We start from the raw sequence: 72,089 nt of genomic DNA on the forward strand, positions 1-72,089 counted from the left end.
ACGCGTCCAAGTACTCCACAACGTGGCTGGCAAGAAAGGGTATAAAAGAAGAAAATCTAATGACATGGCCTCCTTGTTCACCTGATCTGAACCCCATTGAGAACCTGTGGTCCATCATCAAATGTGAGATTTACAAGGAGGGAAAACAGTACACCTCTCTGAACAGTGTCTGAGAGGCTGTGGTTGCTGCTGCACGCAATGTTGATGGTGAACAGATCAAAACACTGACAGAATCCATGGATGGCAGGCTTTTGAGTGTCCTTGCAAAGAAAGGTGGCTATATTGGTCACTGATTTGTTTTTGTTTTGTTTTTGAATGTCAGAAATGTATATTTGTGAATGTTGAGATGTTATATTGGTTTCACTGGTAAAAAATAAATAATTGAAATGGGTATATATTTGTTTTTTGTTAAGTTGCCTAATAATTATGCACAGTAATAGTCACCTGCACACACAGATATCCCCCTAAAATAGCTAAAACTAAAAACAAACTAAAAACTACTTCCAAAAATATTCAGCTTTGATATTAATGAGTTTTTTGGGTTCATTGAGAACATGGTTGTTGTTCAATAATAAAATTAATCCTCAAAAATACAACTTGCCTAATAATTCTGCACTCCCTGTATATACAATTATATTGACACTTTAAGCATAGATTTATTGGGAAAACGAACATTCTAATTTTTTTTTAATATAAAAGATGCACAATAAAATTAACCAGTTAAAGGGGGAATTGCCTTCTCCGGTATTGGGGGCATAATGCCAACAATTCAGATAAGTGTGGGTCCCACCTCTGGGGCCCACTCCTATCTCCAGAACAGACCACCAAAGAGAAAGAGAGCGCACCATGCAAGAGTGGCACCAGAGATGGGACCTACAACAACATATTGGATGGATCATTACAGATGTAGCAATTTGAACCATGTACAGTTGTTTGATTGTTTGGTTGATTTATACCTAAATGTTTGCATGTGAAAACAAGCAAATATGTTTCTTTAATAGATTTTTTTAATGCTCACATAATGCACAGCAATATTACTGTATTGCTGTGCATTATGTGAGTTACAATAGGCATCCGTACCTAGCAGGAATAGGGGTCATTGTTTGGTCCCCACAATGACATTCACACAGTTAACTGTTTTTGGTAAACTCAACTGAATGTATGTATTCCCCAGTGCAAAATCGAATGACATATGCCCCCTCTCCCACAATCTTTCATAATACTGGGCCTTCTTATGAGGGGGCAAAGATGTTCTTGGACTCCTTCAGGAATTAGGGCCTGGGTCATACCTTTACATACTTTAAATCTACACCCCTGTGCAAACTACACAACGGCTTCCAACACGAGTAGGTGAGTTACTTCCCAACCAATGTCTACAGATGTCCTTTGGTTCCTTGGAACCTAGGCTGATATTCAGTAGAAGACAGCAATAGTGAGAGCTGTCACCCTCATATAGATGCAGATACAGAGTAGAGATGGGATAACTTTAGTAGTCTCCAGGAGGAGAATGTTTTTCAGACGTTCTCTTGTGGTTGAAATGCTTGAGAATTACAAGAACAAGTTAGATTATCAACTCTGTCTCTTCTTTTTTTATAACACAAAAGAACACATATTACAGTATTTATTTGCCTTAGAAGACACACTTTTTCCCCCCAAAGTGGGGAAAAAAATGTTAGTTTGTCTTATAAAATAGGATAATCCTTTAATATACCCACCATGTAGTACAGGGGCTACAAAAACTCGAAAATAAAGGCATAACAATGACAGTAGATTACAGCTAAAAAAATTTAAACAAAATAAGGTATATAGATATCACAGCTAATAGAATTCAGTCTCTAGATGGAATGAGATCCACAGGTATATGTAGGCGATGAGTGCAGTCTATCTTCGCTTGGTTCAGTGTTGGTTGTACAGCCTAACAGTAGCAAGAAGGAATGACTTCTGATAGTGTTCCTTCTCACACTTGGGCTGAAGCAGTCGGTTACTGACGCTACTGCCCAATGCAGCGAATACTGCCCGTGTAGGCACTGTACTCACTGCTGGTCTAGCTTTGTTGCATGCTATGCTGTGACCTGCACACAGCGTTAGGATGTTGCGTGCTCTGTGACCTCATGTTGTGTGATGTTGGGTCACAGTACAGCGCAGCAGGAAGAGCAGAAGCTGGATCTCATGAGCGGCGGCGGACCCAGAAGAGGGGAGATAAGTTGATTTGAGGTCTGTTTAACATGAGGGTCTGATCTGATGTCTAATTAACATTGGGGGTCTGATTAGGTCTCTGAGCTGAACTGTTGAAAAATTATTCTTTTTTTCTCATTTTCCTCCTCTAAAATTTAGGTGCGTCTTATAGGGCAAAAAATGTGGTACTTTTACAGTATAAAAATTTTGATAACTATTAATGAAGTGATTTTATTGTGTAATTGTCATGTTCTGGTGGATGGTTTAAGTGTATGATCATAGTTTTAGACTAAGCGCTTGTGTCCGACAGCACTTATGGGATCCTCTGCTTTGTGAACCGTTATACAATAGATGTCCTTTTTATAGAATAGATATTGACTGAATCGTAGCATGCTGAATAAGTAAAATGGTTACTGACAAAGATAACATATCAAACACGGTCTGGTAACTCAGTGATGCTGTGTAAGCCATGTTTTTTTTTTTTTTATGCAGGCTGAAGATGCCACCTACTGGCTTTCATGGGATGTTTGTGTTACCTATTGATTGCCCTAGGTTTGTATTCAATTACTTCCATGGCCTGAGGTCTTCTGAGCTGCTCTCGATTACAAGGGATTCCTGAAATTCACTGGATGTTTATAGCTATGAAAACGATTTAGGTTTTAGTGAGGATCTTAAAAAAAAAACTGTAAAAAGACATACGTATAGTGTTATCAAATCATCTCCCAAGGGAATGCTGGAAAAAGATCTGAAGCTTTTTATATACTCAACCAGACATCTGACTTTTTTTTAAATTTTTTATAAAGGGACTTAAGCAGAGTTGATAGCATATTTGTAACATTTACTGCATTGTGCATTGGAGCTGCTTTTAATGTATAGAGTGCCTGGATGTGCACGCCATCTCTAATGTATCTTATTTTTGGACATCATTGGTAAGTCTTTTGTGAAAATAAATCAAGGGATTAAATGTATTATCCCACTGCCGTATTGATTGCTTATGATATTGAAACGTCTTGTTAAATCATAGCTATTACAGAGAAAAAGAGAACAATAGACACCATTGCATTCCCCGATGCTCAGCACCATTCACTCAAATTTTGCTGAGCTTCAATGCTAGACCCAAACAATGGTAACTATCACCACTTTGTTATAATCAGTAATAACCATTTTAGTATAAAAATATTTTCCAGGCTCCTGATATTGATGACCAATACTCAGGATAGGCCTGATAGGCCCCAGACAAGCCATACTGATCAGATGTTTACTGCTGTCTCCAGCACTGGAGTTACCACTTCGAATGAAACAGAAAGCACAGCTCTGTTCAAACCGTAGTGGTCATGCTGGGTTACTGAAGCTCATTTCAAATTGAAGTGATTGGGAGCTGGGCTGCGGTAACCTGGCATATCCACTACACTTCCTGTTTCATTCAGAGTATCGTGAAATCCTATTTTGCTTTTGATTTTTTAAGACTTGTCCTCTTGCACCCTGGATATGTCAACCTACGAAAAAAGATAACTTAGGACACATCTGTATATAATATGCGTTTTCAAAAACTTTTGTGTAATAGCTGTGCTTCTTTGTACAATCATTACTCTGAAGGAACTGGCATTTTTTGGGATTCCCTTAAATCTCTTTCAGCCATATTATTCCCTTTTTTTAGCTGCACAGCTAGATGCATTTCTCTCAGAAGCAGTGGGTGTCTCCCTTCTGTTGAATCTGCCAGTACTGTATGCAGTGACCGCACTTCCCTTACTTTCCACTATGTTTGTTTTCTTCCAAGTAGCTCAGAAAGCTGCTAACGAGGGAGAGATCAGACTTAAAGACACACATGAACTTCTCTGCTGTTCAGAAGCAGTATAGAAGCCGTACTTCTATCAGGCTCGGGAGCTCAGCTACATCTGGCACTACTTGACTACTCAATAAAAGGATTGTCTAATTAAGGGAAAGGTTTCAGCCTCCACATTAATGCACACACTTTGTAGGAGAACAGCGTCCACATTCCATCAACACATTAGAGAGATAGATGAATGGTAGATACAGATGCAACCACTGTTATTTCCATAGGCTTAACACATCAAAGGAGTAAAAACACAGCAAAATACTACAAATTGTGTTAACATTACCATCCTGGCAGAGCTGGGGTCAAAACAGAAAGACAACATACATTATAGGTATGTAGCTAGACAGCTAGACAGATAGATAGATAGATAGATAGATAGATAGATAGATAGATAGATAGATATAAGGTAGATAGATTATATATAGATAGAAATGAGATAGATAGATAGATAGATAGATAGATAGATAGATAGATAGATGATAAATAGATATGAGATAGATAGATAGATAGATAGATAGATAGATAGATAGATAGATAGATAATAGATGATAAATAGATAGATAGATAGATACCGTAAATTAGTAGGATAATACTAGTATAGTAATTGTTGTTGTGGTAGCAGTAATATTTGTCACTTGGTATGACGGGAGAAGTTGCACACAGCAGATACCAGTGACTACATGGGCTGTACTCTATTAACTATACATTATGCATCTTTTGCAGGCTAATAGAGGTTAATGGACCAAGCAAACTATTAGAAAAATATTGCTTAATATAGCATTTCAGAGGGGAAGCTTTTTTTTTTTTTTTTTTTTGTGCTGCAGTTCTGTAAATGTCAAAAATTAAAGCAGAAGTGTGCGGAGAATACAGTGCATCAAAAACCGCCTGTCATGATGAATACTACATAGGAACATTCTGCTAGAGGCTAATAGCAATTCTGGACGATATTTTCATACAACTTTTGTTGTGTCATTCCTCTATTATTCCTGTTTATGAATAAAGGTCCAGCTGGGTGTTACCAGTTGGGGGAGTTTCCCTGCATAGTCTGTCACTGACAACACTAATTAGACCAGGGCTCAGCAACTTTTGGCAGTCCAGCAGCTGTAAAACTACAACTCCCAGCATGCACACTCACTCTGCTGTTCTTCTAGCTCTTATAGAAGTGAAAGGAAGATTCTGGGAGTTGCAGCTTCAGAATAGCTGGAGTGTGGGGGGTTGCTGATCCCTGACCTAGAATAGCAATCTAGAACAATGTCCAAATTAAAAGTACATCAATCCCTTCCATGTTTTCCTCCAATATAACAAACACATGTCTGCCCTTGACCTCTATTAATTTGATTACTCTGTTAATTGTATTATTATTATTATTATTATTATTATTATTATTATATATCTGGTTGGAATAACTTTAACTGGAATTCAATTAGATTTTTGACTTGTGTTATTTTTGGTCACATTTTTTTTACATGCATTTTTTCTGGCTTTTATTAATTATAGAGGAATTTATGCTAAAATACCCCAAACAATACATCCAGCGCATGCTGCATTCTGAAAAAAAAATACAATAGTCCTAAACAAGGCAAGTAAAGAAAAAATGCCAGAGAAATCAGTTTTTGTATATTTCATATTATCCTATTAACTTACAGCTAGGTTCTTCGCCAGCATTCTGGTATCGGAAAGTTCAAAAATGTGTGACCTTTTGCCCTTTTAATTCATGTTCATTACTTTTGCAAAAAGTGGGTGAGGATAGGACCTGGAGTACCAGAGGGTGCTGATCCCTGGATTAGACAATGTCAGACTGTGCCGAGACACTCCAGCTGATAACAGCCAGTTGCTTTTTGCAGTGAAAGCATTTAGTGGCCTATTTCAGTGCAAAAAGAAAAATATATACACACTTCACTGTTGCTGTTATTTGCAGTGAATGCGTTTAGTGGCCTATTTCAGTACAGAAAGAAAAATATACGCACTTCACTGTTGCAGTTATTTGTGATGAAAGCATTTAGTGGCCTATTTCAGTACAGAAAGAAAAATATATATTCTTGGTTCACTTCTGCAGTTATACAGCAAATGTTGAAAGTGCTTAGTGTCCTATTTCAGTACAGAAAGAAAAATATATGCACACTTCACTGTTGCAGTTATTTGTGGTGAAAGCGTTTAGTGGCCTATTTCATACAAATAGAAAAAAAAATCTGTCGCTTTAAGGGGTGTTTAAATTTGCTTTCAATTTATTTAGTTCAGCTAAAAGTATGTCAGGCAGAGAATTGCCAGGCCATGCACAGAGGAGTGGCAGAGGCCTAAATGTTTCTGGTGCAGGCAGAGGTCACAGCAGAGTAAGTGGGCATGGCAGCAGGAGACAGCAGCAAGAGGCCTGAGCTCTCGGTGTAATCTAGCGGTCATGTCTTGACCAGCAACCCATTCTGAGCTATATCACAACACATTTCTGTACTATTCCGTGCTGCATAATAGTCTACTATTACACTAATCTGTTTTACATGACAATATATTACTGCACTAATCTGTGCTACATGACAATATACTACTGCGCTAATCTGTGCTACGTGACAAGATACCTCTGCGCTAATCTGTGCTATATGACAAGATACCTCTGCGCTAATCTGTGCTATATGACAAAATACTACTGCGCTAACCTGTGCTACAGGTTAGCACACAGTACACTCCAGCAAATCCTGCTTCCCCAGCTTTGGTTACACCTTGTAGCCCTCCTTTTTACAGCCACTCATTGACGCATTTATAGAGGCCTAGACCTATATCGTCTAATATCTACATCTTTAACACATTGGCCTCATCTAGTGTTGAACGAGCACCAAAGTGCTTGTGTGCTCAGGTGCTCTGGCCGAACACATTGGTAAGCTCGTGGGCTCTACCGAGCACCCAAGCACAATGGATGTGAATGGGAGAATCCCAGGCACCCCCTGCTCGGAAGAGAAGAGGATGTCTGGTTGTCTGGTTCATAAAAAAATGTTGGAAACCCCATCAAAGTGGTTTGGAAACAACATTAAGAAGATAGCTAAATGCATTTTAGACTCCTATTATGCACGACATACAATAGATAACCACACAAAAGCTGTATGCCAAAAGGAAGGTATGTACAAGCCAACAATCTATCCATGAGACAGATAACATACCTTACAATGGAAGCCTTGTGCACTATGAGATATTCCATATTTTTCCCCCCAGATAGGAATATTTACAGTCTATTACTCACATAAACCTTCCACCCCATCATCATTGGACTTTATTGCATACTTTCTTATTAAGTTCTATCACTACTAAACGTTCCATCCCATCTGAGGCATTCCAAAACAGCTTTTTTATTTTAATTTATTTCTCAGATAGGAATATTTACGATCTATCACTCATAACCGTTCCATCCCATCATTATCAGACTTTATTGCATATTTTATTATCAAGTTGCAAACTTTACATAATCAATTAACAATCTTATCCTATGACCAATCCACCGGGTCTATCCATTTTTTCACCTTCCATATTCCTTCTGCATCTACTGCCCCCTTCCTTTTAGCATCCCACAAGTAGCACATATACAATCTCCCTAATACCACCCTTACACTGTCTTTCACACTTAACTCTTTCCATCTAAACACATACACATTCCTTTCTTCCCATAATACTTCTTTCAAACACCCATAAACAGCCACAACACTCTTTCTCTCTCTCCTCTAAATCCTAACCCAAACATTATTACCTCAAAGGTCAAACACGTCGCTCCAGTCAATTATTTACATAACTTTCCTAACTTCTTAAATACTTATCTAGCATACAAACAATTCCAAAAATGATGTACTATGTTCTCCTTCCCTCTACATTCATGTCTTGGACAGTCCTCGCTCCTTAGTATTCTCTTCTTCTGGAATTCTCTCACTGGTAGCACTCCATGTAACGTCAGCCACACTATTTCACTCTGCCTGCTTGTCATACCATTCATTCTCACCTTTTCCCATACCTTCTTCACATCACATCCTCTCACCAGATTTATATCACATTCAATCTGTTTTCCTTCAATCATTCTTGTCACAAATTTTTTATCCTTTAACACTCTAACCTCTTTGTCACACAACTCAAACTTTGTCAGAAACTTCACAACCCATACATACCATAAAGGACTTTCAAAAACAATTGGCTTACGCAAATCTCTTTCACCCCACTTTAATCCAAACAAATAATTCCCAAATAAATATCTGCACATACAAACATACTTACTATCCTTCTCAATAGCTCTCAGAATAATATTTACTATATTCACAAAAAAAATCTAATTTTTTTTCTCTTGTTGCTCTCTCTGACCTAGAATTTAAAAAAAAAGACAAACAATATCCGATTTTGCTGTATCACGCACATGTATCCTGGAAGGAAAACATATGCTGTGTACCAAAAAAATTGGCAATACTACACTCTTAATTACTAAAATATTTCCATAAAAGGAAAAACTACGCATTTTCCCAAAGTTTATTTTTTTCTCTACTCTTTCCTTCACATCATTCCAACTTTCTTTCCCATCAAGACTTCCTGTAAATGTCACCCCAAGCACCTTAATTGGTGCAGTCACCACATTCAGACCTATATCCACACTCAAGTCCCTACCGCCAAAACTTTTACACTCACTTTTATCCCAATTCACTCTGAAAGCTGACACTCCGCAAAAATTTTAACTAATAACTTAACTCTTCTAATAGCACATTCAGAATCACATACAACACATATATCATCCATATGACCACTCATTTTCCATTCTTTTCCTCCACCTCCTGGTACCTGTACTCATCTACATACTTTATCTTTACATATCAGACCCAACAAAGGTTCAATAGCACAAATGAAAGCTACTGGTGAAAGTGGACATCCCTGCCGCACTCATGAATGAACCTTCACATTTCTACTTACCTTCACATTCAACAACACACTACTATATATTCCTTCATACAAACTTCTCACTCTCCATACTCTCCATAAATCTGAAGGAAAACCTAATCTTAATAACACCCTAAACAAAAACTTATGTGATAACCTATCTAGCGCTTTCTCGAAGTCTAAACGCAGCACATGTATTCTGACTTTTGCAATCCCACAATCTCTCAACATACATACACTATCATGAATTCTTCTACCAGGCACTGCACATGTCTGTTCCTCTCCAATCTCGCTTTCCACAACCCCTCTCACCCTATTTGCTATCATCTTTGCATATATCTTAAAATTGCTGTTTAACAGCGTATTAGGCCACCAATTCTTTAAATTCTTAAATTCTACATTCTTAGGAATCAATAGAACCAATCCTGCTTTCATACATTAGGCCATCGCCATTTTCTTCCACATATATTCTACCATATAATTTGCTGTCACGTTCCACATTCTACTATAAAACTCCCTCGGCAATCCATCCTCACCAGGTGTTTTGTTTTCCGCCGCTCTGCTAATCACTTGCCATATCTCCTCTTTCCTCACATTCTTCATCACACAATCTCTCTCTATTTCACTCAGCTTTTTGTCTATTACACTCAGCACATCTTCCTCCAAAACCTCATCCCTCCATTTTTCTGCATACAATTCTTCATAAAATCTCACTACCTTTTCTATTCCATCTCCACTCACTTCATTTCCATTTCCTCCATACAATACATCTATATCCTGTTTCCTCCCGAACACTTAAAAAAAAAAAAAAAAAAAGTGAACACTTTTTATTGAACTCCATCTTATCTAACTTGACCCTGTACATGATACTCCGTTTTTCTAACAGCATCGACTCTTTAATTTCTCTCTTAACTAAAATGATATCTTTTTCCACATCTATACCCTCACCTCTCAATTTATATGAAAAGGCTAATCGAGCATTAAGCTTAACAAAAAAAAATTCCTTCTTCCTGCTGCTACCTCATAACCTAAGTTCATTAAAAAAAAAAAAAAGTCCACCATTTATACTGTCTTGCATACTCTGTTCGTATTTCCTCATTTTCCATCAGGCTTACATTTAACTTCCATACCCCTCTTCCGTATTTAATTTTACTATTCATATCAAACTCACACCTCACACATTCATGGTCTGAGAAAATAACTTCCTTTGAGAGTACCTTTTAGGAACTATGTTTTGTGAAACAAAACAGTAATCTATCTTCAATTCTACCCCCCTACTTTCTGCGTGAAATGTATTTTTACTCACGTTACATGATTTCTGCATGTCTCCTAAACGAAAATTACTTACCAACCTCAATAAAGCTCTACCTGACATATCCACAGTTTCTTTACTTATATCACAATTCATATCCCCCACTATTATTACAGGCATTCTACCAAACAAAATGTTACGCTCTTCCCTCCCGATCGGCACATATACATTAATAACACAAAATTTAGCCCCCGGGAAACAAAATTTGCTGAAATACATCTACCTTCTTCTATAATCAAATAACTGTCCATAGATATATGGCTTACTTTGATCAAAATGGCTACTTCATCATTCTTATTTACTGAGCTTCCTGACCATATGGACCTCCCATGTGCCCATTCTTCCTCCTTAATCGGCTCATCAAGCCAGCATTCTAGTAAATAAATTATGGAAGCATTTTCCTGAGCTAAAAAATAAAAAATGTCCGTCCTTGCTTTATTCTTGGACCTTCTTACATTCTGTGATATGACGGCTAAACTCATAATAAGATCTGAAAATTAAACCAACCAAAAGGTGATTTGTTTCTGTATTGTTTTACCACTTTAACAATTGTCCATAGCCTCTCTATCCTTTTCTTCAAATACTTGGTAGCGATTTTGGCTTTTACTACCACTTTCTTCACTCTGCCCACTTCTTGGTCTTTTAAATTGGCTTCTCCTGACAAGGACCTCTTCAATTTCTTCCTCCTCATCGGATTCTGACTCACTTCCTCTTCTCCTCTTCTGCTCTTTCCACACCCAAGATCGCCGAAATCCTCCAACAGAAAAATACCAATATTGGCAGGGTCTGAAGGTTGCACAGGACTGACTGCCTCCTCTATCACCTCCACCAGCTGTCTCATAGCTGGTGTCTTAAGCACTTCTTTGTTCCTGTCTGGTCTTCTGCCAAGCAGCTTTACTTTCCTCCTCGTCCTCGTCGTCCTCGTCGTCCTCCTCCTCCATCTCTCCTGCCTCCTGGAGATAACCAGAAGGCAGTCCTTGAACTTGTGCTCATTATCATCACACATATCACAGGTTTTAGGTTGAGGACAATCACCTGCTGTGTACCCTGCCGGTTTACAATTCCTGCAAACAAGCGCTAACCAGAGAGCCAATAAGCCTCAAAGTTACTTCAGATCTGTTAGATGGCTTGGGTGGACCTGCGCATCTAGATCAATATAATTATCGAGACAAAAAGTTTTCTGATTGTCCTAACATAATATTTAATAACCTTTCTATACAGTTTTGTCATGTAAAAACTCATTTGAATAAACATAGGGATATGGGAAAGACATGCAAATGAGCAGAATCTGTCTTGTTTTTCAGCTGTCATAAGACTATAAAACCAATAGATGGCGCTGAGTTATGAACAGCGCCATCTATTGGTTTCATAATCTTCTGACAAAACTATTAGTCTGTTGTCATAAGACTGTGAAACCAATAGATGGCACTGTTCATAACTCAATAGTGCCATCTATTGGTTTTCATTTCATTTTTATTGAATATAACCCTTTACCTCCAACTGATGTATACATGTCTTTTTTATTAGTGACTTATGTGACCAAGGTCCGGAGAAACCGAAGCATCATAAAGACTAGGAGTCACAATATTGGCATCTCTCCGTTATTACTTATGTACCCATTGGAGGATATGTCAGAATAAAATAATTTTCATTCACATGATAACCTTGAGTGTGCAGTGTTTTTTTTATTATTTGACCAGCAACCCAGCGGTTCTTGATTGGTTAACTCGGGCATCCACTTCATCCCAAGTGACATTAGACACTCCCAGCCAAACTGTTGGTGGGTTTGTCAGACACAACCCTTAGTTGGTATGGCCAGGGAGCAGGCCCTGTGTCCTCACCTGTCCTCAACCTGCCTCTGTCCTTTGCTGATCCCTAAGACACAGAAGTATTGTATGCTATGGGCTCAGCTCCACTATACAGTGAGGAAGATCTACTAGAGGACAGTCAGCAGCTACTGCCCAGCCAAGATCTGGAGTTCATGTTCCCCTGCCATGGATGCTACAGAGGGGTGGGGTGGCAGGAGCAGTACCAGCTCCATAAGCAGCAGCCTGAGTCTACAGTCACTGATGAGTAGATTTCTTCACCTGCATAGTGAAAAAAACTACTCGCCAGCAGCAGCTACAGCTAGACGTAGAGAAGAACCTGGATAAGCAGGTGGTGGCATACTTGGACAGTACCCTGTTAACCCACATTGAAGATCTGATGGACTACTGGGCATCAAAACTGGATTTGTGGCCGCAACTAGCAGAGTTTACCCTGGAAAAGCTGTCCTGCCCGGCCAGTAGTGTGGCATCAGAGCAGGTGTTTTGTGCGGCGTGGGCCATAGTTACCCCAAGGAAAACTCGCCTGTCCACCCAAAATGTGGAGGGACTGACCTTTGTCAAGATGAATCAGGCGTGGATCAGCCAGGATTTCCACCCATCAATGCCTGATGCATCTGATTAGATCATCCATGCTGCCTCATCCAAACCTTGAAAAAAGAGACCAGTTTCTTCTGGCTACCTGCCTCAGCTATTACTCTGATGTTGACACCTGCCTTATGCCACACATCTGATGCCAAGTGCTCCTTCTTTCACCCACCTTCGTCAGCGGGTACTGGTATTGCCACCCACAATCCCACTCTGTCACCGGGTCACTTTGTAGTCTTCTGATGCTGCCATCTCCACACTATGTCACCTTCACACTCTGTGGTATCCAGATTCTGCTACTGCTGCCATATCCGCACTATGTCACCTTGCCTCTCTGTGGTATCCTGTTGCTGCTGCCATCTCCACACTATGTCACCTTTCCACTCTGTGGTATCTTGCTGCTTCTGCCATATCCACACTATGTCACCTTGCCACTCTGTGGTATCCTGATGCTGCTGCCACCACCTCCAGACTCATTGTGCAACTCGGTGGCCTCCTCATACTGCTTCCACCTCAAGACTCGGTCATTGTGCCACTCGGTTGCCTTCTCCTGATGCTACCAACTCCAGACTCTGTCATTGTGCCACTTGGTGGCCTTCTGCTGATGCTACTGATGCTGCTGCTGACTCCTTCAGACTCTGTCATTGTGCCTCTCTGTGGTCTTCTCATGCTGCTTCCACCTCACCACTATGTCATAGGGCCACTTTGTGGAGTTCTCATGCTGCCCCTCCCACACTTAATGACTGGTCCACTATTTTGGCTTTCAGCCTGGCTGGCATAATCAATTATTTGACCTTTCTTCTGATCTGTCAGAAGGAAGGAAAAATGAGACGCACAACGGATCCTGTCTGTGTAGCAGCTGTAAGGCCTGTATGGTCCCATCAGAATTGGCTTATGATTTGGTATCCAAATGCAGGAGTGGGTACAAAACAGAAAAGACATGCAAATATTTCATTCACGTGTCATCTCTGTTTTAGATCCACTCCTGTTTTTGTTTGGCATTAGCAATACTGATGGATAATTGAGCAAATGCTGACCGAGTGAAGGTGTATGCTCCACAGACAGGATCCGTTTTTTGTGGGTTCTTGTTCTAATGGATCAGATGAAGGGAAAAATAATCAGTGACGTCAACACAAACTTACTGCTAACACCCTCTCCACTCTGTCAAGCGGGCTCTACTTGTATAAGCGTTTAATAGAACAGGGTCTGTAGACAGCTATGTGGAATCAGCTGACGAAGGTGTAAAAGGAGTGCAATTCTTCTTGGCGCTAACATCGACCTGTGAGGCTGAGTTCATTCTTGAGTTATTTGGTCAGTTTTGGCCCGTGACTGCCCAAATAAGTGAAACGTGCAGTGATTCTAAGAGTGATGCCTGTCATCTGCATGTCATACGGACTCACAGTATTATTTCACTACCAAAGCAGACTACCTATGTGTGTTCCTGCAAGGGACAGTGTTCTACACCACTATAAATGCTCTCTGCTGCCAGGAAATAGCAGTTTTTAAACATAATTCGCCCCAAAAAATTCAGATCAAATCAAATTTTTCCCCAAAAAATTGGCAAACCGGCGAATCAAATTTTTGAAAAATTTGATGATCTCTAGAAACATTCATTTAAAAAAAAAAAAATTCAATTTTATGTATGCAGGTGACATGCAGGCCAGTGTGTGTCCATGGTTATGTCCATGGTAGTCTAATCCTGGACACATACTTGACTCCTTACTTGACTCCTTGGAAAGGGGCAGATGGGTAACATGGCTACATGTTCAGACTATACAGTTCACATCTGTTTGCAGTCTGTAACCATAGAGCCACATGGGCTTGCCTGGAAGCTGCAATATATCAGTATGATTGGTGCATTGGAGTAATAAATGCCAGCCCTGCAAATGTGAATTAACACACCTACTGGAAATGCAAAATACATATATACTGTGTGCAGCTATTAACATCTGTGATGTGTACTGCCCATTTTATGTCATTATGGCACGCTATTGAAATGTATGCCCCAGGGATCCCCAGTATATTCATGTTGAGGTCTGTGTGTGGTATAATATGGCCTAGTTTAGTGTCCTTGTGTTGCGGTGGTTCCACTGTACCCCAGACTGTTGCTCCCTGGGGGTGGTTTGCTGCAATAATTGAGTTGAATTAGACAAAGAAGTCCAGATTGTGAAACTTGAACATAGTTTACTGAATGAACTTGTTAATACAGAAATATTCTTTTACCTTGTTGGAATTCACTCCACTTGGTACCAGCAGGGCACAAGGCGGCAGTAGGTCCTAATGCTTCTCTTGGTTCCTATCTGTCTTAAGTATTTTATCTATTCAATGAGTAGAGTGTATCTTGCCCATTTTCCCTCTCATGTAAATAAAGTCTATAGTTCAGTCAAAAGCAAGGACCAAGGTGCTCTAGGAGCTGCTTTCCCGGTTCATGCAGAATAAGAGGGTGCAATGAATTCCCTCAATGCACCATGTCTTGTCCCTTAGGACTCCAACTTCAACTAACTACAGCTTCCTGAAAGACCCTTCCCTTGATAGGAAGCAGATCAGGCCACGTCTGCCCAAAGGTGGAAAAAGAATGGAATGGTTAGTTCCATTCTTGTCTCTAGGATTCTGCCACACCTAAGCCACTTGCTGGAAATCAGACACATACGTAGCTTCAAATGCAATATAAGTTAACATTTACCTAAATATAATATTTAGTAAGGAGGACATTTATTAAAAAAGGAACATGGAAAGCTAGCCATAAGAAACAATGACAAGCTTCTACTATAAAACCATTGCTTCTACTAACAAACATTATCCATATCTAATAAATATGATCCTCTGGTTAAGAGATGTATTAGAGATCCCCAATGGTGACTGCACTTTGTGCACGTCTATACAGCTGCAGTATATCTGAGCACCTTAGCATAGCAGGTACCTATAGTTGTGCAAATTTTTCTTTCTTTTTAATTTTTTTTTTTTTTAAAAGCGCCACTCATTTCTATAAGTTGCGTCTATTATTGCAGCAAAAAAAAAAACTGTGGCTTAGTGGGTAGCACTGGTGCCATGCAGAACTGGGCCCTAGGTTCAAATCTGAGCTAGGATAACATCTGCATCTGTTTGCATGTTGTCCCTGTGTTTGTGTGGGTTTCCTCTGGGTACTCCAATTTCTTACCACATTCCAAAGACATCATGATAAGGAACTTAGGGAGAGCAAATAGAAATGAGAAGATTTCCCCAAAAATTTTTCAGATCCAATTTGGTTGCATTGGCTGTCAGATTCAATAAATTCAGTGTGAATAGATAGTGCCCCGATTGCCCTGAATAGTCATGTTTGGCATTCTGGGGTCTCCTAGGACTGTATCCAACTCCTTTCAAGCTCTTTAATGCCAATACCGCATTAGGGATGGTGACATATATGGCTGTGGGAAAATGAATGGTAGTAATAATCAGTTTAATAATGCACTGCACTGAAAAATTGCTAATTTGCCGATTTGTAACATATTTGACTCATTTAGAATTGTTCAGTACACAGCACTTAATGGGAACCTCTCACCATGAAAATGCAAAATAATCTGCCGGCAGCATGTTATAGAGCAGGAGGAGCTGAGCAGACTGAACAACCCAGCCAGCAGTGTCAGCTGGGTGTGATTACCCCTCTTTCTGACAGAGGAGCTCTGGCAATCGCTGGATTGGGATCTGAGCCGTCTGCTAGGCTGGAGGCCTGAGGGCCTGAGTTTGGAAGAGAGAATCCCCACTATATATATATATATATATATATATATATATATACACAGTACAGACTAAAAGTTTGGACACACCTTCTCATTCAAAGAGTTTTCTTTATTTTCATGACTATGAAAATTGTAGATTCACACTGAAGGCAGCAAAACTATGAATTAACACATGTGGAATTATATACATAACAAAAAAGTGTGAAACAACTGACAATATGTCATATTCTAGGTTCTTTAAAGTAGCCACCTTTTGCTTTGATTACTGCTTTGTACACTCTTGGCATTCTCTTGATGAGCTTCAAGAGGTAGTAACCTGAAATGGTTTTCACTTCACAGATGTGCCCTGTCAGGTTTAATAAGTGGGATTTCTTGCCTTATTAATGGGGTTGGGACCATCAGTTGCGTTGTGGAGAAGTTAGGTGGATACACAGCTGATAGTCCTACTGAATAGACTGTTAGAATTTGTATTATGGCAAGAAAAAAGCAGCTAAGTAAAGAAAAACGAGTGGCCATCATTGCTTTAAGAAATGAAGGTCAGTCAGTCCGAAAAATTGGGAAAACTTTGAAAGTGTCCCCAAGTGCAGTCACAAAAACCATCAAGCGCTACGAAACTGGCTCACATGCGGACAGCCCAAGGAAAGGAAGAGCAAGAGTCACCTCAGCTGCGAAGGATAAGTTCATCCGAGTCACCAGCCTCAGAAATCGCAGGTTAACAGCGGCTCAGATTAGAGACCAGGTCAATGCCACACAGAGTTCTAGCAGCAGAAACATCTCTAGAACAACTGTTAAGAGGAGACTGTGTGAATCAGGCCTTCATGGTAGAATACAGTATCTGCTAGGAAACCACTGCTAAGGACAGGCAACAAGCAGAAGAGACTTGTTAGGGCTAAAGAACACAAGGAATGGACATTAGACCAGTGGAAATCTGTGCTTTGGTCTGATGAGTCCAAATTTGAAATCTTTGGTTTCAACCACCGTGTCTTTGTGCGACGCAGAAAAGGTGAACCAATGGACTCTACATGCCTGGTTCCCACCGTGAAGCATGGAGGAGGAGGTGTGATGGTGTGGGGGTGCTGTGCTGGTGACACTGTTGGGGATTTATTCAAAATTGAAGACATACTGAACCAGCATGGCTACCACAGCATCTTGCAGCGGCATGCTATTCCATCCGGTTTGCGTTTAGTTGGACCATCATTTATTTTTCAAAACGGCAATTGTCACGGACGGTGTACAGGAAACAAGACAATGCAACATGCATATATGACTCACTGGATCCAAAGCTAAGGAACCAAGGGGAGACCCCTGCACAAGACCTAGCACTTACCCTGGCTGCTCAGCCTATGCAAAGATCCCAGAGGTGGATGGTTGCATATCCACGTACCTCGACTATATAACCCCTGAACACCCTACAATAGTGAGGGGACATGACCACCGGCTCCCTACACCAGACACGGAGGGAGTCAGGGTCACCTGGGATCCAGCAAATAGAAAATAACAGATAAATGTACAGCACTTAACTTTGTAGCAGACAGGAAAACAGGTTCAGCATGCACACACACTCCAGGAAGAAGTATAAGCCGCCCAGTAATGCATTATGGGGCGGAATTTAAAGGGATGCAATCAGTCCAACTACATGACAGCTGAGAGAGGCTAACGAGATGAGGAACTGAATACCACAACAAATAAAACTCAAGGAGGAGGTTCTGAAAGGCTTCTGTCAGAGCTTCTCAGCTGTCTGGTTGTGACAGTACCCCTCCCTCTACGAGTGGACTCCGGACACTCAGAGCCCACCTTCTCAGGATGGGACATATGGAAAGCCCTGATGAGACGAGAGGCCTTAATGTCCGTCACTGGGACCCACATCCTCTCCTCAGGACCATAACCCTCCCAATGAACAAGGTACTGGAGAGAACCGCAGACAAGACGAGAATCCACAATCTTAGAGACCTGAAATTCAAGATTCCCATCAACCATAATCGGAGGAGGAGGCAAAGGCGAGGGTACAATGGGTTGAACATAAGGTTTCAATAAGAACTTATGAAAAACATTATGGATCTTCCAAGTCTGAGGAAGATCAAGACGGTAGGCAACAGGATTGATGACAGACAGGATTTTGTAAGGCCCAATAAACCTAGGGCCCAACTTCCAGGAGGGAACCTTCAATTTGATATTCTTGGTAGACAACCACACCAGATCACCAACATTAAGGTCCGGACCAAGCACACGTCTCTTATTTGCCACACGCTTATATCTCTCACTCATGCTCTTTAGATTATCCTGAATCTTTTGCCAAATAGATGACAAAGACGAGGAGAGTCTGTCCTCATCAGGTAAACCAGAAGACCCCTCTCCCGAGAAAGTCCCAAACTGCGGATGAAACCCATATGCACCAAAAAATGGTGACTTATCAGAGGACTCCTGACGATGGTTATTTAAAGCAAACTCAGCAAGGGACAAAAAAGAACACCAATCCTCCTGATTCTCCGCCACAAAACAGCGCAGATATGTCTCCAGATTCTGATTGACGCGCTCCGTCTGGCCATTCGACTGTGGGTGGAAAGCAGAAGAGAATGACAACCGAACCCCCAAGCGAGAACAGAAAGCCTTCCAGAATCTGGAAACAAACTGCGTGCCCCTATCAGAGACTATGTCTGAAGGAATACCATTTAATTTGACAATGTGATCAATAAATGCCTGCGCCAGCGTCTTAGCATTGGGCAAACCAGGAAAAGGGATGAAATGCACCATTTTGCTAAAATGGTCCACCACTACCAGAATCACAGTCTTCCCCGAGGAACGAGGCAGGTCCGTTATGAAGTCCATGGACAGATGTGTCCAAGGACGGGAAGGAATGGGTAAGGGAAGGAGAGGACCTGATGGCCGTGAATGAGGGACTTTGGCACGAGCGCAAGTCTCGCAGGCTGCCACAAAACCCTCAACCGACTTACGAAGCGCAGGCCACCAGAATCTCCCAGCGATGAGATCCAGTGTGGCTCTTGCCCCCGGATGCCCAGCAAGGACCGTATCGTGGTGTTCCTTAAAAATCTTGTGTCTTAAAGCGAGAGGCACAAACAAGCTCCCAGGAGGACAAAGATCAGGAGCCTCTGACTGGGCTGCCTGCACCTCTGCCTCCAATTCAGAAAAAAGAGCAGAGACCACCACACCTTCGGCCAAAATGGGACCCGGGTCTTCAAAATTCCCGCCTCCCGGAAAACAACGTGACAGGGCATCTGCCTTCACATTCTTAACCCCAGGGCGGAACGTGACAACAAAATTAAATCTTGAAAAGAACAAAGACCATCTGGCCTGTCTCGGGTTCAGACGCTTGGCTGACTCCAAGTAGGCCAGATTTTTATGGTCAGTAAATACGGTAATAGGGTGTCTGACTCCCTCTAGCCAATGGCGCCATTCCTCAAAAGCCAGCTTGATGGCCAACAATTCCCTATCTCCCACATCGTAATTTCTCTCTGCGGAGGAGAGTTTTTTCGAGAAAAAGGCACACGGTCGCCATTTGGCAGGAGAGGAACCCTGAGACAAGACCGCACCCACACCCACCTAAGAAGCATCAACCTCAACTATGAAGGGTAAAGAAATATCAGGTTGCACCAAGATGGGAGCGGAAGCAAAACTCTCCTTGATATCAGAAAAAGCCTTACGCGCCTCTACCGACCAAGAAGAAAAATCTACCCCCTTTCTGGTCATATCAGTGAGTGGTTTAACAATAGAGGAATAATTCAAAATAAACTTCCTGTAATAATTGGCAAAGCCCAAAAAACGCATCAGCGCCTTCTGATTCTCAGGAAGCTCCCACTCAAGCACAGCGCGGACCTTCTCGGGGTCCAAGTGAAAACCAGAAGCGGAGAGAAGAAACCCCAGAAATTGAATTTCTGTAACCGCAAACACACATTTTTCCAGTTTCGCATATAATTTATTCTCCCGCGGGATGAGCAAGACCTGACGTAAATGTTCCTTATGAGTTTTGAAATCAGGAGAAAAAATCAAAATGTCATCCAAATACACTAATACAAATTTTCCCATCAAATGATAAAAAATGCTGTTCACGAAATGCTGAAAAACGGCTGGGGCATTCATCAAACCAAAAGGCATAACCAAATTTTCAAAATGGCCCTCAGGGGTATTGAAGGCCGTCTTCCATTCGTCTCCTTCTCTGACCCTGACCAGGTTGTATGCCCCTCTTAGATCTAATTTGGAAAATACTTTAGCCCCAACAACCTGGTTAAACAGGTCCGGGATCAGAGGAAGCGGATAAGGGTCACAAATAGTGATACTGTTCAGCTCCCTGAAATCCAGACAAGGTCTTAAAGAACCATCTTTTTTCTTAACAAAGAAAAAAACAGCGGCAACAGGTGACTTCGAGGGTCGTATGTGTCCTTTTCTCAGACTCTCAGAGATATAAGCACGCATAGCGATCCTTTCAGGTTGGGAAAGATTGTATAAACAAGATTTAGGCAGCTTGGCGCCTGGGATGAGATTAATAGGGCAATCATACTCCCTGTGCAGAGGCAAATCTTGAACTCCACTCTCAGAGAAGACATCTGAAAATTCAGAGAGAAAAGATGGTACAGTCTTAGTAGCAACCCTAGAAACAGATGTCGTGAGGCAATTCTCTCTGCAAAAGTCACTCCAACCATATATTTGCCAATCAATGGTGGGGTTATGTTTAGTGAGCCAGGGTAGCCCCAACACTAGAGGAGTAGGCAAACCGCTAAGGATGAAACATGACACATCCTCAACATGAGCATCACTCACAATTAAACGGATATTGTGCACTATGCCCTTTAATGATTTCTGAGAAAGTGGAGCGGAATCAATAGCAAAAACAGGAATATCCTTTCCCAAAGTGCGCACCTGGAAACCATGAGTTATCGCAAATTGATTATCAATGAGATTGACAGCTGCTCCACTATCCACAAAAATCTCACAAAAAATGCTCTTGCTCTCTAGCGCCACCCTAGCAGGCAGGACAAAACGGGAACTACAAGCAAACAGAAAACCTTTAATTTCCGCCTCAACCCTGCCAATAGTAACAGACGGAACATTTTTAAAAGATTTTTTCCACTTTATTAATCCCAGAGAACTGCCTGAATCTCCTAGAGGGACAAATATTTGCCAAATGATTTATACCTCCACAACAAAAACAAACCCTCCCATGCGGGCTGAATCTTCTATTGTCAGAAGCAATCAACCCCAGCTGCATGGGCTCCTGCTCAGAAGGGGCTGACAGCGACTGAGACCCCTGCGCACAGAATGGGACCGCTGCACCGTCCTGGGACTGAGTATGACAGGAAGGAGAGATCTCTCCTCTCTCTCTCTAAGACGCCTGTCAATACGAACGGCCTGAGACATAGCACAGTCCAAGGAAATAGGCCTTTCATGAAAGGCAAATGCATCTTTCAATCCCTCTGAAAGACCATGGCAAAATTGACTTCGGAGTGCAGCATCATTCCAACCAGTATCAGCTGCCCATCTCCGAAATTCTGAGCAGTATATCTCTGCGGATTGTTTACCCTGGCATAATAGATGTAGTCTAGACTCAGCCGGAGCAATACGATCCGGATCATCATATATCTGACTCAGGGCTAAAAAGAATTCATCCACTGAACGGAGGGGCCAGTGCCCCCTCCGGCAGCGAAAAGGCCCAGGACTGAGCGTTACCCCTGAGCAGCGATATAATGATCCCCACCCTCCGTTCCTCATCACCAGAGGAATGGGGAAGAAGGCGAAAATGGAGTTTGCAAGCCTCTCTAAAACGCACAAAATTCTCACTACCCCCGGAAAACGTATCCGGGAGCGAGATCTTAGGCTCAGAACAAACTCCATGAACGCCAGCTGCATCGGTCACTTGAAGCTGAGAAAAAGTCCTGCGGAGATCAGCTACCTCCAATGAAAGACCCTGAAGGCGTTCAGCCAAAAGTCAAACCGGATCCATGCTTGAGACGGTTTTGGCGGCTTATAATGTCACGGACGGTGTACAGGAAACAAGACAATGCAACATGCATATATGACTCACTGGATCCAAAGCTAAGGAACCAAGGGGAGACCCCTGCACAAGACCTAGCACTTTCCCTGGCTGCTCAGCCTATGCAAAGATCCCAGAGGTGGATGGTTGCATATCCACGTACCTCGACTATATAATCCCTGAACACCCTACAATAGTAAGGGGACACGACAACCGGCTCCCTACACCAGACACGGAGGGAGTCAGGGTCACCTGGGATCCAGCAAACAGAAAATAACAGATAAATGTACAGCACTTAACTTTGTAACAGACAGGAAAACAGGTTCAGCATGCACACACACTCCAGGAAGAAGTATAAGCCGCCCAGTAATGCATTATGGGGCGGAATTTAAAGGGATGCAATCAGTCCAACTACATGACAGCTGAGAGAGGCTAACGAGATGAGGAACTGAATACCACAACAAATAAAACTCAAGGAGGAGGTTCTGAAAGGCTTCTGTCAGAGCTTCTCAGCTGTCTGGTTGTGACAGCAATAACCCCAAACACACCTCTAGGCTGTGTAAGGGCTATTTGACCATGAAGAAGAGTGATGGAGTGCTGCGCCAGATGACCTGGCCTCCACAGTCACCGGACCTGAACCCAATCGAGATGGTTTGGGGTGAGCTGGACCACAGAGTGAAGGCAAAAGGGCCAACAAGTGCTAAGCATCTCTGGGAACTCCTTCAAAACTGTTGGAAGACCATTTCAGGTGACTACCTCTTGAAGCTCATCAAGAGAATGCCAAGAGTGTGCAAAGCAGTAATCAAAGCAATAGGTGGCTACTTTGAAGAACCTAGAATATGACATATTGTCAGTTGTTTCACACTTTTTTGTTATGTATATAATTCCACATGTGTTAATTCATAGTTTTGATGCCTTCAGTGTGAATCTACAATTTTCATAGTCATGAAAATAAAGAAAACTCTTTGAATGAGAAGGTGTGTCCAAACTTTTGGTCTGTACTGTATATGGTGATCAAATAGGTGTAAAGTAGAACTGGCTTAGTTGCCCATAGCAACCAATTAGATTCCACCTTTCATTTTCCTTAGGAGCTGTCAAAAATAAAAGGATGAATCTGATTGGTTGTGATGGACAACTAAGCCAGTTCTACTCTACACCAGTTTGATAAACTACCCCCATAGTTTTGAAGTCCAGGAGGTGGTCTAATCAATGATTGACAACCTTCCCTCTATGACTGTGTATACAGAGATAACTGTCAATCACTGATTGGACCGCTCCCTAGACTTCAAAGCCCCAAATGAGCAGGAGTTTAAATGAATGAAATACAAGTTTTAGTAAATCTTTTCCCACAAAGCTATAAATCAATTATTTTCAACTCCTCCTGCTCTATAATATGTCACCTTCAGCCCACCATGTTCAACCTGACAGGATCCCTTTAAGGACAGTTCCGAGAGCGGTCCGTGGTATGCCGGGCTGGATTCCTGTTCAGAGCAGGAGCGCATGGCGTCATTGGTTGCTATGACGCCGTGCGCTTTATGTCGCCGCAGCACTGTTCTGAACAGGAATCCAGCCCGGCATACCACGGACCGCTCTCGGCCACGGAACACGGCCAAGTGCATTTGGCCTAACCCACATGGACCTTGTATGTTCAGGCTGAAAGGAAGAGTAAGAGCTCTTGATTAAAGTGGAAGCACAATAAAAGGATTCTCTAAGCAACAGAAAGTATTCAACCCACACGCATGGATTTTATAAGGACATGGTGCATAGTTCTTCAAGACATATGGGATACTCAAGCTACTTTATCATTATGATGACCCCACTTTTTAGAGGGGGAGTGTAAGCTCCATCCTCCTGCAGCCTCTTGTCTCCTGCAGATGCATTGGTGAGTACAATAAGACGCTTTCACTAATCAGCTGCTGATGATTAATGAACTGCAGGCCGCAGCGGGTGAAGCAATTTTATGGAGCTCTAACTTTCTCCGTATTGAAAGCAGTTGGAAAAATAGAAATATTTTCCCTTTGCTGCATATAATCAGAGATAGATGTAGTGATTGACAATGGGCGAAAGAAAAGCAACATTTCGATGACAGTGTAAAGGTGTTCCAGAAAAGGCACATAGATGGGCAGCATTGCTTTCTGATGCCAACTTACATATGAAAATAATCATCTAACCATTTCAGGTGACTATACACATTAGATGAATGTGGACCAAAACTGCCAATTTAGGTGGGACTAGCTCACTGTTTCATGTCTAATGTGGTGTTCCGACTTTCCTCCCGATGGCAGATATCAGTGGAAAGAAGTGTCATGTGTTGTGTTACAAAATTTTGCAATCCTTTGGTGCAGTTTCTAGAGGCATCTAGCAGCGGTTTGCTCCCTTATCCCTATTGAGATCTCAAACACACTTGGCCAAGCATGGAAAGCAATAGCAGTCAAATCATCTAAAAAAGTGTATGTCCAGCTATACTTGTGTTGCCTATCTAATAGAAGTTGTAGTTATAGGCAGCACACAAATAACAGACACTAGTCAAAGGTATGGTTGTATTACATCCAAGTTCAGAAGACACCCAGCATCTGATTGATAAGCCTATACATTAAGTGTGCTTATGGCTGTCATTAGTGTTTGCCATCCAGGATCTTGTTACTTGCATAGACCAAGTTAAGGGGATATTCCCATCTACAAATGTTTGGCATATCAATAGAATATGATATAAATGTCCAATAGGTTCAGGTCCCACTTCTGATGGCTACTTCTATCTCAAGAATAAGGTCCTACTGTGAATGGAGAGCAAGTTGAGCATGTGCAGCATCCTGTCCATTAACAGCTATAGGAATTGGCTATATTTCGAAATACCATAATGCTGAATGGAATGGCGACTGCGCATATGCAGCCTGCTGTCCAGTCATAAGGAGGCCCTGTTCATGAGACGGGTCCTAGTGGGGGAACCTGCACCTATAGGGCATTTATTATATATTCTATCAATATGTAGTAAATATCCAGGATACTAATACCCCTTGAATTTAGAAAGGGTGGATAAAGACATCACTCACAACTGAGAGACCAATATTACCATTTTTCTTTCGAGGGTGCTCTTTAATACCATACCAATATGCAAGCTGTTCTACTGTGGCCTCAGAGGCGTACCTAGTAGAGGGGTCAGAGGGGACCTACTGAGGAAGGGGGGCCCATAAAGGGCACAGATGCTGACCGTTCATGGGAGCATAGTGCACCTGCTCTGAACCTCTGTAGACCCACTCACCACCACAGCAGCAGACCCAGCCCTAGACTTCGGGTTACACTGTGCCTGTTTTAAATTCTAGGTCCACCCACCCTGACAATGCACATAATTTTAACTGTTTGCAGTGCCAGGGTGGGTGGCCCCAGAATAGAAACAAGCCATAGCGCCCATAGACCCATAGTATAGAAGAGGACCCCAGCACACTCAAGTCGTCAATATAAAACTGTTGTTTATTCACCAAAATAGTGCAACATTTTGACCTCACATGGTCTTTATCAAGCGTTGCTTATAATAATATTCTATAATGTATAACTGATCGGGCAAACATAGTCACAAGAATATTGAAAGCACCTTCTGAAAAAAAGTATTCATGAGCAACTAAGGAATAATGACTGACAATCACATAGGGATGAAGAAATAACTAAGAAACTAAATTATGAAAAAAACATTAAAACCTGTGGAATTCTTTTCCCATGGCACTATATAAATTAGTCATTATGTGACATGTATCAGCATGTCACTGATTATGTAAAGTGATGGAGACGAACATTTCATTGTAGTGACAACAATGTGTCGTAGGATTTCCATTTATATTCTTCAAGTGACAAATTTTACCAAGGATTTTAAATATTTTTCCATGCTTTTCAGAGTGAAAGAAACAATAAAAATCTAATTGCAAGGTATATCTTCTAATTTGTGGTGTTACTAAAAACAGCGCACTCCACGTAGAGTGAAAAAAACGAAATAAGAAACACCTCATTATACACATTATTTTTTCTATTGGGGGGATGATTATAGCATCATACTGTATGCCTGTAGTTAAATGAGTTACAGAGAGTGGGTTGAAAAAGACCAACATTCATTCTATACAGAGAGGAGCAAATTGTAAGAATCGATTTGTCATGAAGCAGAGTTCTGCACCTGCTACAGAGTATACACGAAGCTGAGGATGCTCCCCCTTGATTGACAGGACATGCCATCTCAACCATCGCCATCACAGGTGCAGAACTCTGCTTGATGAGAAAAATCGATCCTTACAAAGAAATTTGCTCTTCTCTACTCATACAGACGTGGACAAAATTGTTGGTACCCTTTGGTCAATGAAAGAAAAAGTCACAATGGTCACAGAAATAACTTTAATCTGACAAAAGTAATAATAAATTAAAATTCTATAAATGTTAACCAATGAAAGTCAGACATTGTTTTTCAACCATGCTTCAACAGAATTATGTAAAAAAATAAACTCATGAAACAGGCATGGACAAAAATGATGGTACCCCTAGAAAACACAGAACATAATGTGACCAAAGGGACATGTTAATTCAAGGTGTGTCCACTAATTAGCATCACAGGTGTCTACAACCTTGTAATCAGCCATTGGGCCTATATATATGGCTCCAGGTAATCACTGTGTTGTTTGGTGATATGGTGTGTACCACACTCGACATGGACCAGAGGAAGCAAAGGAAAGAGCTGTCTCAAGAGATCAGAAAGAAAATTATAGACAAGCATGTTAAAGGTAAAGGCTATAAGACCATCTCCAAGCAACTAGATGTTCCTGTGAGTACAGTTGCACATATTATTCATAAGTTTAAGATCCATGGGACTGTAGCCAACCTCCCTGGACGTGGCCGCAGGAGGAAAATTGATGACAAATCTAAGAGACGGATAATCCGAATGGTAACAAAAGAGCCTAGAAAGACTTCTAAAGAGATTCAAGGTGAACTTCATGCTCAAGGAACATCAGTGTCAGATCGCACCATCCGTCGTTGTTTGAGCCAAAGTGGACTACATGGGAGACGACCAAGGAGGACACCATTGTTGAAAACGAATCATAAAAAAGCAAGACTGGAATATGCCAAACTACATGTTGACAAGCCACAAAGCTTCTGGGAGAATGTCCTGTGGACAGATGAGACAAAAATCGAAGTTTTTGCCAAGGCACATCAGCTGTATGTTCACAGACGAAAAAATGAAGCATATCAAGAAAAGAACACTGTCCCTACTGTGAAACATGGAGGAGGCTCTGTTATGTTCTGGGGCTGCTTTGCTGCGTCTGGCACAGGGTGTCTTGAATCTGTGCAGGGTACAATGAAATCTCAAGACTATCAAGGAATTCTAGAGAGAAATGTACTAGCCAGTGTCAGAAAGCTTGGTCTCAGTCGCAGGTCATGGGTCTTGCAACAGGACAATGACCCAAAACACACCGCTAAAAACACCCAAGAATGGCTAAGAGGAAAAAATTGGACTATTCTAAAGTGGCCTTCTATGAGCCCTGACCTCAATCCTATTGAGCATCTTTGGAAGGAGCTGAAACATGCAGTCTGGAAAAGGCACCCTTCAAACCGGACACAACTGGAGCAGTTTGCTCATGAGGAGTGGGCCAAAATACCTGCTGAGAGGTGCAGATGTCTCATTGACAGTTACAGGAAGCGTTTGATTGCAGTGATTGCCTCAAAAGGTTGCGCAACAAAATATTAAGTTAGGGGTACCATCATTTTTGTCCATGCCTGTTTCATGAGTTTATTTTTTTACATAATTCTGTTGAAGCATGGTTGAAAAACAATGTCTGACTTTCATTGGTTAACATTTATAGAATTTTAATTTATTATTACTTTTGTCAGATTAAAGTTATTTCTGTGACCATTGTGACTTTTTCTTTCATTGACCAAAGGGTACCAACAATTTTGTCCACGTCTGTATATCCTGTTTGGTCCAGAGGATGACAAAAACCTCAATAGACTTAGACTAGTCAGTGATCTTCAACCTGTGGCTCTCCAGCTGGTGTAGAAACCTAATTTCCACCATGTCCTAGATGAAAGAATACATTTGTTGCCCTCACCCTCACCCTAGGCAAGGCATAGTAGCTTAATGGTCCTCTCTTTGAAATCCAGCAACAAGGGACGATGTGCTCTCCCCAGTATTTAGAAGTCCATTCTCTCTACAGGGTATGGACCATCTACCATCATAGACTCAATCATCACTTGTGTAATTTGTCATTGCAGTTTACCTATTGACATTTATAGCTTCTCACAGATTTCACTGGACAGTCTTTCAGAGCCAAGTTCTGTAATTGACAAAACCGTCAGCTCCACCTAATAGATCGTAGGACTCCATTACCTTCCTGAACTGAACAGTTGAATAGAACCTGTCACCAGTTTTATGCTGCCCTATCTGAGGTGAACTGGTGAAAGATACTCTGAACAAAACTCTTGGTTACTTACTTGGATTGACTCAAATCAGTCAAAACATTGCATGAGCTCTGAAGTTCTTATATTCATGAGCTAATGTCATTCCTTGCTGCTGATTGATAGCTCTGTACCTATAGCAAATCAATGGTGTGTGGGTGTTTGGGGTTGTGTGTGGGGGTGGGGGTATGGGTCAGATACAGCCAGGAGCTAATTAATATTAGGACGCCCAAACTTGTGCACTGTATAACTGCAGGAGCTCAATAGTGATTCTAGCAAAATGACTGGGACATTGCAAATAAGTGACCCGTCAGTATGCTGACAGATTCCCATTAACCTGCTAACTCAGAATGTATTCCAGCCATGGCTATGTGGAGTAAGGCATGCATCACTGGAAATAGTGAAATAGCTGAAAGAATTAGTGTATTGGAAGCCTTTTTATTTCTTTGGCCAAAGTCTTCCCTACAGTTCTCTAAATCCCTGTCTCAAACACTAACACACACTGGCTAATTTTCCATTAATAAAAGGAAACTCATGTAGTCAAGGGGAGAACTTAGTCGAAGTTGGCAATAAAGTCTATGTCCATGCATTGAGACACCATGTTAATCCTACTATAGATGATTATCTTTTAATATGTATTTTACAAGATTAACAATTTCATAAAGTAAAAGGGGAAGCCAGATTATTTCCAATGTAATTTGACTTCTGGAGAGGCTCATATATTCACCCAGGAATAGTAGGGAGTTTGAATTGCATCAGTTTTTCCAGTAGACATCTACTGCTAAGAAAAGTAGTGACAATGAAAATATATAAAATAGTGAAATAATAATAAACACAAAAAAGTTACAAAAAGAAAGAGACAATGTGTTTTTGGTAAAAGCTGAATGGAGTGTTTGCAAGGGGTTTTCTGGGTAAGTTGCAAGGGGTGGTATGGGTTCAACAGCTTCATTGCTTGTAACCTATTGGGGATTTCTGGTTTCATAGACCAGGGTCCCTAATCAGTACCCTCATTTGTTAAAACTGCAGAGCACAAAATTGCTACAAAGAATGTCATGATGGAGGACTTAATTTTACTGAAGACAGCGTAATGCTTCTAGTTACCTGTGGTGACGCTGTAGGGAAGCTGAACACTGAGAGTGCCAGCAGCAGGATAGCCTGTGATCCACAGATTTTTGTCAATTGTGCAAAGCAGATGACCCATTTAAACAAACAATGTCCATTGCTATCAGTATATTGCTATAGATTGACTTGCATTGCTCATTAACCCTCAATAGTCTACAAATGATCAAAAAAAAATGGGAAAATACATTTCGAAACAGTAAGGACCCAAATTAGACATCTATCTATCTATCTATCTATCTATCTTCTGTATCTATCTATTGTATATATTGTATATATCATATCTATCTATCTATCTATATTCTGTCTGTATCTATCTATCTATCTGTCCTATATATCATATTTATCTATCATAACTGTGGCAATCTCAGGCTCTATGTGTATGTGCCTCAAGTCAACCCCTTTTCTCTGTATCTTTCAATCAATGGTAAAAACCTTATGTACTGTAGCAGTAGAATGAGATTCATAGACAGTGGAATCACTGAAGTCCTGTACCAATTTAAGGATAATAAATTGCCATAAATCATATATTTCAAGCTCTTCTAGGTGTCCCTATGTACTTGCAAAGGGCTAAGCTAACCTCTTTTATTGGCAGCCTTTGACCCTTTTCCCATCAGGTACAAAATTACTGACATGCATAAGGTACCTTTCCCTTAACTATCCATCAATGCCTTTCACCCTTTATTCCTAATGAGCCAATTACCAAGTAAAAGCACAAAAACACGACTTTCCCAGAGCTATACGCACACAGCATCAACACAGTCCTTCTATAATACAGCCTTCTGTGCTCTGAAGAGTTAATTTCTGCCTCTCATTAGAAGTTTATACGCTGAACAGAGGGGTTATCCTTTCCCCAACACAGCCTTGGCAGCATGCATTTTCCATGGTTCCTTTTCTTTAACTCTTTCTTGCCTGCAGGACACTGTTTGCACTGAGGCTATATAATGCGTGCACTATGAGTCACAATTCATTAGATAATTCAAATGACCATATGTTAAAGAGCTTTTTCCAAGAAAAACTGAGAATTATTACAAGACTTAGCAATAAAGAGCAAACATGGTAGACATGGTTTTACAATTACACTGGTTGTCCCTTTTAGAAGGGTTGTCAACAAATTAAGTAATCTTTTTGCTACTACACACATCTACTAATGGGTCACAGTAAACTATTGTACATAGTAGTCTACATGGTTCTAACAGTCTATACACCATCATATGCTAATATATTTTTTTTATAATAAGGACTCTGTAAATATTACTTTGAATGCTCATCTGCCAAGCAGAGCTGCTCCATGCTTTCAAAAGCAATTACTTTAAATTAGCAAGACATGTTAAGATATGGTCATGGACTAAGTGCTATTTATGGAAGGCTCCTTGCTGATATTCATTTTTGTGAAACATATCGTCTTACCTTCAAGCCATAAGACTCAGCAGGAATAATGCATCAAAGGGTAGGGACTGCTAGATCCACTTTCCGGTTCTTGTAGTTCTAGAGAGTTTCCATAGTCAATGTGATCAAGCCCAGGTAGGAGAAAAGTCAATCTAAAAGGAATATGTCTGAAGGAGCATCAACTAAATACTAATCCATGTGACTCATCAGGCTACAGTGTGTGAATAAAGTGAATCAAACTTAGTCTCTGGATTCAGAACTGACAGAAAACTGATTTCTAAGCTTGATTATAGACTTGGACATCAAGAACTAAAATAGCTGAATGACTCTTCATGAAGGCGGATTATTTGAGCGTATTTGTACAAAGAAACTTTAAGAAACATCCAATGTTGCATCACAGGACCTAAGGGATATGCTTCCTTTCAGGAAACTTTCTCAGCCTTCGTGCCAAGTCAACAGTCCCAAATATCAACCAGGGATCTGAATCTTGAATGTCCAAGTGATAGATCACCATTCACCTCCTTCTTAAATTAAATTTCTTAAAGAAATTTCTAATTTCTTAAAGGTCTGTTGTAGATAGAGAATGATATTTTCCATGGAAGCTGCAAAGGAAACTCAGTGATGAGATGTGAAGAAACACTTCAGCAACAGGATGAGAGGGGATAGCTCATGTTACAAGCAAGGAAAGAGACATTCAGCACTTGAGATGTAGAGACAGCTCCCTTGAGCGCTGGGTTCAGTGCCTGGATGAGGAGGCTTCTCATGCTACCAGCAGAGAAATGGACATTCAGCACTAAGGACTCTGGAAAGCTCCCTTGAGCTCTCAGGTGTGGAGGAGGAGTTCAGCTCTTACTCCAGATCCTCCCAAATCTTCCACTTATCTCATTCATTTCCTTCTGTAGTCCCTCCTTTGACATCATTCCTGTATTTAAGCTCTCCACCATCCCTATCCATTTATAACCACATTGCCCCACTTACCATTAAGTTCTCTCTGAATGTTCTCCTGCCAATATTAGGTTTGCTTTGATTGGAAAAGTCAACTAATGACTTAAAAAAATGAATACAGTACATACAATTGTTCCTGTCTTCTAGGAGCACTCCTCCCCTCCCAGCATATTCTCCCCTCTCTCCCGTCCCCCTTTGTAAACAGTCTTTGTTTATTATCCTACATTTACATTATAGCAATTCTCCTGTGTTTCCTTTTGCTTATGCTTGTACACTTTTTTTGTACATTTATTTTTTTATAAATGTGATTTGCAGGCGAGGGCTGCAAATGTAATAGTCTCAGTGCGACTAAACAATGTATTGCTGCTGCTTCTGCTGTGCTTCCTCAGCAGCACATCACAGGTTATAAAGCTATTGCTGTCCCTCAGCCTTCATTATCTGCACAGTATAGCCCCATGGATAAAATCAAGGAAGGGGGATGTGGAATAGTATACACCATCACAAGAGCACACCAGATTACTCTTGAGGCTAAACAGAGAAAACTGGTTAAAATCAAGACAAGAGCAGCCCTGGTCATTGCAAAACTCAACAGAGAATTACTGCCTGCACAGAAGAGATGAGAGGTGGTGAGTTATATCTGTGTGTTTGTTACATTTAATGGAGGAAAGTCAAGCAGACAAAATACTTTCTATTACATTTTTGTTTTATGTATAGTAGCACTGGCTTTATACTGTACTTCTGTTTATGTAATATGTCTATACAATGTAGAGGGAATATTGTGGCTTGTGTGTCACAACCACAGCATTTATCCTTACATGAATGCATGCAGCATAATAGGATGTGATAGTAACATGTGAACACCATGAATAGTCACTAGCCCTTCTACATTATATTGAAGCAGAGCAGGAAATATTTACAACACAGTCTTTCTGAATCTAGATTTAAGATCAAAATCTGCCTTTTAACATAATGTTTATTTAGGTTCAACATTATGTACTAGAGATGAGCAAATTTCTTGCAATTTGTTTTGTTTCTGATTTACCAATTTTTTCAGAAAATTTGATTAAGACTAGAATATGCTCCAATTCCACTGAAAATTGATATATAACACTTGAATGTCTCTTTAGAAAAAGTCCTAGAACAGGGGCCAGTAATCTTTGGCACTTCAGCTGTTGTGAAACTACATTTCCCAGAATGCTTCATTCATTTCTATTTGAGTTAGAAGAGCAGAGCAAGTATGCATGCTTGGAGATTTAGTTGCCTACTTCTATCCGAGAAAAACAGAGATGACTGTGTAATATTGTTGAGAGTGAAATATGCAAGCCAGTTCTCCGTCCAAAAGGACAAAAGTACTGAATGTCCCAGTATTACACTTCCCAAAGTGAGAGATGCAAATCAGCTCTCCTTTCCAAACCACAAGGGTTCTAAGTGTTTGAAGAGAAATTAGCCCTGGTTAGCTGATTGGCCTTGGCAGCGCTCACTCTTATTATGGAAACCACCTAATATGCATGAGGAGCATTGTAGTACAGCCAAAGCATCTCTGTGTTCCTGTGAAACAAATATGACAATTAGCTTATATTGGCATAAGATAGGCTTAGTGTTCTTATCTTTTTAGAAGCAAAGCTAATTTCTTTAAATCTCTTTAATTTCTTTGAATATTAATTGAACTTGCTAAAATTTCATTCAAATCCACACAGAACCAACCTTTGGACTGATTTTAGCATAATCTATGTCAGTGATATGATGAAGGGTGCTGTGTGCCTCAGTTCAGTAGATAAGCCAACCTCCTTCTCCATTTCTGCTGCTGCTCAGTAGGAAGCTTGCATAGCTATTAAACTAATGCATGGAGCTGCTTGGACCAGAATAGTGGTCTGAAATAGGGGGGATCTGCACAGATTTGAACAATAAAGTATATCAGTAGTTTCAGCAATTTTTGCATTTCAGAACCAAAAAACTTAATTTTTCTGCCACTGAACAACCCATAAGAGTTATTCACTCGCCCGTGTCCATTTTACGGATGCAAAAAATCTAATCAATTTTGCATCTGAGCTTTGAATCCCCAATGGTCCCAGCTTAGAATGTGTGTCAGTGTTCTTTCACAGTAACTGGCAACTTTTTATTGTACAAAATTTCTATCAATTTTTACAAATTAGAAAATTTCCAATTTTTTTTCATGTTCCATTCGGTTGAGTCAGCCATCAGATTTGGTCCGCATAAATGAAAAGTGCCCCAATCTCCATGAAAAGTCATGTATGACACTCTGAGGTCTCCGAGGACTGTATCCAACCTCATTCATGCTCTTTAATTCCAAGGCAGCATTAGTAATGTAAAAGTGTCAATAACATATATAGCTATGGGTAATCTCAGGGCTGCTGGTGGTAACAAGTGTCTAATAAAACACTGCACTGTATGATTATCCTTTTTTAACTTAAACAGCCCAAAAAGAACCTCTTTGATTGTGGAATTTTTCTTGTACCTTGTCTTCTGAACGATACAACAGTGGCCACCATTTTGTGAAATTTATGCTGGACGAATCTTCATTAATTCAGATTTGTTGGAAACTGACGCTATTGGTAAATTTGTTACAAATTGCAATTGTATAGAATCAATTTTCTTATCTCTATCAATGTTTTTTTAAGAAGTGGATTAGTCAAAAACAGATCAGGTATAAGTAGCATCCAAATGCAGTCTGTGATTTGCATGGACCCATAAAATGGTCTACAGAGAAAAATATTGACTGAATACATACATATAGGGTTATTTATTAAGACCAGCATTTTAGATTCTGGTCTTAAAATGCCTTATGCTGGAGGTGGATGCGCCAAAGTTATTTAGAGGCGCCGGCTTCCTTGCTGGCTTAAATTTAGACCATTTTCTATGCCTAAAACAAGAGTAGAAAATGATAAACTAGATGGGCCTGCTGGCTCGCCTTCTTCCCCGCCCACGATACAACACGTTTTTTAGACCTGACATGAGCAGGGATTAGTCTCAGATTCAGACCCCCATAGAATTCAATGAATCCACAGACTGTCCTTGAAGAACATGTACAGCACACAGATATGAATCACTGATGTCTGATTAAGACCTGACGCTATATAAGGAATATATAATAAAATATCAATAAATAATAGAAAAATCTGAATAAAGGGTGGAGCATATGTTTTACGCTTTTAAATTTGTCCTTCACCATAATTTAGTTTGTGTATATGAAGAGAAAAAAATCAAGTAAAATATAAGCTGGTGAATATTTTCCGTACCTCAATTGCTTTGATGTTTTGCAGACATTGACTCTTCAAGGTTTGCATATAGAATTCACAATGGGCCAATGAAATATTTACATCGCAGTATTTTGTAGCCTGATGAACAATGCGACCATGTACATAACTCCATCACTAGCGTTGAGCGAAGTAAAGCATTTAAAGGCATTTAATGCCATGCACCCAGCCAATCCACAGATAACCATCCCTTGTGATGTCACAGCCCTATAAAAACATCATTCCATGCTGTCTCCCTCATTGTCCTGTGAGATGACCATAGGGAGAGACATGGCAAGTGCTCATGTGCTAGGGACAGTGTCGATGAAAATGAATAATAGAAGAATATTGCAGGGAGACTGTAGAGAGAATGTATTGCCATGTGCTTCAGATAAAAGTGCACTGACATTCAGAGTTTATGTGTTCCTTTAGTGATACAGTTACTGTGCCTCAGTTTTAAAGGGAGGTGTGATATATCGCTGTGTACATCACTGTGCAGTGCACCGACATTCAGAGTTATTCCGTTATATTAGTGATACAGTTACTGTACAATATAATAGAGAGTTGCCTGGGCCTCCAAAGGAAGAGGCAGTGGCAAAAATGTTGCTGTAGCCAGCACAAGTAGCAGCAGAACAAAAGAGTGGTGGTAGCAGTCTCAGCAACAGTCCAGAGCTGGCACTGTCATCCAGCGGACAACAGATACACACAGCCGGGAATCTGTGAGTTCCTCTGACAATGCGCTTAGTTATCACATCACAGGCACACCAGCAGCTTGGACAGGTGCCCACAGTCACTGTCCCTGTCCGGTTGGACAGACCTATCGTGATGGCGTACACAGCACAGCCTGCAAGTCGATGCTCTGCCGCAAAAGAGAACAAACCCAGCCGATGGTTCACACAGCAGAGCCTGCAAGTCAATACTGTGCCGCAGAACAATTCTGTAAAGCTTGCCAAGAATCCAAGTCCTAACTAACTAACTATTTGCAGGTCTAAACTTAGTCTCTGATGCTTCAGGCGCACTAGTATAAGGTGATGTGGAAACGGATTTACTGACCTGCGTCCGTTCTGTGTCAGAGGATGATTTTTAACCGAGATGATCACCAGGCCCCCAGTCCTCATGCGGTGTTGCTTGGTAATTAAACTTAATTTCAAATGCTGTAAACCAGTGGTCCTCAACTCTGTTCCTCGGGACCAACCTACCAGTCATGTTTTCAGGATTTCCTTAGTATTGAGCAGGTGATATAATTAGTGTCCATGCATCAGGACTTACCACAGGTATTTATTCTATAGGATATTCCGAAATCCTGACCGACAGGTGGGCCCTGAGGACAGGAGTTGCTGAAAACAATCCTCCTGGAACAATTCCTCTTGCAAAAATCAGGATCTAGGTGGGGGACAATGGCCAGTCCCTCTCCACTGTGTCCCCGAACTCTCCAGGACACTCTGAAACCAGGATGGAACCAAATTCTATCTCACACATCCAGTGCTTTCAACATCTCAGCCCGCACTTCCTGGTTCTTCTTTCAGCAACCAGCAGAAAGAGTCATCCTCTACTTTGCATATTTAAATCCAGCAGTAACTTAGCTGTAACTGAAAACCAGCTACCTCCTGTGGCCAAAATGCTAAATTACATTCCTAAAGGTCAATTATGCATAGCACTATGCAGGAAGAGTTCCACAATCTCACATCTGCACCAAGGTCCTCCTCTGCTTCCTCATCCTCCACCTTGTCCTTACCCTTCCCTATAGGTACAGTTCAAAGTGCTCCTCCAGCATGTCACCTATGCAAAGTTAGGCATTTTCACATTGTTCTTACACCAGGTCAGCCTTGGCAAATGATGCCATACCAGGGAAGAACTGCTTAGTGTCATCAATAAAGAAATCAAACACTGGCTGTACAACTAAAGACAGGAACTAGTGATAAGCAAATAAAAAAAAAAAATTGATTCACCGGTTCACCAAGTTTTTGGGGAAAGATTAGTTTCAATACGAATAAATTTGCAGCAAATTACATTAAAATATTGCTATTTCCTGGCTGCAGAGAGCCTTTGTAGTGATGTAGAACATTGTGATTTGCGGTAACATGCATAGGGAGTCTGCTGTGGTAGTGAAATAATACTGTGAGTCCGTATGACATGCAGATTAGTGTTGAGCGAGCATGCTCGGCCGAACACCTTTTTCACTCGAGCGTCGCGATGCTCGAGTCTCCTCCCCGGAAGTTTGTTGGCTGCTACGCATCCGATAAATGTGCAGGAAAGTAGTGCCACTCACTGTAATGCCGTAGCCATGTTGGTTACAGGCATTATAGTGATTGGCTGACTGGAACGCATCATAGGGTGCTATATAGCACCCGATGACAAGTGGTTCGGTTAAGACTTGGTCAGAGCGAGCTGCATCAGAAGAGACAGATAGTGTAGGGAGAGGAATTGTGTTTTTTGGGGGAAGTTTTGAATGTTGAAAGGTATTTAAGACTTAACAGTCCTTTTAAGGACTATTGTTTTATCTGGCTATGAAATATATTAGCACAATGTGCGCTAAATTGTGTGCAATTTAGTGCAACATGAGCAAAATTGAGTGAAATTGTTTGGCTGCTGGTGACAGCAGCAACATTACTTGCACTACATCTCCTGTATAACGTAAGCTGCTGGTGACAGCAGCAACAATCCCTGCGCTACATCTCCTGCACAATATTAGCCGCTGGTGACAGAAGCGACATTACCTGTGCTGCATCTTCTGTATAACGATAGCCGATGGTGACAGCAGTGACATAACCTGCGCTACATCTCCTGTATAGTGTTAGCTGCTGGGGACAGCAGCGACATTACCTGCGCTACATCTTCTGTGTAACGTTAGTCTCTAGCAACAGCAGCAACATTATCTGTGCTACCTGACCTGTATAATGTTAGCCGTGGTGACAGCAGTGAAATTACCTACACTGTATCTTCTGTATAACATTAGCCGCTGGTGATAGCACCAACATTACCTGCGCTATATCTCCTGTATAATGTTAGCCGCTGGTGACAGCAGTGACATTACCTGTGCTACATCTCCTGTATAACGTTAGCCGCTGGTGACAGCAGTGACGTTACCTGTGCTACATCTCCTGTATAACAATTGCGCAACATAAATATCAGTGAGATTCAGTGTAATTGTTTTGCCTCTGGTGACAGCAGCAACATTAATTTGTCTACATCTTCTGTGTAACGTTAGCCACTGGTGACAGCAGTGACATTCCCTGTGCTACATCGCCTGTATAACGTTAGCCGCTGGTGACAGCAATGACAGTACTTGCGCTACATCTCCTGTATAACGTTAGCCACTGGTGACAGCAGCGACATTACCTGTGCTACATCTCCTGTATAACGTTAGCTGCTGGTGACAGCAGCAACATTACTTGTGCTGCATCTTCTGTATAATGGTAGCTTCTGGTGACAGCAGCGACATTACCTTTGCTATATCTCCTGTATAATGTTAGCTGCTGGTAACTGCAGCGATATTACCTGCGCTATTTCTCCTGTATAACGTTAGCCGCTTTTGACAGCAATGACATTACCTGTGATACATCTCCTGTATAACGTTAGCCGCTGGTGACAGCAGTGACGTTACATATGCTAGATCTCCTGTATAACTTAGGCCGCTGGTGACAGCAGCGACATTACCTGTGCTACATCTGCTGTATAACGTTATCCGCTGGTGACAGAAGTGACGTTACCTGTGCTATATCTCCTGTATAACGTTAGCCACTGGTGACAGCAGTGACATTACCTGCGCTACATCTTCTGTATAATGTTAGCCGCTATTGACAGCAGTAACATTACCTGCGCTACATCTTCTGTATAGCGTCAGCCACTGGTGACAGCAGCAACATTACTTGTGCTGCATCTTCTGTATAATGTTAGCTGCTGGTGACAGCAGCGACATTACCTGCGCTACATCTTCCGTATAACATTAGCCGCTGGTGACAGCAATCACAGTACTTGCGCTATATCTCCTGTATAACGTTAGCCACTGGTGACAGCAGCGACATTACCTGCGCTACATCTTCTGTATAATGTTAGCCGCTGTTGACAGCAGTGACATTACCTGCGCTATATCTCCTGTATAACGTTAGCCACTGGTGATAGCAGTGACATTACCTGTGCTACATCTCCTGTATAGCGTCAGCCGCTGGTGACAGCAGCAACATTACTTGTGCTGCATCTCCAGTATAACGTTAGCCGCTGGTGACAGCATTGACGTTACCTGTGCTACATCTCATGTGTAACGTTAGCTACTGTTTACAGCAGCGACATTACCTGCGCTACATCTTCTGTATAATGTTTGCCGCTGGTGACAGCAGTGACGTTACCTGTGCTACATCTCCTGTATAACGTTAGCCACTGGTGACAGCAGCAACATTACCTGTGCTACATCTCCTGTATAACGTTAGCCGCTGGTGACAGCAGTGACGTTACATATGCTAGATCTCCTGTATAACTTAGGCCGCTGGTGACAGCAGCGACATTACCTGTGCTACATCTTCTCTATAACGTTAGCCGCTGGTGTCAGCAGTGACGTTACCTGTGCTACATCTCCTGTATAACGTTAGCCGCTGGAGACAGCAGCGACATTACCTGTGCTACATCTCCTGCATAACTTAGGCCGCTGTGTACAGCAGTGACGTTACCTGTGCTACATCTCCTGTATAACGTTAGCCACTGGGTGCAGCAGCGACATTACCTGCGCTACATCTCCTGCATAACGTTAGCCACTGGTGACAGCAGCGACATTAACTGCGCTACATCTTCTGTATAATGTTAGCCGCTATTGACAGCAGTGACATTACCTGCGCTACATCTTCTGTATAGCGTCAACCACTGGTGACAGCAGCAACATTACTTGTGCTGCATCTTCTGTATAATGTTAGCTGCTGGTGACAGCAGCGACATTACCTGCGCTACATCTTCTGTATAACGTTAGCCGCTGGTGACAGCAATCACAGTACTTGCGCTATATCTCCTGTATAACGTTAGCCACTGGTGACAGCAGCAACATTACCTGCGCTACATCGTATGTATAATGTTAGCCGCTGTTGACAGCAGTGACATTACCTGCGCTACATCTCCTGTGTAACGTTAGCCACTGGTGACAGCAGCGAAATTATCTGCGCTATATCTCCTGTATAACGTTAGCCACTGGTGACAGCAGCGACATTACCTGTGCTACATCTCCTGTGTAACGTTAGCCACTGGTGACAGCAGCGAAATTATCTGCGCTATATCTCCTGTATAACGTTAGCCGCTGGTGACAGCAGTGACATTACCTGTGCTATATCTCCTGTATAACGTTAGCTGCTGGTGACAGCAGCGACATTACCTGCGCTACATCGTCTGTATAACGTTAGCCGCTGTTGACAGCAGTGACTATACCTGTGCTACATCTCCTGTATAACGTTAGCCACTGGTGACAGCAGTGACGTTACCTGTGCTTCATCTCCTGTATAACGTTAGCCACTGGTGACAGCAGCGACATTACCTGCGCTACATCTTCTGTTTAATGTTAGCCGCTGTTGACAGCAGTGACATTACCTGTGCTACATCTCCTGTATAACGTTAGCCGATGGTGACAGCAGTGACGTTACCTGTGCTTCATCTCCTGCATAACGTTAGCCACTGGTGACAGCAGCGACATTACCTGCGCTACATCTTCTGTATAATGTTAGCCGCTGTTGACAGCAGTGACATTACCTGTGCTATATCTCCTGTATATCGTTAGCCACTGGTGACAGAAGCGACATTACCTGTACTACATCTTATGTATAACATTTGCCGCTGGTGACAGCAGCGACAGTACTTGCTCTATATCTCCTTTATATCGTTAGCCGCTGGTGACAGCAGTGACATTAGCTGTGCTACATCTCCTGTATAACATTAGCCGCTGATGACAGCCTCAAGCAACATTGCCTGTGCTACATCTCCTGTATAACGTTAGCTGCTGGTAACAGCAGCGAGGTTTCCTGCACTACTTCTCCTGTATAACGTTAGCCGCTGGTGACAGCAGTGACGTTACCTGTGCTACATCTCCTGTATAACGTTAGCCGCTGGTGACAGCAGCGAAGTTTCCAGCGCTACTTCTCCTGTATAACGTTAGCCGCTGGTGACAGCAGCAACATTACTTGTGCTGCATCTTCTATATAATGTTAGCTGCTTGTGACAGCAGTGACATTACCTGTGCTACATCTCCTGTATAATGTTAGCTGCTGGTGACAGCAGCAACATTACCTGCGCTATATTTCCTGTATTATGTTAGCCGCTGGTGACAGCAGTGACATTCCCTGTGCTACATCTCCTGTATAATGTTAGCTGCTGGTGACAGCAGTGACATTACCTGCGCTATATTTCCTGTATTACGTTAGCCGCTGGTGACCGCAGCAACATTACCTGTGCTACATCTCCGGTATAACGTCAGCCACTGGTGACAGCAGTGACATTACCTGTGCTACATCTCCTGTATAACGTTAGCCGCTGATGACAGCAGCAAGCAACATTGCCTGTGCTACATCTCCTGTATAACATTAGCCGCTGGTGACAGCAGCGACGTCTCCTGCGCTTCTTCTCCTGTATAACGCTAGCCGCTAGTGACAGCAGCAACATTACTTGTGCTGCATCTTCTGTATAATGTTAGCTGCTGGTGACAGCAGTAATATTACCTGCGCTATATCTCCTGTATAACGCTAGCCGCTGATGACAGCAGTGACGTTACCTGTGCTACGTCTCCTGTATAACGTTAGCCACTGGTGACAGCGGCGACATTACCTGCACTACATCTTCTGTATAATGTTAGCCGCTTTTGACAGAAGTAATATTACCTGTGCTACATCTCCTGTATAACGTTAGCCGCTGGTGACAGCATTGACAGTACTTGCGCTATATCTCCTGTATAACGTTAGCCACTGGTGACAGCAGCGACATTACCTGCGCTACATCTTCTGTATAATGTTAGCCGCTGTTGACAGCAGTGATATTACCTGCGTTACATCTCCTGTATAACAGTAGCTGCTGGTGACAGCAGTGACATTACCTGTGCTACATCTCCTGTATAACAGTAGCCGCTGGTGACAGCAATGACAGTACTTGTGCTATATCTCCTGTATAACGTTAGCTGCTGGTGACAGCAATGACATTCCCTGTGCTACATCTCCTGTATAACGTTAGCCACTGATGACAGCAGCAAGCAACATTGCCTGTGCTACATCTCCTGTATAACGTTAGCCGCTGGTGACAGTAGCAAAATTACTTGTGCTGCATCTTCTGTATAATGTTAGCTTCTGGTGACAGCAGTGACGTTACCTGTGCTACATCTTCTGTATAACGTTAGCCACTGGTGACAGCAGTGACGTTACCTGTGCTACATCTTCTGTATAACGTTAGCCGCTGGTGACAGCAATGACAGTACTTGCGCTATATCTCCTGTATAACGTTAGCCACTGGTGACAGCAGCGACATTACCAGTGCTACATCTTCTGTATAACGTTAGCCACTGGTGACAGCGGCGACATTACCTGTGCTACATCTTCTGTATAATGTTAGCCGCTGTTGACAGCAGTGACATTACCTGTGCTACATCTCCTGTATAACGTTAGCCGCTGGTGACAGCAATGAGAGTACATGCGCTATATCACCTGTATAACGTTAGCCGCTGGTGACAGCAGCGACATTACCTGCGCTACATCTTCTGTATAATGTTAGCCACTGTTGACAGCAATGACATTACCTGTGCTACAACTCCTGTATAACGTTAGCAGCTGGTGACAGCAATGAGATTACTTGCGCTATATCTCCTGTATAACGTTAGCCGCTGGTGACAGCAGCAGCATTACTTGTGCTGCATCTTCTGTATAATGTTAGCTGCTGGTGACGGCAGTGACATTACCTGCGCTATATCTCCTGTATATCGTTAGCCGCTGGTGACAGAAGCGACATTACCTGTGCTACATCTTCTGTATAACGTTTGCCGCTGGTGACAGCAGCGACAGTACTTGCGCTATATCTCCTTTATATCGTTAGCCGCTGGTGACAGCAGTGACATTAGCTGTGCTACATCTCCTGTATAACATTAGCCGCTGATGACAGCCTCAAGCAACATTGCCTGTGCTACATCTCCTGTATAACGTTAGCTGCTGGTAACAGCAGCGAAGTTTCCTGCACTACTTCTCCTGTATAATGTTAGCCGCTGGTGACAGCAGTGACGTTACCTGTGCTACATCTCCTGTATAACGTTAGTCGCTGGTGACAGCAGCGAAGTTTCCTGCACTACTTCTCCTGTATAATGTTAGCCGCTGTTGACAGCAGTGACATTACCTGTGCTACATCTCCTGTATAACGTTAGCCGCTGGTGACAGCAATGAGAGTACTTGCGCTATATCACCTGTATAACGTTAGCCGCTGGTGACAGCAGCGACATTACCTGCGCTACATCTTCTGTATAATGTTAGCCGCTGTTGACAGCAATGACATTACCTGTGCTACAACTCCTGTATAACGTTAGCAGCTGGTGACAGCAATGAGATTACTTGCGCTATATCTCCTGTATAACGTTAGCCGCTGGTGACAGCAGCAGCATTACTTGTGCTGCATCTTCTGTATAATGTTAGCTGCTGGTGACGGCAGTGACATTACCTGCGCTATATCTCCTGTATATCATTAGCCGCTGGTGACAGAAGCGACATTACCTGTGCTACATCTTCTGTATAACGTTTGCCGCTGGTGACAGCAGCGACAGTACTTGCGCTACATCTCCTGTATATCGTTAGCCGCTGGTGACAGCAGTGACTTTAGCTGTGCTACATCTCCTGTATAACATTAGCCGCTGATGACAGCCTCAAGCAACATTGCCTGTGCTACATCTCCTGTATAACGTTAGCTGCTGGTAACAGCAGCGAAGTTTCCTGCACTACTTCTCCTGTATAATGTTAGCCGCTGGTGACAGCAGTGACGTTACCTGTGCTACATCTCCTGTATAATGTTAGCTGCTGGTGACAGCAGCGACATTACCTGCACTATATTTCCTGTATTACGTTAGCCGCTGGTGACAGCAGCAACATTACCTGTGCTACATCTCCGGTATTACGTCAGCCACTGGTGACAGCAGTGACATTACCTGTGCTACATCTCCTGTATAACGTTAGCCGCTGATGACAGCAGCAAGCAACATTGCATGTGCTACATCTACTGTATAACATTAGCCGCTGGTGACAGCAGCGACGTCTCCTGCGCTACTTCTCCTGTATAACGCTAGCCGCTAGTGACAGCAGCAACATTACTTGTGCTGCATCTTTTGTATAATGTTAGCTTCTGGTGACAGCAGCGACATTACCTGTGCTATATCTCCTGTATAATGTTAGCTGCTGGTGACAGCAGCGACATTACCTGCACTATATGTCCTGTATTACGTTAGCTGCTGGTGACAGCAGCAACATTACCTGCGCTACATCTTCTGTATAACGTTTGCCGCTGGTGACAGCAGCGACAGTACTTGCGCTACATCTCCTGTATATCGTTAGCCGCTGGTGACAGCAGTGACTTTAGCTGTGCTACATCTCCTGTATAACATTAGCCGCTGATGACAGCCTCAAGCAACATTGCCTGTGCTACATCTCCTGTATAACGTTAGCTGCTGGTAACAGCAGCGAAGTTTCCTGCACTACTTCTCCTGTATAATGTTAGCCGCTGGTGACAGCAGTGACATTACCTGTGCTACATCTCCTGTATAATGTTAGCTGCTGGTGACAGCAGCGACATTACCTGCACTATATTTCCTGTATTACGTTAGCCGCTGGTGACAGCAGCAACATTACCTGTGCTACATCTCCGGTATTACGTCAGCCACTGGTGACAGCAGTGACATTACCTGTGCTACATCTCCTGTATAACGTTAGCCGCTGATGACAGCAGCAAGCAACATTGCATGTGCTACATCTACTGTATAACATTAGCCGCTGGTGACAGCAGCGACGTCTCCTGCGCTACTTCTCCTGTATAACGCTAGCCGCTAGTGACAGCAGCAACATTACTTGTGCTGCATCTTTTGTATAATGTTAGCTTCTGGTGACAGCAGCGACATTACCTGTGCTATATCTCCTGTATAATGTTAGCTGCTGGTGACAGCAGCGACATTACCTGCACTATATGTCCTGTATTACGTTAGCTGCTGGTGACAGCAGCAACATTACCTGCGCTACATCTTCTGTATAACATTAGTCGCTGGGGACAGCAGCGACATTATCTGCGCTATATCTCCTGTATAACGTTAGCCACTGGTGACAGCATTGACATTACCTGAGCTACATCTCCTAAGTAGGATGATTAGCAGTTTGACCGATGTCTGTGTATCGGCCTTTGAGGCCGCATTGTTTTCTGCGAGTTTTAGTATAGCCTTTTTTGCGACCCTTCGAGTTGGCGAGTTGGTTGCTCCCTCATGTCGCAAGCTGGGGGGTCTGTCGTGTCAGGATGTTGTCCTGGGTAATAACTCGTTGAGGATTCACATACGTCACTCCAAGACGGATCAGTTCGGCAGGGGGCATGGTTTCTCCTCCATCCAGTCCCAGGGTAGCTTGCCCGGTGCAGTTGATATCAGATTATAGTGCGCTACGCTCGGCGGGCCCAAATTTCGTTTCACACAAGGATGGCTCCCCGCTAACCAAGTTCCAGTTCACTGCGGTTTTTCAGTCTTGCTTAGTGCTGGTGGAGGTGGACCCCAAGGTATTCGGTACCCACTCATTCCGGATTGGAGCCGCTATGGAGGCGGCTCGGGCTGACTTGCCAGAGGCGGAAGTTATGAGATTTGGCAGGTGGAGATCTGCTTGTTTTGCTAGATATATTAGACCAGATCTTCTGATAAAAAAAAAAAAAGGAAGGCTATATATGCTATTTCTTGTGGTTGCTGTTGGTTACTATGTTGCACCCCTGTTAGTTTGGGGTCCTGTGTGTTTGGCCTAATTTTTAATTTTTTTTGCAGGTCTGGGATGGCCTGCCATATGGATGGTCGGTCATTCATATATCTTCTGGGCAGTGCAGAGGGTGGAATGCAGGCCCGATGGGCGGTCCCGCCAAGTGGAGATCTTTTGGAGGGGCATTTGTGGCCTTACTTGGTCCCAGCTCCTACCGCAGGTGGTTGATATTGGGTTGCAGGCAAGAGGTCCAGTAATTCTGGTCATTCATGCTGGGGGGCAATGATATTGGTTCCCTGCTGTTGGCAGAGCTTTTGACCCTTATCCGGTCTGACTTGGAGCGGTTTCCGTAATTTTTCAAGGAGGCAGTTTTGGTCTGGTCCGAGATCATTCCCCAGGTAGTATGGCAAGGTGCCTGGGACGGGGAAGTGGTGAAGAAATGCAGGTGCACCGCAAATGCATGTATATCCCGCTTTGTTAGGTCCCGGGGGGGGCGTAGTGGTTCTCCATCGGCAGCTGGAAGGTGATAACCATTCGATAATGCTGCCTGATGGTGTTCACATTTCCGATATCGGATTGGACATATTTATTTCCGTTCTTCAGGATGGGGTGGAGCAGGCCCTGTTTTTGTTGGGTGGTGGCCGTTTGAGAGGATGGTTCTCCTTCATGGCGGCAGGTGAATACAGCGGAGAGGTGTTGGAGACAAATTAGCGTATCTGCCCACTGAGAGTCCGGCAGACCGCCCTGTTTAGTTATGATGTTCTTAAGGTTTTGCCACTTTAATAAATAGCTGTGGCCGATCACCACCCAACAATAAAAAAGTAAAAGATAAAGAATGGTTGTCGGTGTCCTTTGTTTTGTCCTGGTATGGGAGGTGCCAGGTGTAATAATAGAGGTACCTCCCTCCTTTTTTCCCCTTGGTTATTACCAACAATCTGGTAGGCACCCGATGGGTTAGGGAGGGTGAGCAGGGACTTGTGGTTCCCCCTTTCCCTATCCCTCTTTTAAGGCGTCCTGGCCCCCGTTTATGACATGTAAAGGGGTGGTCAGGGAGGTTAGGGGTTAATGTCCGGATCCACCTGTGCTGGTTAACGGTGGCGGGTAGCCAAACAGGGCATATATACCCCTGCCTCTTCACTTCCTTTTTAGCGGAAGTGTCGTGGCCCTCCCTCCCTTATGGTTTAGGCGTTGGATGGAGTTTTTTTAATTTTTTTAATTTTTGTTTTTGTTTGCTGGTTTCTCATGTTTTGGATTTTGTTGAGCTCATATCTGCCATTTGGGGCATCCCCTGGTCAAGTTCATGGAGTCACAGCGAGTGGCAGGTGAATAAAGCGGAGAGGTGTTGGAGACAAATTGGCGTATCTGCCCACTGGGAGTCTAGCAGCCGAAAGACCACCCTGTTTGGTTATGGTGTTCTTATGGTTTTACCGCTTTAATAAATAGCTGTGGCCGATCACCATCCAATAATAAAACAGTCTGGAAGAGGTAGTGGGGTGGCAAAAGGGAGAATGAGGGCCACACCATACAGGCCCGCAACTGTTCCCCGGAGCACCCCCTTGCGACAATCTCCCTTGCTAAGGGGTAGGTGTTTCACAGTCTGGCGCTTTTTTGAGGAAAGTGTGGTTGATAAAATAATTGTAATTTGCAAACTGCTTTACCAAATTGAGCAGGGGTGTGAACACTAGCAACCTCGCCACCAGCATGATCCGCCACATGTCATCAAAGCACCTTAATTGGTGGGCTGAATACCTGGGTCCACAATCAGTGTCTGAAGGTCACACTACTGCCTCCTCTTCCCCTGTGTTACATGCTGGCCAATCCCCTGTCCAAGACGCAGGCTTGGATGCCTCCCGCCCAGCACCTGGACCTTCACAAGCACCATCAGCTAACACATCAACTTCTGTGTCCCAGTGCAGCGTACAGATGTGCATACCCCAGGCCTTTGAACGAAAGCACAAATACCCAGCCATCCACCCACAGGCCATAGCACTAAATGCACACCTTTCCAAATTGCTGGCCCTGGAAATGTTGCCATTTAGGATTGTCGATACTGAGGCTTTCTGCAGCCTGATGGCAGTGGCGATCCCTCGTTACTCAGTCCCCAGCCGCCAGTATTTTTCCCTGCGTGCCGTCCCCGCCTTACACCAGCATCCCATAACATGCCCATGATTGTGGGCATTGCGAGCTCTACTTCCATCAGGATTTCCGCCACCACCTACCTTTGCGGCTGCAACCCCCCCCCCCCCCTTCTTCTCCTCCACCTCCTCCTCCACTTCCACCTCTGAATTCTCATCTTGCAGTGCCAGTCAGCCATCACTCAGTAGCTAGAAACAGTGTAGCACTGCAGTGGGAGGCAGCAACGGACCGTGCTTAAACTAATTTGATTAGGTGACAAACACCATACCGCCGCAGAGCTGTGGCAGAGTATAAGGGACCAAACTGAGCTGAGGCTCTTGCCACTCAACCTACAACCAGGCATGGTTCTGTCTGATAATGGCCATAACTTGGTGGTGGCTCTGGAGCTCGACAAGCTCACACACATACCATGCCTAGCCCACATGTTCAACTTGTGGTTCAGTGGTTTATCAAAACTTACCACAATTTGCTTGTGCTACTGGTAAAGGTGCACCGCATGTGTGCCCATTTCCAAAAGTCATCTACAGCTGCCGCTTGTCTGGCTGTTGCCAGCTCACCGACGGTTGTGAGACGTGAGCACGCATCGGAACTCTACGTTCCACATGTTGGCCAGGCTTTGTGAGCAGCATAGGTCAGTAGTGGAATCCCAGCTGCAACATGGTTGTCGCCTTTCCAGTCAGCTTCCACTCTTCACAAGCGATGAGTGGGCATGGATGTCTGACCTCTATGAGGTTTTACACAACTTTGAGGAATCAACATAGATGGTGAGCGGCAATGCCGCTATTATCAGCGTAACCATCCCACTTCTATGTCTACTGAAACGCTCACTGCTCACAATGAAGGCGGATGCTTTGCATGTGGAAGAGGTGGAAATGGGGAAAGACAGTACACAGGGTGATAGCCAGACCACCCTCCATTCGTCTTCTCAGCACGAATTGGATGATGATGAGGAACAGGAGACGGTTGCCTCTGCTACAGAGGGTAGTACCCATAGCAGGTTTATTCCATCTGATCAGCGTGGATGGGCTGAAGAGGAGGAAGAGGATGAGGAGATTAAGAGTCATCCTCCTGATGAGGACAGTGAAGCTTGTCTTTTGGGACTCTAGACTCATGACTGACTTTATGTTATGCTATCTTTCCTGTGACCCTCACGTTATATGCATTTTGGCCAACACTGATTACTGGTTGTTCACCCTTCTCAACCCCCGCGACCACCGCTACAAACAGAACTTCTCATGTCTCATTCCTGTGGTGGAGAGGACTAGCAAAATGGTGCAATACCGCAATTTTTAGAGGGTCAGCTCACCAGCATGCCTTCACCTACAATCTTTTACTGATTTAGCTTACCAGCAGGCCCGTACTTAAAATCTTTTACAGGGTCAGCTCACTAGCAGGCCCGCTCCTCAAATATTTTACAGGGTCAGCTCACCAGCAGACCCGCACCTCAAATCTTTTACAGGGTCAGCTCACGTGAAGGCCCTTGCATTTAATTTTTTAGAGGGTCATGTGCAAGCCATCACCTAAATCTTTTACAGGGTCAGTTCTCCAGCAGCCTCTCACCTTAAATCTTTTACAAAGTCAGCTAACCTGAAGGCCCTCGCATTTAATTTTATTAGAGAGTCAGCTCACCAGCAGGCCCGCACCTAAAATCTTTAACAGGGTCAGCTCACCAGCAGGCCCACGCATATCATTTTTTACATGGTCAGCTCACCAGCAGGCCCACACCTAATATCTTTTACAAGGTCATCTCACCAGCAGGCCCACACCTAATATCTTTTACAAGGTCAGCTCACCTGCAGGCTTGCACCTAAAATCTTTTATAGGGTCAGCTCACCTGCAGGCACTCACCTAATTATACTTAATAAGTAATGCTCGGGTTCTCCCATTGATTTCCATTATACTCGGGTGCTCGGTAGAGCACCCAAGCATCCTGAGGTGTTTGGCCCAAGCACCCGAGCACTACGATGCTCGATCAACACTAATAATGTATTTATTTATTCATTTTATAATTAAAATTATGAAAATTCTGTGACTTTGATACTATTGTTTAAACAATTTTCCAGCTTAGGGCAATCCATTTTATTAGAAAAGTTTGATTATAAAGTGATTATGAAATATCCGCTAGTTGTGATCCTCACTGATCAACTGTAAAATCTAGGAAACCCAAAAGTTTAATTTCAAGTGTTAACCTGCAGTGCTACCACAGGGGAAAAAATGAATTACATCATTAAATCAATGGGCTGTTTAATCAATGCTTTTACACACTGGGTCCTACAAAGTCAGAGATATTATTTCTCGCAGCTCTCTACTGTGTAGGGAAATCATCCTATGCCAGTTTTCTGACATTAAAAAGTTGGAAAACCTGTTTTTTTGGCTTTTAAAAATGCCCTTGTGACTGCCATCTGTATTATTTCCTTGCCAGAAAAGGGAGTGTAGCAAAGGCCTTAGGCCCCAACACTATTATCATTAATTATACCAGAAGCTGGCATAAATAATAACTGAAGTTTACGGCAGCTCCGAGCTGCTGTAGATTCCAGTCTGACATACACACTGCTGGAGGAATCATTACATTTGTGGTGAGGTCTGCAACTTGTTATAAATTAAATGCTTCCTCTGGCAGAGCAGGCCATATCAAGACCAGTGTGTAGCACTCACCTGTCTTGATAAATGAGGGCTAGAATTTCCTAAAATGATATTTTATTTTATAACTAGACAACTCCTTTAAATATGTGCCTAGATAGATTTTGCATTATTTGCCCATTTAGTAATACTTCTCTTTATTTTGTCTGCAGGTGAAATAGCAACAAATCTTACCACTGATTTAAGAGTAGTACCAGGTTCTCTAATGTGCATCTGCACCAAACTGGAGGGCAATGAGAACTGCACTGGATCCCTTGCAGTGGTAGAGAGGTGTCCGTACAGTAGGTATCTGTTGCTAGTTATTACTTAGGACGAACTTATGCTTTATTTTGTACTATGGGGCACATTTATTAAGACTGGCGTTTTAGACACCGGTCTTTATAGTTTCTATGGCTGGTAGTGGCTCTGCCGAAGTTATGAAGAGGAGACGGCCAGTTCTAAATGTAACACAGCTTCCTACCTTTTTCTATGCCTGAAACAGGCTATGCCAGAAAATGATCAATGAGACGGGGCCTGCTGGCCCATCCTCCTCCCCGCCTGCGCCACACCCATTTTTTTAGACCTGGCGTGAGCGGGGAGAAGTTGCAAACTGCATCTGAAATACACCTAATATAGGTGTATTTCAGCTTAATAAATGACCCCCTATGTGTTTATTTGATTTATACAAAACATATGTTTTCTTGTAAATTACTACTGGGAATCAAATGTGTCCATCTTTACCTTTCCTATTGTCCTGGGATGAAAAAAAGTAAGATGGCCAGCTTTGAAAAAAAAACTAAACATGATTTTGTGATATTCTGTCTGGAGATCTTTGCACTTTATATATCTGTTTGTATCCACCTAGTGGCTGTGATCTGAATTGCATCCTGTGGAGGGCTTTGCTGGCATGTCATGATAACATACTGAATTGTTATCTGGGGATTCTGGAGTCCTTAACACAATTTTCAGAAAGGTAAGTGTACATTTGCATACATTCCTTATATATTTCCATACACTATATGCACTTATGTATTTTTAACATGTTAGCCAAATTGCTACCATTTCAATGGACTTCTGGGCATATACAAATGTATCAGCTTCACAATGTGTTTACATTAGGATGGGTTCACTCAAGCGTTAAGGATTATGTTATGGCTTTCCGTTATGGAAGAGAAAACTTTGTGGCACTCTTTTGTAGATACGCTAGTGGAAGTTGGGTTCCCACCCCGGGAAATCAAGAAGAATACTAACTCCAGTTTATGCGATTTGATGAGTTGTCTTAATAGGAAATGTGGTAAATCATATATGTGTGACGTTTCGGCCACAATCCGGCCTTCATCAGACTATTAAAAAAAATACTAAATATAAAGAGGGTACATGATATAGTGTCAGATATCATAATCATGGTGAGACAGTAGTTGTCACTACCAGAGCTTTGAGACGTTCTCACAGCTCTGTGTCTCCACCCCTGTGATGATGTCACTTAGAGTTTGGAGGTGTTCTCACTGTTCTGTTTCTCCGCCCCTGTTGTGAGGTCTTTACTCCCAGCTGTCTCTCCTGATTTCCCTGCCTTTAAATCACCCCTCCTCCTATTGCAGGGCGTGGATTATATTTCTCTTTTCAGTTGTAGCTCTGCCTTGAGTATCTTCACTTCATCTGCACTCCGGATATTGCCAGCGGCCCTTGGATCCGTCTTCTCTGCAGTTGCAGCTTCATCAGCTAAGTGTGCAGACTTTGTTGTGTACCTGGTGATTTCCTGACTGGATCTGAGGTGGCCCCGGTTCCCTCCATATTTTGAGCAGGGCATCGGTGGCCGTGCCCCTTCCACTATTGTAGGGGTTACAGGGCTCATCAGTCTAAGGTACGCGGGCATGCCTCGTTCCACCATTTGGATCCGGGCATGTGCTTTAGCAGCATAGGGAGAGTGTTGAGGGTCTGACAGGGGTCACCCTTTCTCTTCCCTAGTTTGGGGTCCGGTCAGTAGCTCTTCTTACTGTGTATGCTCTGGTTACCCTTAAACAGCCATGACATTATAATCCACCAAAACCGTCCTTGTTGACATGGATCCGCTTTCTGACCTGGTTGGCCGCATGCAGGGTCTTTGGAAGTAGCGGATCTCCGTCAATCTCTGACTCAGCTACAAGCATTGGGCTCTGCTCCGGCTCATGGAGTCTGTTGCGAGCCAAAGGTCTCACTTCCGGAAACGTTCTCCGGGGGCAGTGAGAATTTTGTTCGCTTCAGAGAGGCATGTAAACTCCATTTTTGTTTGTGTCCGCACTCCTCTGGTAATGAGGAACAGAGGGTGAGGATTGTCATCTCCCTGCTCAGAGGTAATGCTCAGACTTGGGCTTTTTCGCTGCCATCAGGGGATCCTTCCCTTCGATCCGTGGAAAGGTTTTTTGTGGCCCTGGGGCAGATATATGATGACCCGGATCGTGTTGCTCTGGCAGAATCGAACTTACGTGTTCTATGCCAGAACAAACTGTCTGCGGAGCTTTATTGTTCTGAATTTCGGAGATGGGCAGCTGATTCAGGCTGGAATGATGCTGCACTCCGAAGTCAGTTCTGTCATGGTCTCTCAGAGGATTTGAAAGATGCCTTTGCTTTCCATGAGAGACCAACATCCTTAGAGTCTGCCATGTCATTAGCGGTACGCCTTGACAGGCGTCTAAGAGATAGAAACAAGACCTCTCCGTCCAGCCATTGTCAGTCTAGGGGCAATGGTGCGGACTCATTCAGTGTGCAGGGGCCTCATCCTGTCTCGCTCCCCTCTGAGGAGGAGCCCATGCAGCTAGGCCGACTTGCCCCTGATAAAAGAGGATTTAGTCCTCAGAATATGGTGTGTTTTTGTTGTGGGGGCATAGGTCATTTGGCAAATGTTTGTCCGTCTAGGAGATTCCTGACCTGTTCTAAGAGCGATAATAAGAGAAAAACCTCAAGAGGTAGATCATCAAGTTCTGCTTCATCTGCTACTTTGGGCAAAGTTGATGTGGGAATTGATGCTTTTCCTTTGACCTGCAGTTCCCGTTTTCTCCTGTCTGCCAGGGTGGCGCTAGAGAGCAAAGTCATTCCTTGTGAGATTTTTGTCGATAGTGGAGCGGCCGTCAATCATATTGACACTCAATTTGTAGCCTTGCATGGTTTTCAGGTTTGTACATTAGAAAAGGATATACCTGTTTTTGCTATTGACTCTGCCCCACTCTCGCAGAGATCTCTGAAAGGCATTGTTCACAATATCCGGCTAGCTGTAGGTGACACTCATGTGGAGGAGATATCTTGTTTTGTCCTTAACGGATTGCCTTCTCCTCTAGTTTTGGGGCTACCCTGGCTCACTAGACATAACCCCACTATTGATTGGCAAGGAAGGCAAATAAATGAGTGGAGTGACTTTTGTAGAGAGAATTGTCTCACAGCCACTCTTGCAGAGGTGTCTACTAAAACTCTGCGATCATTTCTCTCTGATTTCTCGGATGTGTTTTCCGAGAGCGGTGTTCGGAAGCTACCTCCTCACCGGGAGTTTGACTGTCCCATTAACCTCATTCCCGGCGCCAAGCTGCCAAAGGCACGCCTCTACAATCTCTCACAACCGGAAAGACTCGCAATGCAAACCTATATCTCCGAGAGTCTCGAGAAGGGGCATATTCGTCCCTCAAAGTCGCCTGTTGCCGCGGGTTTTTTTTTTTGTTAAAAAAAAAGATGGCTCTCTGAGACCTTGCTTAGATTTTAGGGAGCTGAACCGTATCACGATTCGCGATCCCTATCCCCTTCCTCTAATCCCGGACCTCTTCAACCAAATTGTTGGGGCCAAGGTGTTTTCCAAATTGGATCTGAGAGGCGCGTACAACCTGGTCAGGGTCAGAGAGGGGGATGAATGGAAAACGGCCTTTAATACCCCTAATGGGCATTTTGAGAATCTTGTTATGCCTTTCGGCCTGATGAATGCTCCGGCCGTCTTTCAGCATTTTGTTAATAGTATTTTCTATCATTTAATGGGGAAATTTGTATTGGTGTATCTTGATGATATTTTGATTTTTTCCCCTGATGTTCAGACCCATCAGGATCATCTTTTTCAGGTCCTGCAGATACTGCGGGAAAATAAACTGTATGCCAAGCTGGAGAAATGTCTTTTTATGGTATCTGAGATTCAATTTCTGGGTTTTCTCCTCTCTGCTTCTGGTTTTCGCATGGATCCGGAGAAGGTCCGTGCTGTGCTGGAGTGGGAGCTTCCTGAAAATCAGAAGGCATTGATGCGCTTTCTGGGTTTTGCTAACTACTACAGAAAGTTAATTTTGAATTATTCCTCTATTGTCAAACCCCTAACTGACATGACAAAAAAGGGGACGGATTTTTCCTCTTGGTCGGAGGAGGCGCTTGCAGCCTTTTCTAAGATTAAAGAGAGTTTTGCGTCTGCTCCCATCTTGGTGCATCCCGATGTTTCCTTACCTTTTATTGTTGAGGTGGATGCTTCCGAGGTGGGTGTGGGTGCAGTTTTGTCCCAGGGCCCCTCTCCTGCCAAATGGCGACCTTGTGCCTTTTTCTCTAGAAAACTCTCCCCGGCAGAGAGAAACTATGATGTGGGAGATAGGGAGTTGTTGGCCATCAAGTTGGCTTTCGAGGAATGGCGCCATTGGTTGGAGGGGGCCAGGTACCCTATCACCGTTTTTACCGACCATAAGAATCTGGCGTACTTGGAGTCGGCCAGGCGTATGAATCCGAGACAGGCCAGATGGTCTCTGTTCTTCTCCAGATTCAATTTTGTTGTTACTTTCCGCCCTGGGATCAAGAATGTGAAGGCTGATGCTCTCTCTCGCTGTTTTCCGGGAGGAGGAAACTCCGAGGACCCGGGTCCCATTTTGGCGGAGGGGGTAGTTGTTTCTGCTCTATATTCCAATTTGGAGGCCGAGGTCCAGGCTGCCCAGTCTGAGGCACCTGCCCGTTGTCCCTCCGGGAAGTTGTTCGTGCCTCCTGAGCTACGTCACAAACTCTTTAAGGAACATCATGATACGGTTCTTGCTGGTCACCCCGGGAGTAGAGCCACGGTAGATCTCATTGCTCGGAGGTTTTGGTGGCCGGCTCTTCGTAAGTCTGTGGAGGGTTTTGTGGCGGCTTGTGAGACATGCGCTCGCGCTAAGGTCCCTCGTTCACGACCTTCAGGTTCCCTTCTCCCGTTACCCATACCTTCCCGTCCTTGGACACACCTGTCCATGGACTTTATCACGGATCTTCCTCGTTCCTCGGGGAAGTCGGTGATCCTGGTGGTCGTGGACCGTTTTAGCAAGATGGCTCATTTCGTTCCTTTCCCTGGTTTACCCAATGCTAAAACGTTGGCGCAAGCTTTTGTCAATCATATTGTTAAATTGCACGGCATTCCCTCTAAGATTGTTTCCGATAGAGGCACGCAGTTTGTGTCCAGGTTCTGGAAGGCTTTCTGTTCTCGCCTGGGGGTTCGGCTGTCCTTCTCTTCTGCTTTTCACCCGCAGTCGAATGGTCAGACTGAGCGCCTCAATCAGAATCTGGAGACATATTTGCGCTGTTTTGTGGCAGAGAACCAGGAGGATTGGTGTTCATTTCTCCCTCTTGCTGAGTTTGCTTTGAACAACCGTCGTCACCATTTTTTGGTGCATATGGGTTCCATCCGCAGTTTGGGACATTCTCGGGAGGGGCTCTTTCTGGTTTACCTGAGGAGGAGAGATTTTCCTCGTCTTTGTCTACCATTTGGCAAAAGATTCAGAGTAATCTCAGAAAGATGAGTGAGAAGTATAAGCGTGTGGCTGATAAGAGACGTGTGCCTGGTCCGGACCTGAATGTGGGTGATCTGGTGTGGTTGTCTACAAGAAATATTAAACTGAAGGTTCCCTCCTGGAAATTGGGTCCCAAGTTTATTGGGCCTTATAAAATTTTGTCAGTCATCAATCCTGTTGCCTTCCGCCTTGATCTTCCACGGGTTTGGAAGATACATAATGTATTTCACAGATCTCTCTTAAAACCATATGTCCAGCCCACGGTACCCTCCTCTTTGCCTCCTCCTCCAATTTTGGTTGATGGCAATCTGGAGTTTGAGGTTTCCAGAATTGTGGACTCTCGCATTGTCCGCGGTTCTCTTCAGTACCTCGTTCATTGGAAGGGTTATGGTCCTGAGGAGAGGATGTGGGTTCCGATGTCGGACATTAAAGCCACTCGCCTTATCAGGGCATTTCATAGGGCTCATCCTGGGAAGGTGGGTCCTGGGTGTCCGGAGTCCACCCGTAGAGGGGGGGGTACTGTCACTACCAGAGCTTTGAGACGTTCTCACAGCTCTGTGTCTCCACCCCTGTGATGATGTCACTTAGAGTTTGGAGGTGTTCTCACTGTTCTGTTTCTCCGCCCCTGTTGTGAGGTCTTTACTCCCAGCTGTCTCTCCTGATTTCCCTGCCTTTAAATCACCCCTCCTCCTATTGCAGGGCGTGGATTATATTTCTCTTTTCAGTTGTAGCTCTGCCTTGAGTATCTTCACTTCTTTAGCTACTAGTTCCCTGGACCTGTGTTCTGCTGCTGCAAGCACTCCGGATATTGCCAGCGGCCCTTGGATCCGTCTTCTCTGCAGTTGCAGCTTCATCAGCTAAGTGTGCAGACTTTGTTGTGTACCTGGTGATTTCCTGACTGGATCTGAGGTGGCCCCGGTTCCCTCCATATTTTGAGCAGGGCATCGGTGGCCGTGCCCCTTCCACTATTGTAGGGGTTACAGGGCTCATCAGTCTAAGGTACGCGGGCATGCCTCGTTCCACCATTTGGATCCGGGCATGTGCTTTAGCAGCATAGGGAGAGTGTTGAGGGTCTGACAGGGGTCACCCTTTCTCTTCCCTAGTTTGGGGTCCGGTCAGTAGCTCTTCTTACTGTGTATGCTCTGGTTACCCTTAAACAGCCGTGACAGTAGTATATGCATAATATTACATATTAATAGTCATATGTGTCTAGGTCTGAATAAAACAACTCATATGCTGAAATTTATAGGTGGAACATATCTGGATGGATCCGCCGTTAAAGAAAAAAATAAAAAATAAACTCAGTATATATATATATATATATATATATATAAATAGAGACATATTTTGATCGAATTGGCGAGTTAGAACATAAAGCAATATGTTACACAGTACTAGGTCCAAAGTTAAATATACATATCGTCAGAGGTCTATATACAGCGGTTGACATACAGATGGATATCCTAGTGTGAGCAATACTGATCAATTGTCCCATGTGGAATATATGAAAAGAACCTAACTGTGCAGGCACAGGTGGATACAGTAGTATAGGATATGGTAATGACAACTACGTCAAGTGAAGATATGAGAAACAGAGTAGGCAGGACAGGTTAAGTAGAATATGCATACATATAAAATATGTTCTAGTAAAATATAGTTACCTGGTACCGCTTATCACGATCATATCTGACACTATATAATGTACCCTCTTTATACTTAGTATTTTTTGTAATAGTCTGATGAAGGCCGGAATGTGTCCAAAACGTCACGCATATATGATTTACCTCATCAAATCGCATAAACTGGAGTTTGCATTCTTCTTCATGGCTTTCCGTTATAACATTGTTACAACGGAAAATAACGGAATGCCCATACAGAATGCAAAACGGAATGTTATGTAATAACGGAAAGCCATAGCGGAATCCCTAATGCTTGTGTGAACCCACCATTAGTCATTTATTTGAAAGCTTTTTAACCCCAAAGGCTAATCCCTGCTTCTGAGTAGTCCAGACCTGCGAGCGACAAAAGAAAGGTGTCAGGAAAATGGATTAATATTTACTGTCAGCCATGTCCTCACACCCATTTGCTGAAAGATAGCAGAGGTAGTGAACTCCAACTCCAAACAGCATGGAGTCGGCGATTTATAAGGAATTATCAATCGCCCGGCCATCACAGGCACAAACCGGGTACATATGTGTATCCCAGTGGCCATGATGAACATGCCCATGGTCTTAGTTTGGTGGTGGGATGCCAGGGAAGGGAGATAAACATATATCTCTACACAAACCAAATAACAGTACCATGTTTGGGCTCTAATTGTAGCTGGAAAACCCAGTCGGATCTGTTGGTCCCAGAACCATCTCCCTGTGACATTCTGGTCTGGAGCTATGAACCCTAAAGTGTTTTGTGGGTCATTTGCTGCCAGCCCAGCAGAGGGGGGGGCAGCCTCCTCCTAAAGGTCAGGAGGGGAGGGACCGGCTACAGGTTTAAAGGCTTGTGCCAGCAAGCCGGTGTGACTTTTTCTAAAAGGGGGTCACATTGTGCCATGCATTTTGGATAGACCTGGAAACTGTTGACATCACTGCCCCCACATGACTGCAGCCAAGAACTATTACAACATCCTAGCCCAAAAGAACATTAATCTACCTTAACTGACTTGTACTCTGTGTAATCCTGTGTGTACCAGATTACCTGTATTTGTAACCTCAGACCACTGTATATATTCTGTGTGTATAGTGTTATATCTAGTGTGCCCTTAAGGTGATTAAATATATAATGTAATCTTGTGCTGTCTTGTATCTCGATCACGAATCCCCACGTCTGTGTTTTGGCCTAGTTATATACCGCGGGTTGGTTTATCACCCTATATAATCCCGTTAGCGGACTGAGTTTATATCAAACGATAAGCTGGTGGTAGATTACCCAGGCTGAGAACGGTGGCAGTGAAAATCCTCTCTCAGCTTGTTGCCTATCTGTGCTCACGTGGACAGGAGGTATCTGTGTAAACTGTACAAAGCTGACCTTACATGCTCCTCCAGGAGGGCGTAACGTCACATCTTGGCAACCAGGGACCATACCGCGTCTTGTGAGCTCGACGAAGTGGATGTCAAGCAGGCACGAGGGGTGGTATTCCTCACAAAAGCTTTACACTTATATCCTGCCACATGATAGAAACTGGGATATGCTAACACTAGAAATGAGTGAATCGAAGCTGACAAAGTGGAAGTTCAATTAGCATTGAATTTGAATTTCCTCTTGCTTCGTGGAAACTAATCAGAATTTTCCTAAAATGGCTGCTACACATGTTAGGACATGGAGCAAGGAACTCCCATAATGCCATGCATGTAGCCAATCAGTAGCCAGCCAGCCCTGTGATGTCACAGTCCTATAAATAGCCTCAGCTATCTTGCATTCAGACATTTCCCAGTGTACTTAGTGCAGGGAGAGACGTTAGCAGGCGCTAGGGACAGTGGTAGGAAAGACTTGAAAACTTATATTTTGTTCAATAGAAGTTCAGGGAAAGAGCATTAGACGTGTAGGGAAAGGATAGGGGGGAATTATTACACAGTATTAGAAGCATAACAGGGTTCACCAGGGGAGCGTACAGATTGGGTAATAGGAACAATCCTATTACACCTTGCTGCACTGACTGCGGTTCACAATTGCCATTATACTGCTGCTTTCAGGTTTACAATAGATGATACCTCTGTAATTCCAGCAAACTGTTCTTGTTATTGGGGTCTTATTAGCCCCTGTGCGGTGCAGTTATATATATGTTCTAAAGCCTTTTTTTGTTGCGTATTAGTGAGGGAAAGAAAAAAGGGCTTAGTAGCCGTTGTGTGGTGAAGTGAGAAAATTATAGCCATTTTTGGCATGTATTCATTTCATTTTTATTTGATCTAACAGTATGTTAGACAGAGAAGTGCCAGACCCTGCACAGGGGAGGCACAGGTCGCAGCAGAGTAAGGGGGCATGGCAGCAGGGGTCACTTCGAGAGGCCTGAGCTCCCATTGTCAGTTAGCGGTTGTGTCTTGACTAGCAACCCAGTGGTTCTTGAATGGTTGACTCCATCTTCGACTTTGTTGCAAGTGACATCAGACACCCCTAGCCAAGAATTGGTGGGTTCGTCAGACACAACCCTTAGTTGGCATGGCCCGGGAGCAGGCTCTGTGCCCTCACTTGTCGTCAACCTGCCTCTCCTTTTCTATTCCCTCAGCCAGAGAAGTACTATATGCTGTGGGATGAGCTACTAGAAGACAGTCAGCAGCTACTGCCCAGCCAAGATCCAGAGTAGACAACTTCCTCCAGTAGGCAGGCAAGTAGTGATGAGGAGAGTGGCGTGGGAGCTGGCGTTGCGAGCTGTCAAACTCCTGGCTCAGAGACCGTTAAGTAGGATATCAGTGACGTGCAGACAGTACTCGATGATGATGTAGCCGAAATTTGGAGCTGGGTGTCGAAGGGGCTTCATCATCATCATAGGGAGAAGAGGGTGGTAACTTGCGTGTGAGGCAGCGGCGGAGCTAGCAAGTCGGTAATGTGGCCGGGAGTCAGCAGTGAGGCAGCAGTGGGAGCCAAACGTGCCCGGGGTAGACCCCCACTTTTCAGGAGCCTACCGGCCCTTAAAGGAGTGGTGCAGGGGTTCACGGAGGCAGTGACGTAGCAGTCAGTCAGTGCGGAGAGTTAGGGGTAAAATCAGAAGGTAAAGCACGGCCAGGGTGCCAATATTGGCACCATGTCCCTGCGTCAACATATGCAGTGTCACCATAAAGTGGCCTGGTAGAACCGTGACTCCGATGTGGTGGTCCAGCCTGCCGCACCCAGTGGCATGTACCCAAATTCAGGCAGTCAACGCCCCATCACCTCAACCAAAGGAAGCCTTTTGTCCTTCCTGTTATCTGCTGGTCCTGATGCTCCTGCACCTCCTCCTCCTCCTAGTCAGTTATTCTGTCAGCAATCGATCACTGAAGCAATTGCTAAGAGACATCAGTATGCATGCACTCATCCAACGGTGCAGATGCTGAACGTGCTCCTAGCCAAGTTGCTGGTACTGCAGTTCCTCCCTTTCCAAGTGGTGCACTTTTCAGAGAACGGATGACTTGTGCCGAGCCAAGGTGGAGAGTCCCAAACCGTCATTTCTTTGTCATAAAGGCTGTACCAGCCCTGCACACATACAGTATGTACAACAGAAGGTGGGCCAGTTCTTGAGCCTGTCGGTGTCTGCCAAGCGGGCACGGCAACGCCGACGTGTGGAGCTGTTACTACGGTCAAGGACAATGAACAGTGAGGAACAGAAGTATTTGAACACCCTGCAATTGTGCAAGTTCTCCCACTTAGAAATCATGGAGGGTTCTGAAATTCACATTGTAGGTGCATTCCCACTCTGAGAGACAGAATTTAGAAAAATAAATAAAAAATCAGGAAATCACATTGAATGATTTTTAAATAATGTATTTGTCTTGCACTGCTGAACATAAGTTTTTGGACACCTGACAAAATCAGTGTTAATATTTGGTACAGAAGCCTTTGTTTGCAATTACAGAGGTCAAGTGCTTCCTGTAGTTCTTGACCAGATTTGCACACACTGCAAATGGGATTTTGGCCCACTTCTCCACACAGATCTCCTCTAGATCTGTCAGGTTTTTGGCTGTCCTTGAGCAACACAGAGTTTCAGCTCCCTCCAAAGATGTTCTATTAGATTTAGGTCTGGAGACTGGCTAGGCCACTCCAGAACATTGATATGCTTCTTACGGAGCCACTCCTTGGTTATCCTGGCTGTGTGCTTTGTTTTTTGTCATGTTGGAAGGCCAAGCCACGACCTATCTTTAATGCTCTGACTGAGGGAAGAAGGTTGTTGCTCAAAATCTCACAATAAATGGCCCCATTCATCCTCTCCTTAATACAGTGCAGTCATCCTGTCCCCTTCTCTGAAAAGCACCCCCAAAGCATGATGTTACCATCCCCATGCTTCACAGTAGAGATGGTGTTTTTGGGATGCAACTCATCCTTCTTTTTCCTCCAAGCACGACGAGTGAAGTTCAGAGCAAAAAGTTCTACTTTGGTCTCATCTGACCACATGACTTTCTCCCATGCCTCCTCTGGATCATCCAGATGGTCACTGGAAAACTTCAGATGGGCCTGGACATGTGATGACTAGAGCAGGGGAACCTTCCGTGCAATGCACGATTTGAAACCATGATGGCATAGTGTTCTACCGACAGTGACCTTTGAAACTGTGGTCCTTGCTCTCTTCATGTCATTGACCAGCTCCTCCCTTGTAGTTCTGGGCTGATTCCTCACCTTTCTTATCAGTAGTGATACCCCACAAGGTGAGATCTTGCATGGAGCCCCAGTCCGAGGGAGACTGACAGTCATCTTTAGCCAATTCCATTTTCTAACATTTGCTCCAACAGTTGATCTATTTTCACCAAACTGCTTGGCTATTGCCCCGTAGCCCTTTCCAGCCTTGTGTAGGTCCACAATTTTGTCTCTGGTGTCTTTTGACAGCTCTTTGGTCTTGCCCATGGTAGGAGTTAGCGTCTGATTGACTGTAGGGTGGAAAGGGGTCTTTAAAGAGCTCAGACAGGTGCTACTATGCTAGATTAATGAGTGGAGTAGAGGTGGACTTTAAAGGCACAGTAACAGGTCTTTGAGATCCAGAATTCTTGCTGTTTCTCAGGTGTTCAAATACTTATGTTCAGCAGTTCAAGACAAATAAATGATTTAAAAATCATACAATGAGATTTCCTGATTTTTTATTTTTTTATTCTGTCTCTCAGAGTGGGAATGCATCTACAATGTGAATTTCAGACCCCTCCATGATTTCTAAGTGGGAGAACTTTCAAATTTGCAGGGTGTTCAAATACTTATTTTCCTCACTGTATGTCTTTTACGGCCCACTGGGTAAATGTGGTTCCTGCCCAGCCAAACCAGCAACTTGACCAGATGACGTCAATTCCACCTCAATGTTTTCATGCCGTTGGTTCTGCTTCAATGTCCGCTTTTTCCTCCTCATCCTCCATCTTGTCCTTAGCCTCCACTGCAGGGACAATTCACAGTGCCCCACCAGCATACCACATGCGCATGGCACGGTGGTATCACATGGTTCTGCACCTAGTTTGCCTGGGTGAACGGAGTCACATAGGGGAGAAACTGCTCTGTGTCCTTCATCAAGAAATCAAATCCTGTCTTTCTCCGCGACAACTCAAAATTGGAACTATGATGACCAACAACGGGAAGAACATCGTGTCAGTGGTGCTTCAAGGAGCACTGAGCCATGTGCCCCGCATGGCACATGTGTTCAATCTGGTTGTCCTTTCCAGAAGTCTTCCACCCATCTACAAAACATCCTAAAAATGGCCAAGAAACTTTGCATGCACTTCAGCCACTCATAGACCGCCAAGCAAACCCTCCTTGAGCAGATCAGCATCCCCAACATAGGCTGTTATGCGAATTTTCCACCTGTTGGAATTCCACCCTCCATATGTTGGACCAAGTGTACGAACAGAGAATGGCCATAAACGATTTCTTAATGATACAGGCGGACAGCGGTACTCCCCTGTGTAACTTTGATGTTAGCCAGTGGCAGCTCATGTGTGACACCTGCCGTTTGCTTGTGCCCTTTGAGGAGGCCACTTGACTATTTGTCAGTCACCATGACTACAGCATAAACAACGTCATTCTTCTTATTCAGATCCTTATTCAGATGCTGGAAAATCTGTCTGGTCAGGGGACTGGAGACGTGGCGCCACACGAGGAGGAGGAGAGGGACATTGGAGCATAAGCATGTGTAGCGAAATGGGTGGTTTTTGTACACAGGTGACAGGAGAGGAGGAGCAGCTGGAGGGAAAGAGAGAGATGAGGAAGACGAGACAGATGACCCAGACACACCGTGGTAGTATGCAGTGGAGCTGGAGGCAGGGAGTCCCTCCGAGTCACTTGCATAAATGGCCTGATGCATTCTCACTTGCTTGCGTGGTGAGAGCCGGATTGTCTCCATTCGGCAGAGGGATGACTACTGGCTCTCCACCATGTTAGACCCTTGCTACCAGTCGAAAATGGGGGCGTTTTTACACCCGCTCAGAAGGGGGACAAACTGACCTGCTATAGAGACATCCTACGTAGTCAGTTGGCCCCGGGCCCTCTATGCGCACGTTCCACTGCCATGGCTGCTGGGGGGGTTGAGGTGACAGGAGCAGTACCAGCTCCATCAGAAGCAGCCTGAGTATATAAGGCCAAAAAAATACATTTGTCCATCTAGTTCGGCCTGTTATCCTGAAAGTTGATCCAGAGCATGGCAAAAAAAAATGAAACTGTGAGGTAGAAGCCAAGTTTCCCCAATTAAGGGGAAAAAAATTCCTTCCCGACCCTAATCAGGAAATCAGAATAACTCCCCCGACCCATCTCTAGTAGCTATAGCCTGTAATATGATTGCACTCCAGAAATACGTCCAGGCCCCTCTTGAATTCCTTTATTGTACTCACCATCACCACCTCCTCAGGCAGAGAGTTCCATAATCTCACTGCTCTTACCGTAAAAAATCCTCTTTTATGTTTGTGTACAAACGTTCTTTCCTCCAGACGCAGAGGATGTCCCCTTATCAAAGTCACCGTCCTGGGAATAAATAGATGCAGGGAGAGATCTTTGTACTGATTCCTGATATATTTATACATAGTTATTAGAGCTTCCCTCAGTAGTCTTTTTTCGAAAGTGAATAACCCTGATTTTGATATTCTTTTAGGGTATTGTAGTTCCCTAATTCCAGTTATTACTTTAGTTGCCCTCCTCTGAACCCTTTCCAGCTCTGCTATGTCTTCCGTGTTCACAGGAGACCAGAACTGTACACAGTACTCCATGTGTGGTCTGACCAGTGATTTGTTAAGTGGTAGGACTATGTTCTCATCTATGCCCCTTTTGATGCAACCCATTATCTTATTGGCCTTGGCAGCAGCTGTCTGACACTGGTTTTTACAGCTTAATTTGCTGTTCACTAAAATTATTTTCCATGTCATTGTTACTCAGTGTTTTACCATTTAGTATATGTACGGGTGACTTGCATTATTCCTTCCATGTGCATAACCTTACATTTGTCAGTAACATAGTACATAAGGCCAAAAAAAATACATTTGTCCATCCAGTTCGGCCTGTTATCCTACAAGTTGATCCAGGGAAAGGCAAAAAAAAAAAACTGTGAGGTAGAAACCAATTTTCCCCACTTTAGAGGAATAACAAATTCCTTCCTGACTCCAATCAGGCAATCAGATTAACTCCCTGGATCAACGACCCCTCTCTGGTAGCTATAGCCTGTAATATTATTACGCTCCAGAAATACATCCAGGCCCTTCTTGAATTCCTTTATTGTACTCACCATCACCACCTCGTCAGGCAGAGAGTTCCATAGTCTCACTGCTCTTACCGTAAAGACTAATTTTCTATGTTTGTGTACAAACCTTTCCTCCAGACACAGAGGATGTCCCCTAGTCACAGTCACAGTCCTGGGGATAAATAGATGATGGGATAGATCTCTGTACTGACCCCTGATATATTTATACATAGTAATTAGATCTCCTCTCAGTCGTCTTTTTTCTAAAGTGAATAGCCCTAATCTTTCAGGGTACTGTAGTTGCCCTATTCCAGTTATTACTTTAGTTGCCCTCCTCTGGACCCTCTCCAGCTCTGCTATGTCTGCCGTGTTTACAGGAGCCCAGAACTGTACACAGTACTCCATGTGTGGTCTGACTAGCGATTTGTAAAGTGGTAGGACTATGTTCTTATCACGGGCATCTATGCCCCTTCTGATGCAACCCATTATCTTATTGGCCTTGGCAGCAGCTGCCTGACACTGGTTTTTGCAGCTTAGTTTGCTGTTTATTAAAATTCCTAGATCCTTTTCCATGTCAGTGTTACCGAGTGTTTTACCATTTAGTATGTACAGGTGACTTGCATTATTCCTTCCCATGTTCATAACCTTACATTTGTCAGTGTTAAACCTCATCTGCCACTTCTCTGACCAAGCCTCCAATCTATCCAGATCCCTCTGTAGCAGTATACTGTCCTCTTCAGTGTTAATTACTTTACACAGTTTAGTGTCATCTGCGAAAATTGATATATTACTGTGCAAGACTGCTACAAGATCATTAATACATATATTAATGATCCCTGAGGTATATAAACTGACCCCTGAGGTACCCCACTAGTGACAGTGACCCAATCTGAGTGTGTAGCGTTAATAACCACCCTCTGTTTTCTACCATTGAGCCAGTTACTTACCCACTTACAGACATTTTCTCCCAGTCCGAGCATTCTCATTTTATATACTAACCTTTTATGTGGTACAGTGTCAAATGCTTTGGAGAAGTCCAGATACACGACATCCATTGATTCGCCGCTGTCAAGTCTAGAACTTACCTCCTCATATAAACCAATTATAGTTTGGCATGACCGATCCCTCACGAAGCCATGCTGATATGGCGTTATTTGCTTATTTCCGTTGAGATGCTCTAAGATACATTCCTGATCAAAAGTTTAAGACCACTTGAAAAATGGCAAACAATCATATTTAGTATGGCTTGATCTTCGCAAGGTTCCAAGTAGAGCTTCAACGTGCAACAAGAAGAAATGGGAGTGAGACAAAACTTTTTTGAGCATTCAATTTAATTAAAACAAATAAACTGGAACAGGCTGTTTTTCAGCTGATCAAAAGTTTAGGACCACACCTCCCCAAAAAAAACTAAACCCCCTAAAAACAGAAATCCAACTCCAAAATCCAAACATGAACTCAGTAATCAGTAGCTCAGCCATTATTGTTTATCACTTCAAAAATTTGTTTCGGCATGCTTGATCCAAGCATTTCCATGAGGTGCGTGGGAACATTTCTCCAAGTGGTGAAGACGGCCGCACGAAGGCCTTCTACTGTCTGGAACTGTTGTTCATTTTTGTAAACTTCCCTTGCCATCCATCCCCAAAGGTTCTCAATTGGATTTAAATCAGGGGAACACACAGGATGGGCCAAAAGAGTGATGTTATGCTCCTGGAAGAAGTCCCTTGTCCTGCGGGCAATGTGTACTGTAGCGTTGTCCTGTTGAAAAACTCAGTCGTTACCACACAGACGAGGGCCCTCAGTCATGAGGAATGCTCTCTGCAACATCTGGACTTAGCCAGCGGCCGTTTGACACCCCTGCACTTCCTGAAGCTCCATTGTTCCACTGAAGGAAAAAGCACCCCAGACCATTATGGAGCCCCTTCCACTGTGGCACGTAGAAAACATCTCAGGTGGGATCTGCTTGTCATGCCAGTAACGTTGGAAACCATCAGGACCATCAAGGTTACATTTTATCTTATCAGAGAATAAAACTTTCTTCCACCTTTGAATGTCCCATGTTTGGTGCTCTCTTGCAAGGTCCAAACGAGCAGTTCTGTGGCATTCAAGGAGACAAGGTCTTTAAAGATGTTTTTTGTTTTTGAAGCCCTTCAGTCTCAGATGCCGTCTGATGGTTATGGGGCTCCGGCTCAGTGCTGATGACATTTTTTTGGTCTTCCACTTGACATTTTTGTTCCATAACCCTCAGGATCATTTAAGAAATTCCAAATGACTGTCTTACTGCGTCCCACCTCAGCAGCGATGGCGCACTGTGAGAGACCCTGCTTATGCAGTTCAACAACCCGACCACGTTCAAAAAGGGAGAGTTTTTTTGCCTTTGCCATCACGACGTGTGACTACCTGACAGAAAATGACAATGAATCCACATCTTTGCACAGATTTGGCCTTTTAAAGGCATGTGGTCCTAAACTTTTGATCAGCTAAAAAACAGCCTGTTTCAGTTTATTCCGTTTTTATTAAATTGAATGCTCAAAAAATGTTTTGTCTCACTCTCATTTCTTCTTGTTGCATGTTGAAGCTCTACTTGGAACCTTGTTAACAAGGTCAACATGCAACAAGAAAAAAGCTTCAACATGCAACAATGTAACAATGTAAAATAATGTAACAATGTAAAATAAGATTGTTTGCCATTTTTCAAGTGGTCTTAAACTTTTGATCAGGACTGTAGCATCTCTCAGAAAACATTCAAACAGTTTACCCACAACAGATGTTAAACTTATCAGCCTATAGTTTCCAGGCTCTGTTTTTGGACCCTTTTTGAAATTGGCGCCACATTTGGTCATGTGCCAATCCTGTGGGACATTCCCTGTGAGTATAGAGTCTGCATATATCAGAAATAAGGGTCTGGCTATAACATTATTTAATTCCCTTAGGATGCGGTGGTGTATGCGACCCGGTCCTGGCGATTTGTCTATTTTAATCTTTTTAAGTCGCTGATGTACTTCTTCCTGGGTCAGACAGGACACTTTTAATGGGGAATTTATTTTTACATTCTGCATGTCATCTGACAGTTTATTTTCCTCAGGGAATACATTGGAGAAAAAATATTTAACATCTTTGCTTTCTCCTCGTCGCTCTCTGCGACTCCCCCCTCATTACTCTTTAAAGGGCCGACACCTTCAGATTTATACTTTTTAACATTTATATAATTGAAGAACATTTTAGGGTTAGTTTTACTTTCTTTGGCAATTAATTTCTCGGTCTCTAGTTTGGCCGCTTTTATTTGTTTTTTACATGTTCTATTTTTTTCCTTATAGTTTTTCAGTGCTTCCATGCATCCTCCGCATCCTCCTTTAAAATAAACACCCCCTCCTCCTGCTGATTGACAGGGCCAGCGAGCGCACACCTCCTCCGGCTGGCCCTGTCTGCAATTCAAATCCCTCGCCGGCACCTCATTCGGCGCAGGCGCTCTGGGAGAACGACGCTAGCTTCCTCAGCACTTCCTCAGTGCGCCTGCGCCGATGACGTCTTCTCTTTCGAGTTTAGAGGTGATGTCATCGGTGCAGGTGCACTGAGGAAGTGCTGAGGAAGCGAGCGTCCTTCTCTCAGGCCCTGTTTGAATTGCAGACAGGGCCAGTCGGAGGAGGAGACCACTCCCTGGCCCTGTCAATCCGCAGGAGGAGGGGGCGTTTTTTTTAAAGGAGGATGCGGCAGCTACCAGAAAGTAGATGCCCTACTTGCTGGTAGAGAGGTAATTTACATATTATAAAAGTGCTGTTTTTAAAGAAACTAGCCAACAGAAAAGGGTAAGAGCCCTATATATTGAAAAATCGCAGTATAAGGATTTTTATTAGCCTAAAAAAAAAAAGGGACTTTTGGGGATGACAGAAGCCTCTTTAACCGCCTCCGGACCGCCTAACGCAGATGTGCGGTCCGGATGCGGCAGCCCTGTGCAGAGTGACGCATATACGCGTCATCTCGCGAGGGCCAAGATTTGAGGTACCCCACTAGTGACAGTGACCCAATCTGAGTGTGTAGCGTTAATAACCACCCTCTGTTTTCTACCATTGAGCCAGTTACTTACCCACTTACAGACATTTTCTCCCAGTCCGAGCATTCTCATTTTATATACTAACCTTTTATGTGGTACAGTGTCAAATGCTTTGGAGAAGTCCAGATACACGACATCCATTGATTCGCCGCTGTCAAGTCTAGAACTTACCTCCTCATATAAACCAATTATAGTTTGGCATGACCGATCCCTCACGAAGCCATGCTGATATGGCGTTATTTGCTTGACAGAAGCCTCTTTAACCGCCTCCGGACCGCCTAACGCAGATGTACGGTCCGGATGCGGCAGCCCTGTGCAGAGTGACGCATATACGCGTCATCTCGCGAGGGCCAAGATTTCCTGTGAACGCGCGCACACAGGCGCGCGCGCTCACAGGAACTGGAGGTAAGCGAGTGGATCTCCAGCCTGCCAGCGGCGCTCGCTCGCTGGCAGGCTGAAGATGTGATTTTTTTTAACCCCTAACAGGTATATTAGACGCTGTTTTGATAACAGCGTCTAATATACCTGCTACCTCTTTTGTTTGGATCGACCACCAGAGGACACAGGTAGCTCAGTAAAGTCGCACCAAACACCACACTACACTACACCCCCCCGCCTGTCAATTACTAACCCCTTATGAGCCCCTGATCACCCACGATCACCCCATATAAACTCCCTGATCACCCCCCTGTCATTGATCACCCCCCCTGTCAGGCTCCGTTCAGACATCCCTATGATTTTTACGGATCCACGGATACATGGATCGGATCCGCAAAACACATACGGACGTCTGAATGGAGCCTTACAGGGGGGTGATCAATGACAGGCGGGTGATCACCCATATAGATTCCCTGATCACCCCCTGTCATTGATCACCCATCTGTCATTGATCACCCCCCTGTAAGGCTCCATTCAGACGTCCGTATGATTTTTACGGATCCACGGATACATGGATCGGATCCGCAAAACGCATACGGACGTCTGAATGCAGCCTTACAGGGGGGTGATCAATGACAGGCGGGTGATCACCCATATAGATTCCCTGATCACCCCCTGTCATTGATCACCCCCCTGTAAGGCCAACTTTGTTTAAAAAAAATGGGAAAAGTTGTCTTTTGACAAGATATTTCTCTCACCCAGCATGGTTATATGTAAAATGACACCCCAAAACACATTCCCCAACTTCTCCTGAGTATGGCGATACCAGATGTGTGACACTTTTTTGCAGCCTAGGTGGGCAAAGGGGCACATATTCAAAAGAGCACCATTCATATTTCACCAGTCATTTTTTACAGATTTTGATTGCAAACTACTTTTCACACATATGGGCCACTAAATTGCCAGGGCAGTATAACTACACCACAAGTGACCCCATTTTGGAAAGAAGACACCCCAAAGTATTCCGTGAGGGGCATGGCGAGTTCCTAGAATTTTTTATTTTCTGTCACAAGTTAGCGGAAAATGATGATTTTTTATTTATTTTTTTCTTACAAAGTCTCATATTCCACTAACTTGTGACAAAAAATAAAAAATTCGAGGAACTCGCCATGCCCCTCAGGGAATGCCTTGGGGTGTCTTCATTCCAAAATGGGGTCACTTGTGGGGTAGTTATACTGCCCTGGCAATTTAGGGGCCCAAATGTGTGAGAAGTACTTTGCAATCAAAATGTGTAAAAAATGGCCTGCAAAATCCGAAAGGTGCACTTTGGAATGTGTGCCCCTTTGCCCACCTTGGCTGCAAAAAAGTGTCACACATGTGGTATCGCCGTACTCAGGAGAAGTTGGGCAATGTGTTTTGGGGTGTAATTTTACATATACCCATGCTGGGTGAGATAAATATCTTGC

Source organism: Bufo gargarizans, chromosome 2, assembly GCF_014858855.1.
Source record: "Bufo gargarizans isolate SCDJY-AF-19 chromosome 2, ASM1485885v1, whole genome shotgun sequence".
Taxonomy (NCBI): Eukaryota; Metazoa; Chordata; class Amphibia; order Anura; family Bufonidae; genus Bufo; species Bufo gargarizans.